Source organism: Gorilla gorilla, chromosome 3 (assembly GCF_029281585.2).
Source record: "Gorilla gorilla gorilla isolate KB3781 chromosome 3, NHGRI_mGorGor1-v2.1_pri, whole genome shotgun sequence".
Taxonomy (NCBI): domain Eukaryota; kingdom Metazoa; phylum Chordata; class Mammalia; order Primates; family Hominidae; genus Gorilla; species Gorilla gorilla.
Window position 1 is genome coordinate 127,469,548 of NC_073227.2, and position 72,089 is coordinate 127,541,636.

The following is a 72,089-nucleotide window of genomic DNA, read 5'->3' on the forward strand; positions in this document are numbered from 1 at the left end:
CTTAAACACATGCATATATACATATATACACAGACACATGCACATATATGCACATACACATATGTACATACAAATACACACATACGGACACCTGCAAACATACACGCAGGCACATACACATGCACACATGTATACATACACATGCATACATACATATACAGACATATATACACATACACTCATATACACAATGCACACATATATACCCATGCACAAATACACAGATACCACATACACACACTCATACAAACAACACTGAGGCACATGATCATAAAATTTCTGAACACCAGAGAAGTTCAGTTCTGAAAACCAAATTTCAGAAAGGTTTTTTTGAAAATTGACAAATTGATATGAAGATCATATCATATATGTTGATATACGAAGAGTTAAAAATTCCAGGATAGCCAAAACAATTTTGAACAAAAAATAAAATTGGAAGACAGATTATCTGGCTTCAGGGATTATTTTAAAGGTACAATAAGACAGTATAGTGCTACTCTAAGAATACACATATAGATCAATGGAACTGAACACAGTGCAGAAATGAACCCACACATATTTGGTCAATTAATTTTCAACAAGGGTGCCAAGGTAGGTCAATTGGAAAAGTACAGTCTTTAAAAAAATAGTGTTAAAAAGTTGGATATCCCAGGCTGGGTGTGGTGGCTCACGCCTGTAATCCCAGCACTTTAGGAGGCCAAGGCGGGCAGATCAGGAGATCGAGACCACCCTGGCTAACACGGTGAAACCCCATCTCTACTAAAAATACAAAAAAATTAGCCAGGCGTGGTGGCGGGCGCCTGCAGTTCCAGCTACTTGGGAGGCTGAGGCAGGAGAATGGTGTGAACCCGGGAGTCGCAGCTTGCAGTGAGCCGAGAACGCATCACTGCACTCTAGCCTGGGCGACAGAGCAAGACTCTGCCTTAAAAACAAAAACAAAAACAAAAACAAAAAACAGTTGGATATTCCCATGGGAAAAAATGACATTTACTTTATAACATACACTAAAATGAACTTGAAATTATCTTAAACCTAAAAGTTAAAGCTAAAACTACAGAACTTCTAGAAGAAATCATAGGAGAAAATGCTCAGTCATTTAGGACAGGCAAAGATTCTTTAGTAAAGAAAGGGGGCTTCATCCCTGGGATGCAAGGCTGGTTCAATATATGCAAATCAATAAATGTAATCCAGCATATAAACAGAGCCAAAGACAAAAACCACATGATTATCTCAATAGATGCAGAAAAGGCCTTTGACAAAATTCAACAATGCTTCATGCTAAAAACTCTCAATAAATTAGGTATTGATGGGACGTATTTCAAAATAATAAGAGCTATCTATGACAAACTCACAGCCAATATCATACTGAATGGGCAAAAACTGGAAGCATTCCCTTTGAAAACTGGCACAAGACAGGGATCCCCTCTCTCACCACTCCTATTCAACATAGAGTTGGAAGTTCTGGCCAGGGCAATTAGGCAGGAGAAGGAAATAAAGGCTATTCAATTAGGAAAAGAGGAAGTCAAATTGTCCCTGTTTGCAGATGACATGACTGTATATTTAGAAAACCCCATTGTCTCAGCCCAATATCTCCTTAAGCTGATAAGCAACTTCAACAAAGTCTCAGGATACAAAATCAATGTACAAAAATCACAAGCATTCTTATACACCAACAACAGACAAACAGAGAGCCAAATCATGAGTGAACTCGCATTCACAGTTGCTTCAAAGAGAATAAAATACCTAGGAATCCAACTTACAAGGGATGTGAAGGACCTCTTCACAGAGAACTAAAACCACTGCTCAATGAAATAAAAGAGGATACAAACAAATGGAAGAACATTCCATGCTCATGGGTAGGAAGAATCAATATCATGAAAATGGCCATACTGCCCAAGGTAATTTACAGATTCAATGCCATCCCCATCAAGCTACCAACGCCTTTCTTCACAGAATTGGAAAAAACTACTTTAAAGTTCATATGGAACCAAAAAAGAGCCCGCATTGCCAAGGCAATCCTAAGCCAAAAGAACAAAGCTGGAGGCATCACACTACCTGACTTCAAACTATACTACAAGGCTACAGTAACCAAAACAGCATGGTACTGGTACCAAAACAGAGATATAGATCAATGGAACAGAACAGAGCCCTCAGAAATAACGCCGCATATCTACAACTATCTGATCTTTGACAAACCTGAGAAAAACAAGCAATGGGGAAAGGATTCCCTATTTAATAAATGGTGCTGGGAAAACTGGCTAGCCATATGTAGAAAGCTGAAACTGGATCCCTTCCTTACACCTTATACAAAAATCAATTCAAGACGGATTAAAGACTTAAACGTTAGACCTAAAACCATAAAAACCCTAGAAGAAAACCTAGGCAATACCATTCAGGACATAGGCATGGGCAAGGACTTCATGTCTAAAACACCAAAAGCAATGGCAACAAAAGCCAAAATCGACAAATGGGATCTAATTAAACTAAAGAGCTTCTGTACAGCAAAAGAAACTACCATCAGAGTGAACAGGCAACCTACAAAATGGGAGAAAATTTTTGCAACCTACTCATCTGACAAAGGGCTAATATCCAGAATCCACAATGAACTCAAACAAATTTACAAGAAAAAAACAAACAACCCCATCAAAAAGTGGGCAAAGGACATGAACAGACACTTCTCAAAAGAAGACATTTATGCAGCTAAAAAACACATGAAAAAATGCTCATCATCACTGGCCATCAGAGAAATGCAAATCAAAACCACAATGAGATACCATCTTACACCAGTTAGAATGGCAATCATTAAAACAGGTGCTGGAGAGGATGTGGAGAAATAGGAACACTTTTACACTGTTGGTGGGACTGTAAACTAGTTCAACTATTGTGGAAGTCAGTGTGGCGATTCCTCAGGGATCTAGAACTAGAAATACCATTTGACCCAGCCATCCCATTACTGGGTATATACCCAAAGGACTATAAATCATGCTGCTATAAAGACACATGCACACGTATGTTTATTGCGGCACTATTCACAATAGCAAAGACTTGGAACCAACCCAAATGTCCAACAATGATAGACTGGATTAAGAAAATGTGGCACATATACACCATGGAATACTATGCAGCCATAAAAAATGATGAGTTCATGTCCTTTGTAGGGACATGGATGAAATTGGAAATCATGATTCTCAGTAAACTATTGCAAGAACAAAAAACCAAACACTGCATATTCTCACTCATAGGTGGGAATTGAACAATGAGATCACATGGACACAGGAAGGGGAACATCACACTCTGGGGACTGTTGTGGGGTGAGGGGAGGGGGGAGGGATAGCATTGGGAGATATACCTAATGCTAGATGACGAGTTAATGGGTGCAGCGCACCAGCATGGCACATGTATACATATGTAACTAACCTGCACAATGTGCACATGTACCCTAAAACTTAAAGTATAATAATAAAAGAAAAAAAAAAAGAAAGAAACTAAATTCGGAGACTGTTGAAAAATGTTAATAAATTGGTCTATATAAAATTGTATAAAATCAAAGATGTGCCTGCTATATTTAGCACAATAATTCCATTTCTTGGTATTTACCCCAAATAAATAATATTATATGTCTCTAAAAAGACATGTGTGTATATGTGTGTGTGTGTGTGCATGTATGCACAACAGCTTTGTTCATAATAGTAAAAAGGTAGAAACAACCCAAATGTATATTAGAGGTAATTGCATAAACAAATCCATATATATACTCAGTAATGAAAGGAACAAATGACTAATACATTCAACATGAATGACTCTCAGAAAATGAATGCCTGCTATCAAAAAAGATGTCAAACACAAGAGGCTGTTTACTGTATAATTCTACTTTTATAAATTTTTAAATCTGGTAAAACTAATCTAAAATGATAGAAATCAGATTAATGGTGGCCTAGAACCAGATTTGGGAATGGGATTGCCTGCAAAGGAGCACAAGAGAACTTTGTAGGATAATGAAAATGTTTCACATCTTGATTGTGGTTGTGGCTACGTGGATGTAAACACTTGTTAAAACTCATTAAACTATAATATGTATTTATTATAGAGATAGGGTTTTGCCGTGTTGCCCAGGCTGGTTTCAAACTTCTGAGCTCAAGCCATCCACCTGCCTCAGCTGCCTAAATTGCTGGGATACAGGCGTGACCCACCATGCCTGGCCTGTACCTTTTAAATGAATGTATTTTATTTTATTTATCCCTCCTTAAAGTCTACTTAAAAGGGAAAACATAAAAATTTGACTTAATGATCTGACATATTCATAGAATAATATGAATAGTATAGCCCACTTTATATAAAGAGAAAAAATTGGTATCTGTGTATAAATGCATGTCCTCTCCACAGGACATTTGTCAGAGAGTAAAAAGGGAATAAAAAATTTTCTCCAGGTAATTATTCATCAAATATAAATTCACGTATCATTTATATAATTAAAATAAAAATAGCATTTTAACAGCCTGCAAAGAATGTGAAAGATGGAAGAAAATACAAAAATAGAAATCTGATCACCAATGAGAACACAATTCCAGTTCTTCCTCTGAAACACAAAGAAATGTCTAAGCCCTTTGTTCCAACAATTCTATTTATAAAAATTTTGTATAAATAAGTTTGCAAAGTCATATTTAAGATGTTAATTTTTTGCAGCAAAAATTGGGCAAATTTAAATGAACGTTGTTGGGAATGTGTTTAATAAAATACAGCTCACCTATATACAGAGCTTGAAAGAGAGGGATATGGAGAAAGAGAGATGGAAAGAGAGAGAGAGGAAGGGAAGAAGGGAAGGGGAGTGGAAGGGAGGGAAGGAAGGAAGGAAGCAAAGAAGGAAGGAAGGAAGAAAACAATGGAGGGAGGAAGGAAGGAAGGAAGGGGAGAAAGGTGAGCAAGTAGTAAGAGGAAGAGTATAAAGGATAAAATTGGCAAATGTGTATTACATTACCGAGATTAAAAGAAAAAGAATGATTATAATACTAACACTGAATTGATTAAAACACTTTTAATAAGTTGTTTATTACACAAGAATATAAATAATTACAAAATATGATGGGTCTCACAACACTAAACTAAAATTAATATTATCATATGAGTGAGAGTTTATAAGTAATAATGACAAAAAATTTCTTCTGTTCTGCAAGCCATGGTTCTTTTTGAAGAAACATCAACAACATTGAGAAAGAGGTAGAAAACCAGCTGAGCAATAAACTACAGTCAACTTTTGATTATAATAGATGAAACTATCCTGTTTGATAATGATGTTTTATTACTCATAATGTAAAGACTGTTAAGGAATGCAAAAGTATTAGTGGTTATGTTATGTTGAAAATTACATACAATGTATACAAAGGGGTCACTTATGTTTGAAAGCCTTAAAAATTAATTCCTGGAAAAAGAATCCATTTCCCAATGGCATACATTTTGCAATAACAAATAGAGCCCAAGCTATGGTTGACATGCAATTTATGTATATGGCCAACTTAAAAAAAGTATAAACAGATGTTTCCCAATTCATTGCATTATACATAGCAACAATTGGTCTGCAAGAATCTTTGTGAAAGAGTCTCCAAAATAATGAATATTATTATGAGTGCTATTAATGAAATTAAGAATAACCCTATGAATAATAGATTATTTTATAAACTATGTAGATACTGAAGAGCAGTTTAAATATTATATTCTAACTCTGAAATTAAAGAGTTCTCCTAAAGAAATATTGTACAAGGTTTTCACAACAAATTTGATATTATTATACTTTTTTACTCAATTTGTTAAAAACTTTAAAATCAAATTTGTAATTATGAAATTGTGTGATGTATCTTTAAGATATATTTTAAAATTAAGTGAAAGGCTTCTTGTTTTTTGAGACAGGGTCTTCCTCTATCGCTGGAGTGCAGTGGTGCGATCTTGGCTCACTCCAACCTTCACCTCCTAGGCTCAAGTGACCCTTTCACCTCAGCCTAAATGACATGCTTTCTAAGTTACAGGGAAAATAAAAACCATGTCAGTAATTTCGAGATAATTATCATTGATTTTCACAGCAAACTTGCATTATTTATAAATAATAATAACCTGAAAAATTATACAATTCCTATCTGTTCAACAGTGTGAAAAATAGAAATACACTTAGCATTCAATATGAATTTATACTGAGGCATCAGATTAGGCAATCTGAATGCCTGAATTAGTATTTCTGAAATAGATGTGGAATATGTTAGTCAGTATTTGTAGAAGAGATCATTGAGCTAAGAAATAACAGCAACCAAAGCATGAATTAATCAATTCATTTACAGAAGTTTTAGAATATAGTTAAGTATTCTATGCTCACTAATTTGATAAGAAACTAAATGAATCATGGCAGCATTTAGTTGACCAGTGGCAATTTTTTGACAAGCTACGTAACCACTCTACAGTCTTCTCATCTGAAAAATGGAAATTATTATAATGCCTATTTTAGAAGTTCGTTTAGAAGATTAAATAATTTAATACATGCTAACCACTTGAAACTTTTTAAGGCACATGAAAAATACTGAACAAATGTAATTCCTAATTATAAAATATTATAAATCACTTTAAATGACAGAGTTATAAGGAAGCATTAAGGACAACTGTCATTGACTCTTGCCACAACTCTCTGAGAGGTTTTAACTAGAATGCTGATTTGAGCTAACATTACCTTGGCCACATGGAGCCATCAGCTCATCTAGAAATGACACAAGCCAAGAATTCTGTAAATACCTCTGAGGAGTGTACTCTCTTTCTCTTTTCTAAAACTTTGTGTTTTTTCATCAAATGACTAAAAACACATGCTCTGGTGATTCCTTTTTTTTTTTTTTTTTTTTAACCCTGACAGTCACTTAATTTTCTGTAAGAGTGTTTTATCACGTGTGTACCCTAAACTTACTATCTCCAAATTTCACGTTTCTCAATCTTATGTGAGATAATTCATTCACAACACTCTCTTCCTAAGACAAAATAAATACTGGTACAAAATTTATAATAAACAAGTTTAATGAGTTTTTTGTGGTTGGGGGGGCTACTTTCAATGAAATTTCCATTAAGCATAGAGCCTCTCATTCCTAATGCTTCTTGGATGTCGTTAAATGCAGATTCATCCAGTACCTAAGTTCCACCATTCCGTAAGGAGCAGTAAAAGGTTACATTTCAGCAGACAGACTTGGGAGTATTTTCTTTCAGCTCTTAGAGGTGAGTTCTGCTGTTATTGATATTTGGTTTAAATCCATTTTAACATTGTAATCTTTGTCATGAGGTAAATTTAGACCCATTTTGGGTCAACAGAAACACTACCAGCAGATTTCTTTCAGGAATACTTTAAAATATAATATTCAGTGAGAATTATAGAATAACCAGCAGAAAGGGAGGATAAATAAAAAAAATTCAAATTTTGGCTGTGCCCATTGCTTATTATGAAACATATGAAAAGTCTCTTAAATTCCTCTAGTTTCATAACAGACATACCTCATTTTATTGCGCATCACTTGATTGCATTCCACATATATTGTGGGATTATTTCACAAATTAAAGTTTTGTGGCAATCTTGCATCAGGCAAATCTATCAGGGTTATTTTTCAACAGCCCATCCTCACTTGGTGTATCTATGTCCCATTTTGGTAATTCTCACAATATTTCAAAAACTTCCATGATTAACAATATTTGATTTTTCTATTGGAATTGTTTTGGGATACTGTGAACTGCACCCATAAAAAATGTCAAACTTCAGTAATAAATGTACGTATTCTGACTGCTCCACTGACCAGTCACTTCCCTGTCTTTCTCCCTTTAGTCAGGCTTTCCTATTCTCTGAGACAATATTGAAATTAGACCAATTAATAACCCTACAGTGTCCTTTAAGTGTTCAAATGAAAGAAAAAGATGCATGTTTCTCACTTTAAATCAAAAGCTAGAAATGATTAAGCTTACTGAGAAAGGCATGTCAAAAGCCAAGAGAGACCGAAAGTTAATCCTCTTGCTCCAAATAGTTTGCCAAGGTTTGAATGCAAAGAAAAAGATCCTGAAGAAAATAAAAAAGTGTTACTCAGTGAAAACATGAATGGTAAGTAAACAAAACAGCTTTATTGCTGCTATAGAGAAAGTCTGAGTGATCTGGATAAAAGATCGAATGAGCCACAATGTTCCCTTAAGCCAAAGCCTAATCCAGAGCAAGGCGCTAACTCTTCAAGCCTATGTAGGTTAAGAGAGGCAAGGGAAGTGCAGAAGAAATGCTGAAATCTAAGTGATTGGTCCATGAGGCTTAAGAAAAGAAGCTGTCTTTATAACATAAACATCTAAGATGAGGCAGCAAGTACTAATGTAGAAGCCGCAGCAAGTTATCTAGAAGACGAAAGAAATAAAAGGCATCTAAATAGGAAGAGAGGGAGTCAAACTAACCCTGTTTGCAGATTATATGATTCTGTGCCTAGAAGACCCCCATAGTCTCTGCCCAAAAGCTCCTTGATCTGATACACAACTTCAGCAAAGTTTCAGTATACAAAATCAATGTACAAAAATCAGTAACATCTCTATACATAAACAATATTCAAGCGAATAGCCAAATCAAGAACACAATCCCATTCACAATAGCCACAAAAAAGAATAAAATACCTAGGAAAATAGCTAACCAAGGAGGTGAAAGACCTCTACAATGAGAATTACAAAACACTGCTCAAAGAAATCAGAGATGACACAAACAAATGGAAAAACATTCTATGCTCATAGATCGGAAGAATCAATATTGTCAAAATGGCCAGACTACTCAAAGCAATTTACAGATTCAATGCTATTCCTATTCAGCTACCAATGACATTCTTCACAGAATTAGAAAAAACTATTTTAAAATTCATATAGAACTAAAATAGAGCTCAAATAGCCAAGGCAATACTAAACAAAAAGAACAAAGCTGGAGGCATCACATTACCCAACTTCAAACTATAAAGCAGGGCCACAGTAACCAAAACAGCATGTACTGGTACAAAAACAGACACATAGACGAATGGAACATAAGAGAGAGCCCAGAAATAATGCTGCACACCTATAACTATCCTATCCATGACAAAAGCCACAAAAACAACCAATGGGGATAGGATTCTCCATTCCACCAATAAATGGTGCTGGGATAACTAACTAGCCATATGCACAAGATGGAAACTGGACAGCTTTCTTACACCATATGCAAAAATTAACTCAAGATGAGTTAAAAACTTATATATAAAACCAAAAACTATAAAAACTCTGGAATATAACTTAGGAGATGTCATTCTGGACATAGGACCCCACAAAGACTTCATGACAAAGACTCCAAAAGCAATTGCAACGAATACAAAAATTGACAAACTGGAACTAATTAAACTAAAGAGATTCTGCACAGCAAAAGAAACTATCGACAGAGTAAACAGACAACTTACAGAATGGGAGAAAATGTTTGCAAAGTGTGCATCTGACAAGGTCTAATATCCCGAATCTATAAAAACTGAAACAATCCAATAAGCAAAAAACAAACAATTCGAGATGGGGCCACTGCACTCCAGCCTGGTGACAGAGCGACACTCTGTCTCAATAAATAAATAAAATAAAAAAGTGGACAAAGGACATAAAAAGACACTTTTCAAAAGAAGAAATTCATGTGGCTAACAAGAATATGAAAAAATGCTCAATATTACTAATCATTAGATAAATGCAATTCAAAAACCACAATGAGATATCATCTCACACCAGTCATAACAGCTATGATTAGAAAGTCAAAAAAATAAAATAAAATAAAGGATGCTGGTGAGGCTATGGAGAAAAGGAAACACGCGCTGCTGGTGGGAATGTAAACTGGTTCAGCAGTTTGGCAATTTCTCAAAGAACTTAAAACAGAATTACCATTTGACCCAGCAAGCTCATCATTGGGTATATACCAGAAGAAATATAAATCATTCTACCATAAAGACACAAGCACGTCTATGTTCACTGCAGCACTAACCACAGTAACAAAGATGTGGAATCAACCTAAATGCCCATCAATGAAAGACTGGTTAAAGAAAATGTGTTACATATACACCATGGAATACTATGCAGCCGTAAAAAGAATGGGATCATTTCCTTTGCAGCAACATGGATGAAGCTGAAGGCCATTATTTTAAGCAAACTAATAAAGGAACAGAAAACCAAATTCCACATATTCTCAGTTGTAAGTGGAAGCTAAACAGTGAGTACAAATGGACACAAAGAAGGGAACGACAGAGACTGGGGCCTACTTGAGGGTGGAGGGTGGGAGGAGGATAAGAATCAAAAAACTACCTATTGGGTATTATGCTTATTACTGCGGTGACAAAATAATTTGTACACCAAACCCCACAGCATATAATTTACCTATATAGCAAACCTGCGTATGTACCCCTGAACTTAAAATGAAAGGTTTTTTTTTTTTAAGTTATCTAGAAGATCTAGCTAAGATAGTTGATGAAGATTGCTATACTAACCAACAGATTTTCAGTGTGGAAGGAATAGCCTTCTAGTGGAAGATGATGCCATCCAGGATTATCATAGCTAGGAGTCAATGCCTGGCTTCGATGCTCCAAAGGACCGTCTGACACTCGTATTAGGGGCTAATGTGGCTGGTGATTTTAATTTGAAGCCAATGTTCATATACCATTCCAAAAATACTAGGGCTCTTAAGAATTATGCTATATCTACTCTGCCTGAGATCTGTAAATGAAACAACAAAGCCTGGATGACAGAATAGCTGTTTACAGCATGGTTTACTAAGTATACTAAGCCTGCTATTGAAACCTACTGCTCAGGAACAAAAGGTTTCTTGCAAAAGATTACTCCTCATTGACAATGCACTTGGTCACCCAAGAGCTCTGATGGAGACTTACAAGGAGATTAATGTGTGTGTGTGTGTTTTCCTGATAAGAAGACATCCATTCTGAAGGCCATGGATCAAGGAGTAATTCCAATTTTCAAGTATTATTTAAGAAATATATTTTGTGAATCTCTAGGTGCCGTAGAGCATGATTTCTCTGATGGATCTGGACAAAGTTGTTGTTAGCTGGTTATTATGTAGACTTGATGTTGTAGTTGCTTAATACTGTCTGTGGGCTATTTGCTTAAGTGTGTTTTTGTGGCAGTAGATGTTCTTTTGATTCCATGTTTAGCACTCCCTTAATGACCTCTTGTAAGTCTGCTCTAGTGGTAACAAATTTTATCCATGTTTGCTTGCCTGAGAAGGCTTTTATTTCTCTTTCACTTGTGAAGCTTATTTTGGTGGAAGGTAAAATTCTTCACTGAAATGTGTGTGTGTGTGTGTGTGTGTGTGTGTGTGTGTGTATGCTAAAAATAGGTTCCCAATCTCTTTTGGCCTGTGAGGTTCTTACTGTGAGTATAGTCAGTTGGCTTCATTTCTCAATGAACTGCCACTCTAGTGGGGTTCCCTTTATACGTGACCTGACCCTTCTCTAACCCTTCTCTCTAACTGTCTTTAAGATTTTTTTTTTCTTTTGATGTTGGTGAATCTAATGACCATGTGTTTTGAGAATGGTTGTCTTATATATGTATAGTATCTAGCTGGTGTTCTCAGTATTTCTTGTATCCAAATGTCAACCTCTCTAGCAAGATTAGAAAAATTTTTGTGAACTATATCCTCAAATATATATTTTCCAAGTTGCTTACTCTCTCTCCTTCTTTCAGGGATGCCAATAAGCTGTAGGTTTTGTTTCTTTACATAATCTCATATTTCTCAGAGGTTTTGTTCACTTTGAAAAATTCTGTTTTTCTTAATTTTTATCTAATTAAATTGATTTGAAGAAACTGGTCTTTGAACTCTGAGATTTTTTTCTCACCTTGGTCTATGCTGCTGTTAACACTTCTGATTGTTAGGACATTCTTTTTTTTTTGAGATGGAGTCTCCCTCTGTCACCCAGGCTGGCGTGCAGTGGCACAGTCTCGGCTCACTGCAAGCTCCGCCTCCTGGGTTCATGCCATTCTCCTGCCTCAGCCTCCCAAGTAGCTGGGACTACAGGCGCCTGCCACCACACCTGGCTAATTTTCTCTATTTTCAGTAGAGACAGGGTTTCACCGTGTTAGCCAGGATGGTCTTGATCTCCTGACCTCGTGATCCGCCCACCTCGGCCTCCCGAAGTGAGGACATTCTTTTAGTGATTTCTTTCATTTCCAGAAATTCACTTTGGTTCTTTTTTTTTGAGACGGAGTTTTTGCTCTTGTTGCCCAGGCTGGAGTGCAATGGCACAATCTCAGCTCACCACAACCTCCACCTCCCCGGTTCAAGTGATTCTCCTGCCTCAGCCTCCCCAGTAGCTGGGATTACAGGCATGCACCACCACTCTGGCTAATTTTGTATTTTTAGTAGAGACAGGGTTTCTTCATGTTGCTCAGGCTGGTCTTGAACTCCTGACCTTAGGTGACCCATCTGCCTCAGCCTCTCAAAATGCTAGGATTACGGGCATGAGCCATGGCGCCCGGCCTTGGTTCTTTCTTAAAATGGCTATTTCATCTTTCAGATCTTGGATCATTTTATTGAATTCCTTGTATTCCTTGGATTGGGTTTCAACTTTCTCCTGAGTCTTGATGAGTTTCTTTGTCATTCCAAGTTCTATGTCTGTCATTTCAGTCTAGTTAAGAACCATTGCTGGGGAGCGATTGGGCTCATTTGAAGGTAAGGGAACACTCTGGCTTTTTTAATTATCAGAGTTCTTGTGCTAGTTCTTTCTCATCTAGGAGGTCTGGTGTTTAAGTTGAGTATAGTCAGTTGGCTTCATTTCTCAATGCTTTCACAGGGCCAAGGCTCTGTACAGGATTTTTATTTGTCGCTGGATTCTTGCCTTTGCTTTCACAGGGGTGAATGTTAGCAGAATATTTTTTGATGTTGTAGTCTGGTCTGAGATCCAGTAGATGGCATGGAAGAGTAACAGCTGGTAGAAAAGCTCTTAGTCATGTGGCTCTTTATTTCCTTGCATTTGCAGGCATGCTTCTTAGTGGTGGGGGAAGAGATGATTTTCTCACCAGGTCTACTTCTGGGCCTTGGGGGATCCCCCCATCACTGGTGTTACACACACATTTCTTTTTTTAGGTGTTCCAGGCCACAAGCGCTCCTTCTGGTAGAGGCTATGATGGGGAAATAGGCCATATCCTTTTTGAACCGGCCCTGCAGAGGGAGGTATGCCCCATTCCCACACAGGTACACAGACCTATGTGTCTCATCTTTCTCAGTGTTCTGAGGGTGGGCGCTCCTCCCCGAATTCAGTGCCAGCCACAGATCTAGGCTTAGCACTCTCAAGCTGTGCACCACATCCCTTGGGCACTGGGACTGGCCTGCATTTTGAGTTGGGCTCCAGCTTCACTGGGGGATCTGAACTGCTCCCCAGATGCTGGGAAAGTACTCAGGTGGAGCAAAGCACCGAGACTGGGCAGCAGAAGCTGTGCTGTGCATATGCTACTGCAGGGCAGCAAGGAAGGGGCCCTCAGAGGTTTGAGTGGGCCCTCCAGAACAGACATGCCCTAGTCCTGCAGGGAAGCTGGCCCTGCCTTCTCCTGGCCCAAAAGTCAGCTGAGGCTAATCCTTCTCAAAGGGAGATGGAGAACCCTGGGGGATGGGCACCTATAACCACACTTACGCGAGCTTCTCTGAGCACAAAAGCCCATGGGCTCCACGCCAGCTGAAACCCTGTCTCTCCCTACTCTCTGGGAAGGTCCCTCTGCCTGCTCAAATGTCCGTGGGAGATGTGAGGTGCCCTATAGATAGTATCCCAGAGATCCATGGCAAGAGCAGGCTGTGCCTCAGTAGTTTACCCACGTTTTTTTCCTGGAGCCATTTGGGGCTGGGATCTAGCCCTAGCATTTGGGCACCCTGTGCAAGGTTCCCAGATTCCTCCCTCTTCAACTTGGGAGTCTATGTTACGTCTCCATCCACTCTCAGTGTTTTCTGTCAAAAGATCTGCTCAAATTATGTCTTTTAACTCCATATTTGGTCTCTCTCAGTGGGAGGGGTGCTTCCTGGATGCATCTAGTTGGCCATCTTGTTCTCCCTCCCTTATTCATTCTTGCTGATGAAGAATTAACTTCCCCTCACTCTTTGCAGCACTGTAGGACTGAGGACTCTTTAGACCACAAAGGGCAACAGCTTGACTTAAATTTATGTAGCAAAACACAGACATGTGTGTAAACACACACACACACCCACAAAGGTTTTTGTCTACTTAACTAGAAAGTCAGAAAGTACCACAACTATATTCAAGAGTTTAAGTGCCCTCAAATATTTAAACTAACTCTTATTAACTACAAGAAAACTTCATATAGTAAAAGGAGTAGCTTTCAGGAAACTCTGATACTTATCTTTGGTGAAAACAGATATGCTTCCTTAAATTTCCATCCTCCACTTCTCCCATAACAATAGAATTTTTAACTAGGCATATGGTTTTCCATGTAAGGGCTACTTTCCAAAGCCTCTCTTGCAGCTTAGAGTAGCTGTGTAAGTAAACAATAGCCAATATGATCTGAGCAGTAGTAACATGTACATCTCCTATTTATGCCTTTGAAGGGATGGGGTGTATCCTCCTTTTGTTCTCTTCCTTCACACTAGCTGTCATGCAGACATATGGAAGAAGCTGGAACAACTATCTTAGACCATGAGACAGAAGCTCTATTTTTAACATTTCAGGGTAACAAGACAAAAAGAGCTTGAGCTCTTAATGACTTGGTTGAGGAGAGCTACCATGCAGCTCAGACTTTTACATGACACATTAATGAGCTTCTATCTTATTTAAGCTAATGCTAACTTGAGGTCTTTGTCACATCAGCTGAATCGTAGTCTAACAAATGCCATACCCTTTAAACATTATTATCCAAAAGGGCAAGAATCTTCTCCTAGCTCCAACATAAAGATTCTTAGAGAACCCTGATGGCCTGCGTTTGGTCACTTGCTTACCTTTGAATCAATCAACAATAGCAAGGGAGTTAAAAAAATTATTGTCTAGATCACACACCCATTCCTGTTACCAAATGAGTGCAATATTATGATTGGTAGTCCCAATAGAGTCATATTGAATGGGAGAGCTGCCATTTCTAAAAAGAAGGATGGTGCTAAATAGTGAAAAATGAGAGATGTTTCCCTGGAGATTAGAAAACACAAGTGAGAAACTTTAATAGTAAAATATATGTTTATATATTTAAAAACACATGAGGAAAAACAACAATAAATAAAGCTTCTCTAATTAGCAGTGTCTGTCTCTCAACTACCATTACCAAAATCAAGAATAAAACAAGTCTTAAAATCTAGAACATCTCAGTATAATAACTGATGCTTTTCCTCAGAAATTGTCTTACTCATTATCCTAGAGACTTGGTAAGACTAAGGCAAGATTTCTAATCAGTGGTTTATCAATCTGCTCTTTGACTTTGATTTTGTTTCAAACAGCTGGTCCTGTTTTAGCGGGAGATTTTAAAGATCATGGACTTTGAATTGGAGTTGAAGATTCTAAATCCTCTCTGCTCCATTACTAAGTTTTCTACTCTTGATGATTACAAGTGTAAGTACCTTGTGCACAAAAATCGGGATATATGCCTAGCACACATAAAAGTACCTAATAGTCCCCATGACTTCTGTGTATCCTTTCACATTTGTTATTTGTGGACTTAACTCCAGTTTTATATCTTCTTTCTTTTTTTTCCCAAGGACTAATCTCTGCTTGATGTATCATTATCTGTTCCCTTTCCCTTGATATCTGGATTCATAAAGCCATCTCCCTTGGATATTCTTAAGGATGGCTTTGTTTTTCCTCTTGCTACATAAGTTAACATACTTAGAAGTTCACATTAGCTCCCAGAACTCTGTAAAGGTAAACTGCTCATGTAAGAGCCTCCCTATATCAAGCCATCTATTACTATGTCTTCGTCTGTGGCTATAGCCCATTTTACACCAGCATATTAAATAATAAAAGGGAGATAAATATTGAATCAAATCCATAATTCCAAATTTATTTGGTTTTTTATTTACTTATCCAATCATGACTCCCAGCCCAAAACAGTTCGAAATGTTATTTGTCAGAGACATAAATATCTAAGATGCTTTTCAATCCTTGAGTTAAACTTCTCAAAAGAGTCCACTAAAGAACAGGAAATGACTGCTTTTGCAAAAAAGAAATGAAGTTGAATGGGGAAAAAAATTGACATTGGTTCTAAACCAATTTTGAAAACCACATTTCCTGCATGGGTTCTATACTTGTAAAATATTCTCCAAATTCTATTTATCATATATTATTTGTTTAGACACAGTTATCAGATAGCTGATAACAGACAACATGTTTATTTTCATTTTTTTCCTCACTTTGAGGACTTTTCCACAGAAAGGCTAAATTTATTTGTACAAGTATGCAAAGGAAATATTATCCTCTAGAGATTTCCACCTTTTCGTTGAGATCAGAAGCTGGATATCTCTTAATTTTGATATGCTCTCCTTTAGCAACTAAGACAAGCAATCAATTTTGTTTGTAAAAGGATCCATAGAGAGGAGGGGCAGGGCAAGGTGGCCAAATGGAAGGCTCTACCAATCTTCCCCGTCCAGGAGTACCAGATTTAACAACTATCTACAAATAAAAAGCACCCTCATAAGAACCAAAAATCAAGTCAGCATTCACAGTACCCAATTTTAACTTATCACTGAAAGAGGCACAGAAGAGGGTGGGAAAGACAGCCTTGAATTGCAAATGCCACCCCTCCACCATCCCCTGGCAGCAGTCACATGGCACAGAGGGAGAATCTGTGGGTTGGGAGAGGGAGACTGCAGCAATTGTGAGATTTTGCATTAAACTCACTGTTGCCCTGTCACAGCAGAAAGCAACACCTGGCTGAACTTGTTGACACCTGCCTGTGAAGGGAACATTTACACAAGACTATCCCAGCAATTGAAACTTGAGTTCTGGCAAGCATCACCAACTCAGGCTAAAGTATTTTGGGATGCTACACAAACTTGAAAGGCAGTCTAGGCCACAAGGAATGCAGCTGTTAGGTGAGTCCTAGTTCTGAGCTAGCCTCAAAGCCAGCGGACTTGGGGGGCAGGTGATCTAGCAAGACACCAGCCAGGTGGCTAAGGGATTACTTGTGTCACCCCTCCCCCAACCTTAGGCTGCACAGCTTGTGGCTCCAAAGGAGATCCCTTTCTTCTGCTTGAGGGGAGAGGAGAGAGAAAAGAGGACTTTGTCTTGCATCTTGGATATCAGCTCAGCCACAGCAGGATAGGGTACCAGTCAGAGTTGTGAGGCCCCCTTTCTAGACGCTAGATCCCAGACAACATTGTTAGACACACCCATTTTTAGACGCCAGAGGAGAACCCACTGCCTTGAATGGAAGGCCCCAGTGCTGGCAGAAGCCATTGCCTGCAGACTAAATAGTCCTTGGGCCCTGAATAACCAGCAGTATATCCAGATAGTATATTGTGGATCTTGGGTGAGACTCTGACACTTGCTGGCTTCAAATTAGACTCAGTACCTTCCTAGCTAAGGAGGCTATAGGGAGACTCCTTCTGCTTGAGAAAGGCAGAGGGAAAAGCAAAGGGAACTCTGTCTTTCACCTTAGGTACCAGCTCAGCCATAGGAGGGCAGAGCACCACGCAGGCACTTGGGGTATGCAATTCTAGGACTTGGCTCTTGAATAACATTTTTCAACCTGCACCCCACTGCCCTGAAGGGTGAGTCCCAAGCCATGCAGCATTCACTACAAGCTGACTGAAGAGCTCTTAGGCCTTAGGGAACATGGGCAGTAGTCCAGCAATACTTCCCACGGACCAGTGGTAGATGGCCACAGGGTGAAGCTGCTCTGCCTGTGGAAAGGGGAGGAAAGAGTGAGAAGGACTGTGTCTTGTGATTTGAGTGCCAGATCAGCTGCAGTACAATCAAATGCCATGTAGATTTCTAAGGTTTTTGACTTTAGTCCTTGGCTCCCAGACGGCATGTCTTGTTCCCACCTGGGGCCTGGGGGAACTTGCTGCCCTGAAAAGAAGGGCACAAGCCTGGCTAGCTTCACCACCTGTTAATTGTAGAGACCCAGGGCCTTGAGCAAACATAGGCAGTAGCCAGACAGATATTATAGCAGACCTTGGGCAAGAGCCATTGCTGTGCTGGCTTGAGGTATGACCCAGTGCAGTCCCAGTGGTGATGGCCATAGGGGTGCTTATGTCACCTCACCCCGAGATCCAGGTGGCTTAGCACAGATTAAGATTCCATTTGTTTGGGAGAAAATAGGGGAAGAGAACAAGAGTCTTTGCCTGGTAATCTTGAGAATTTCTCCTGATCTTCACCAACACCATCAAGGTGGCCCCAGATTTCAGAAAAAATGAAAGCCTTTCTTCTATGAGTCTACAAAAACCCTAGTGTTACTGGGCTTAGGGTGTCCCCTAATGCATACACAGCTTAAATAGAAACACTCAAGTTCTTCTGAGTGCCTGGAAAGTGTTCCCAAGAAGGACAAGGACAAACAAGCCTAGATTGAGAAGGCAACAATAAATACCTTAAGTGCCCAGACATCGACAAATATTCACAAGCATTCAGATCATCCAGGAAAACATGGCCTTAACAAATGAACTAAATAAGGCACTAGGGACCAATCCTGGGCAAAAAGAGATACATGACTTTCAGAAAGAGACTTCAGAATAGCTCTTTGAAGCAACTCAAAGAAATTCAAGATAACTCAGAGAAGGAATTCAGAATCCTATCAGATAAATTTAACAAATATGTAGAAATAATTCAATAGAATCAATAAAAATTTCTGGAGTTAGAAAATGAAGTTGACATACTGAAGAATGCATCAGTGTGTCTTAATAGCAGAATTGATCAAGCAAGAAGTTGTGGGTTTTGAAGATAAACAAAATTGACAAACTTTTAGCCAGATTAAGAACAAAAAAATAGACTCCCCCCACAAAATAAAATAGAACATGAAAAAGAAGACGTTAACAACACATAGTGTAGAAATTCACTAGATCATTAGTGGCCACTAGGAGTAACCATATGTTAACAAATTGGAAAATCTAGAAGAAATTGATAAATTCCTAGACACATATAATGCACCAAGATTGAACTATGAAGAAATTAAAAACCTGAAAAGATCAATGACAAGTAACAAGATTGAAGCCATAATAAAACGTCTCCTAGCAAAGAAAAGCTTAGGACCTGATGGCTTCACTGCTGAATTATGCCAAACATTTAAAAAAGAACTAATACGAATCCTACTCAAATTGTTCCAAAAAGTAGAGGAGGAGGGAACATTTCCAAACTCATTCTGTCAGGCAAATATTATGCTGATACCAAAACCACATAAAGATACACCAACAACCAAACCTATAGGCCAATATCACTGAGGAATATTGTTGCAAAAAATGCTCAACAAAATACTAGCAAACCAAATTCAACAACACATAAAAGAGAGCATTCATCTTGACCAATTGGGATTTATCCCAAGGATGTAAGAATGGTTCAACATATGCAAATCAATTAATGTGAAACATCATATCAACAGAATAAAGAACAAAAACCATATTAGCATTTTAATTGATGCTGAAAAGGCATTTCATAAAATTCAACATCCCTTCATAATAAAACACTCAAGAAACTGGATATAAGATGAACATACCTCAATGTAAATAAAAGCCAGTATCCTACTGAATGGGGAAAAACTGAAAGCCTTTCTTCTAATATCTGGAACATGACAAGGATGCCCACTTTTACCACTGTTATTCAACATAGTACTGGAAATCCTAGCTAGATAAATCTGACAAGAGAAAGAAATAAACGGCATCCAAATTGGAAAGCAGTAAGTCAAATTATCTTTGTTTGCAGATTATATGATGTTATATTTGGAAAACACTAAAAACTCTGTCAAAAAACTGTTAGAACTGATAAATTCAGTAAACTTGCAAGATCGCCAACATTTCTATATGGCTAACAACAAACACACTGAAAAAGAATTCAAGAAAGTAATTCCATTTACAAGAGTACAAATAAAATAAAGCATCTAGGAATCCACCAAAAAAAGAAAGACATCTACAATAAAAAGCTATAAAATATTGATGCAAGAAATCAAAGAGAACACTAATAATGGAAAGATATTCTAGGTCATAGATTGGAAGAATGCATATTATTAAAATATCCATACTAACCAAAGCAAGCTACAGATTTATTGCAATCCATATCAAAATACCAGAGACATTCTTCATAGAAATAGAAAAAAAATATAAAACTTATGTAGAACCACAGAAGACCCAGAATACCCAAAGCTATCTTAAGCAAAAATAGCAAAACTGGAGGAATACATTATTTGACTTCAAATTACACTGCAGAGAAATAGTAACAAAATGGTATAGTGCTGGCATAAAAACAGATATATGGACCAGTAGAACAAATTAGAAAACCCAGAAATAAATTCATGCTTCCACAGTGAACTCACTTTTGACAAAGGTGCTAAGAACATACTTTGGGGAAAGGACAGTCTCTTCAATAAATGGTGCTGGGAAAACTGGCTATCTATATGCAGAAGAATGACATTAGACCTCTATATCTCACCATATACAAAAATCAAGTCAAAATGGATTACAGACTTAAATCTAAGTCCTCAAACTATGAAACTACTAAGAGAAAACATTGAAGAAACTCTCCTGGACATTGCACTGGGCAAAACTTTCTTGAGTAACACCTCATAAGCATAGGCATCCAAAGCAAAAATGGACAAAAGCAATTACATCAAGTTAAATAGCTTCTGCGCAGCACAAGATACAATCAATGAAGTAAGAGACAACCTAATGAATACAAGAAAATATTTGGGAACTACCCATCTGACAAGGGAGTAATAACTAGAATACATAAGGAGTTCAAACAACTCTATGGGGAAGAATCTAATAATCCATTTTAAAAATTAGCCAAAGATCTGAATAGAAATTTCTCAAAAGAAGACATACAAACTGAAAACAGGTATAAGAAAAGGTGTTCAATGTAGCTGATCATCAGAAAAATGCAAATCAAGACTACAATGTGATATCATCTCACTCCAGTTAAAATGGCTGTTATTCAAAAGTCAGGCAATAACAAATGCTGGTGAGGATGTGGAGAAAAGGGAACTCTAATGCACTTTTGGTGGAAATGTAAATTAGTACAGCCACTATGAAGAACAGTTTAGAGTTTCCTCAAATAATTAAAAACAGAGCTACCATACAATCCAGCAATCCCACTCCTAGGTATATACCCAAAAGAAAGGAAATTAGTTTATCGAATAGATATCCACACTTCTATATGTGTTGCAGCACTGTTCACAATAGCCAAGATCTGGAACAATCTAAGTGTCCATTAGCAGATGATTGGATAAAGAAAATATGGTACATGTATACAATGGAGTACCATTCAGCCATAAGAAAGAATGAGATCTTATCATTTGCAACAACATGGATGGAAATGGAGTTCATTATGTTAAGTAAAATAAGTCATGGGCAGAAAGACACAATTCACATGTTCTCACTTACTTGTGGGAGCTAAAAATTAAAACAATTGAATGTATGGAGATACAGAGTAGAAGAATGGTTACCAGAAGCTAGGAAGGGTAGTGGAATGTCAGGGGAATTTGGCAATAGTTAATGGATACAAAAAATAGAATGAATAAGACCTAGTATTTGCTAGCACAACTGGGTGACTCTAGTCAAAAATAATCTAATTATACAATTAAAAATAACTAAAAGATGATAATTGAATTGTTTGTAATACCAAGGATAAATGCTTGAGGTACTGGACACCCCATTTACCCTGATGTGATTATTACACATTGCATGGCTGTATCAAAATATCTTATATAATCCATAAATATATGCACCTACTATGTACTCAAAAAAATTAGAAATTAAGAATTAAGGAAGAAGAATCCATAATTCCATTTGGTTTATGGCATAACAATTATAATTTTCTTAAGTATGTTGGAGTAGCTACTCCAAATCTGGTAATAAGAAATTTTCTCTTAATTCCTCAAATATAACTGTCTCTTATAATAAAGACAGAAGAGTTTTTTTTGGACACTTAACCAAAACTCATTGTTATAAAGGAGAGAATGTGAGCAAAGATCAAAGAATTGACTTCTAAATTCAAATTGATAATTTAGTTTTTTCTAAACATAGGACCAACTCAAATAAGAATTATCATTGTTAATCTCTTAATCTCTCATCATTTAAACACTTCTGAATGTGCTTTGGCCAACAATATTTTATGTTGACTTTGTTTCTAAAAGTGGAAGTTAGAATAAAAGCCACTTAGTTTTTTTATTCATCCATTTATTCGTTTACTTAACAGAAATAAAATTTTAGTTGTCTACATACCCAAAAATAAGCTCAGTGTTGAGCAACATATAGAAATTTGAGAATAGCTGGATGTCCAATCTATTCAGAACTGTAGATAAAAATGAGAAGGAATCATAACTCACAAAAAAATTTCTAAGCACTTAATGTTGACTATAATGATTAAAGTTTGCATACTTAGAATGGAGAGATGTATTGTGTCTTAAGATAAGTAAGAAATTTAGCTTAATTTGTGCATTCAACTATACAAGGTGTTAATGCCCAGAAAAAATCAAGACTGTTGGATTTTATTTTTTCACACTCTCCATCACACCAACTTGGGTTGCCCTTCCGCCCCGGGAAAATGAAAACTCTGATAGACATAAAATAAGAAATAAATAGTGGGTTCCTGTTCACCAATGAAGATAGAAAGTTTTCAGTATTATAAATAGAAATTATAGTGTTAGTCCTGAGGTAAGATGGGGGATAAACAAGTTTTTTAAAGACCAAGAAGTAAAAGGATTGCAATTTTTCCATTAGTGTGAGAAATGAAAGTTTGTAGAAAAAGCTAGAAGGGCTAACATTTTGAAAGAAAATTGAATTCAGGAGCAAGAGCATCAGAGGGCCAACATAGAAGTAACAGCCTTCTTCAAGGTAGAGCTTTGCACACACTGTGTCCTTAGCTCTGAGTTTATGTATTCCTCGCTACAGACAGTATGTAAAATATATTGTTGCTATATATGCATGGAATAAAAGCCTGTTCGTTCACTGTGGCTTATCAAAATAGGATTAGGAAATGTTCTACTTAACAATGCATATGATCCAAAACAGACCCCTTTTACATAATTCAGTATCTATCCTAAAGAGCCAGATTTCACTCTCCTACCCTAGACTTATGATTAGCATGAGAGTTTAAAGCAAGGTTCAAAAGACCAGCTTATAAGGATATTCATCAAACTGAAATGTGTCCCATTATATTCTATGCTTAATACTCATGGCTATCAGATATTTCATCACTATGACATGCTTGATAAAAAATTTTGCTGGCTGATACTGTGCATGTTTCAGAGAGCTGATAAATTTTCTAAACCTATTTATAAGGTTGACACAAGGACCCCTGGACTTTCACATTATAAATAGCTCTCTAAATAATTATGTTTCACAAGAAATTTTAAAAGCCTACTCTACCATCATAAGAGATAAATCACTTGGAATTTTTGAAATATTAACAGACTCTAGAAACTGTTAACCTTAAATCACCAACTGGTAGTAAATAAAAGTCTGAACTTTCTTCTAAACCCTCAATATTTGAGGTTCATAAAATCCAGTTGAGTACAATTAATATTTTCAACTTGTAGACATGAAACTTGCTTCAAGTTTATAGAAAATAAGATGTATTTATTAATGCCATGTTTTACCACCTAGATTCTCCTCTTAGGACCTTGCCCTAGGACCTGGGAGTATTGGTTATTAAAGGCTCACAACTGAATCCTTTTTCAGGAACTACCTTCAGAGGCCAAATGAAGCTGCACCAACCAATGTTACATCCTTTCTCAGAGGAGGCACCCATCTAATAAAGTAATCTATCCCAGCTCCACAGCTCCCAAGGCACTAGATGAGGCCCCTGTTGTAACTACACTGAAGTTTAAATTCTCCCTATGCCCAACCGTGTTTGTTTTTCTTTTTTGAACTTCCTCGCTGGCATTGATTATACCAGCATTATTGAATAAAATTTCTGCATGTATATCTGTCTCAAAAAGGGACCATTCTAAATAAACTATATACTTGAATATATTCAAAGATAAAGCTAAAAGTTTGTGACCACACATAGTCTGATACTAGCTCTGTCTTTTCCCTTAACTAAGTCTGTGAGAAGAAAATTTTAACATAAATAAATAAAATTTATCATTGGTTTACTATGTGCTAGATGCTATTTTGAAATTTAACATAAAAAATTCTTTAAATCTCATAACACTATGATATATACGAGATTATTTTCTCCATTTTGTATATAAAAGAACTTGAGATACAGAGATACTAAGTGCATTGTTTACTACCACATAACTCATAAATGATGATACTTATTTAATGGGTAAAGAAAATAATGTAATTGATCTGCTTTCTATTTCCCTAGGCTTTATCTTATTTAAATGAGGATAATTGAATATTAGACCAAATTATAAAATTCCATGTTAAATTACACAGAGCAGGTGCTCAACAAATGTTTATGTAAGTGAGTAAATGAATGAATAAATGGATGACAAAATGTCATCTCTTCCTACTGCTATTCAACATCAGACTATGAAGTCCCACCTAATTGAATAAGAACAAAAAAAAAAAAAGCAAGAAAAAAAATGAAGGGTCTATCAAATAGAAAGGAAGGAATTAAATTACTTGGTTGCAGATGATATGATTGTCTATGTAGAAAATTTCAAAAAATTGACCAAACAAAATCCTGTAATTAATAAGAGAGTACAGCAAGGTATTAGAATTCATGGTTAATATACACATTTCAATTGGTTTTCTATATATCCACCAAGAACAATTAAGAATTTGAATTTTTAAAAATAATGTTATTTACAAGGCACGCCCAAAATTGAAATACTTAGGCAAATGCCTAACAAAATATGTATAGGTTCTATGTATAGAAAATGATGAAAATCTGATGAAAGATATCAAAGAAATTTTAAGTAAATGAAGACAGATTCTGTGTTCATGAATTGGAAAACTCAATATTGTTATCAATTCTCCCCAATTTAGTTTATAGACTCAACATAATCCCAATTAAAATCCCAGCAAGCTGTTTTATATGTATTGACAAATCATTTGTAAAGTAAAAGCAAAAGACCCACAATATTCAACACAACAGTGAAAAAAAACAAAACTAGAATACTGATGCTACTTGACTTTAAGACTTAATATAAAGCTAAAGTAACCAAGAGAACATGGTATTGGCAAAAGAGTAGATGTATAGATCGATAGAATGGACTAGACAGCAAAAAAAAAAAAAAAAAAGACTGTTACAAATATAGTCAACTGCTCTTTGACAAAAAAGCAAAGGCAATCCAATGGTCAAAGAATAATCTTTTCTTTTTTAAATTAATTTTAACTTTCATTTTAAGTTCTGGGATACACGTGGAAGATGTTCAGGTTTGTGATATAGGTAAACACGTGCCATGGTGGTTTGCTCCACCTATCAACCCATCACCTAGGTATTAAGCCTAGCATACATTACTATTTTTCCTAATGCTCTCCTGTCCCTGACATCACACTCCCCAACAGGCCCAGTGTGTGCTGTTTCCCTCCCTTTGTTCATGTATTCCAATTTTTCAGCTCCCACTTATAAGTGAGAACATGTGGTGTTTGGTTTTCTGTTTCTGCACTAGTTTGCTGAGGATAATAACCAGCTAGCATCATGATGACAGGATCAAATTCATACATAACAATATTAACCTTAAATGTAAATAGGCTAAATGATCCCATTAAAAGACACGAAATGGCAAACTGGATAAACAGCCAAGATCCATCAGTGTGCTATATTCAAGAGACCCATCTCACATGCAAAGACACACATAGACTCAAAATAAAGGGGTGGAGGAAAATTTATGAAGCAAATGAAAAGTTAAAAAAAAAAAGCAGAGGTTGCAATCCTAGTTTCTGACAAAACAGACTTTAAACAAACAAAGATAGAGGACAAAGAGGGCATTACATAATGGTAAAGGGGTCAAGGCAACAAGAAGACCTAACTATCCTAAATATATATGCACCCAATACAGGAGTGCCCAGACTCATAAAACAGTTCTTAGAAACCTACAAAGAGACTTAGACTCTCACACAATAATAGTGGGAGACTCTAACACCCTACTGTCAATATCAGACAGATCATCAGGACAGAAAATTAACAAAGATATTCAGGACCTGAACTCAGCTCTGGGTTAAGTAGACCTGATAGGTATTTACGGGACTCTCCACCTCAAAACAACAGAATATACATTCTTCTCAGTGCCACATGGCACTTATTCTAAACTTAATCACATAATTGGGAGTAAATCACTCCTCAGCAAATGCAAAGGAACTGAAATAATAACAAACAGTCTCTCAGACCACAGCACAATCAAATTAGAACCTAAGATTAAGAAATGCACTCAAAACTACACAACTACATGGAAATTGAACAAGCTGCTCCTAAATGACTATGGGGTAAATAATGAACCTAAGGCAGAAATAATTGAGAAGTTCTTAGAAACCAATGAGAGCAAAGAAAAAATGCACCAGAATCTCTGGGATGCAGCTAAAGCAGTGTTAAGAGAGAAATTTATAGCACGAAATGCCCATATCAAAAAGCAAAGAGATCTCAAATTGACATCCTAACATCACAACTAAAAGGACTAGAGAACCAAGAGAAAACAAGCCCAAAGCTAGCAGAAGACAAGAAATAACCAAGATCAGAGTGCAACTGAAGAAAATAGAGACATGAAAAAATGCTTAAAAAATTAATGAATCCTGGAGCTGTTTTTCTGAAAAAAATAATTAAATAGATGAACTGCTAGCCAGGCTAAAAAAGAAGAAAAGAAAGAAGAATCAAATAGACACAATAAAATATGATAAAGGGGATATCACTACTGATCTCACAGAAATACAAACAACCATCAGAGAATACTATAAATACCTCTATGCAAATAAACTAGAAGATCTAGAAGAAATGGATAGATTCCTGGACACATACACCCTCCTAAGACTGAACCAGGAAGAAGCTGAATCCTTGAAAAGACTAATAACAAGTTCTGAAATTGAGGCAAAAATAAATAGCCTACCAACCAAAAAAAGTCCAGGACCAGACTGATTTACAGCTGAATACTACCATAAATATAAAGAGGAGTTGATATCCTTTCTTCTGAAATTATTCCAAACAGTTGAAAAGGAAGGACTCCTCCCTAACTCATTCCATGTGGCCAGCATCATTCTGATACCATAACCTGTCAGAGATACAATAAAAAAAGAAAACTTCAGGCCAATATCCCTGATGAACATTGATGCCAAAATTTTCAATAAAATACTGGCAAAACAAATGCAGCAGCACATTAAAAAGCTTATGCACCACAATCAAGTTGGTTTCATCCCCGAGATGCAAGAATGGTTTAACATACACAAATCAATAAACGTAATTCACCACATAAACAGATCTAAAGACAAAAACCATGTGATTATCTCAATAGACACAGAAAAAAAACCTTCAATAAAATTCAACATCCTTTCATGTTAAAAACTCTCAATAAACTAGGTATTGAAGGAAACTACCCCAAAATAATAGGAGCTATTTATGAAAAATCCACTGCCAATATCATACTGAATGGGCAAAAGCTGAAAATATTCCCATTGAAAACCAGCACAAGACAAGGATGCCCCCTCTCACCACTCCTTTTCAACAAATTACTGGAAGTTCTGGACAGGACAATCAGGCAAGAGAAAGAAATAAAGAGTATTAAGTAGGAAGAGAGGAAGTCAAACGGTCTCTGTTTGCAGGTGACATGATCCTTTATCTAGAAAACCCCATCGTTTCAGCCCAAAAACTTTTTAAGCTGACAGGAAACTTCAGCAAATCTGAGGATACAAAACCAATGCACGAAAGTCACAAGCATTCCTATACACCAACAACAGGCAAGCAGAGAGCCAAATCATGAATGAACTCCCATTCACAATCGCTACAAAGAGGATAAAATACCTAGGTATACAGCTAACAAGCGAAGTGAAGGACCTCTTCAAGGAGAACTAGAAACCACTGCTCAAGGAAATCAGACAGGACACAAACAAATGGAAAAACGTTCTGTGCTCATGGATAAGAAGAATCTATATTGTGAAAATGGCCATACTGCCCAAAATCATTTATAGATTCAATGCTATTTCCATTAAACTACCATTGACATTCTTCTCAGATCTAGAAGAAACTATTTTAAAATTCCTATAGGGCTAAAAATAAACCTCTCTTCTAGCTATTTTGTAATGTACAATACCTTCCTGTTAACCATCATCAGAGCACTGTGCATTTTAACTTATTCTACCTATCTAATTTGTACCTATTGACCAACCTCTTTCCATTCTCCCCTCATCAATTTTCTTTCAAGTCACTACCAACCACTGTTCTACTCTCTACTTCTATGATAACAACTCTTTTTATTTATGTATGTATGTATTTATTTATTTGAGACAGAGTCTCACTCTGTCACCCAGGCTGTAGTGCAGTGGCACAATCTCAGTTCACTGCAACCTCTGCCTCCTGGGTTCAAGCAATTCTCCTGCCTCAGCCTCCCTAATAGCTGGAATTACAGGCACCTGCCACCTCGCCCGGCTAATTTTTGTATTTCAGTAGAGACGGGGTTTCACCATGTTGGCCAGGCTGATCTCGAACTCCTAACCTCAAGCAATCTACCTACCTCAGCCTCCCAAAGTGCTGGGATTACAGGCATGAGCCACTGTGCCTGGCCACAACACTTTTTATTTATTTATTTATTTATTTATTTATTTATTTATTTATTTATTTTCACATATGAGTGAGATCATGTGGTATTTGCCTTTCCAAGCATGGCTTATTTCACTTAACATGATGTCATCCAGGTCTATTCATGTTACAAATGGCAAGATTTAATTTTTATGGCTGAATGGTATTCCACTATGTATAAATACCATGTTTTCTTTACCCATTTATCCTTTTTCAGACACTGGGGTTGATTCCATATCTTGATTATTGTAAATAGTGCTACAATAAACATGGAAGGGAGTATGGGTATCTCTTCAACATACCAATTTTATTTTCTTTGGATATATACCAAGTAGTGGGGTTGCTGGATCACATGCTATTTCCATTTTTAATTTTTGGAGGACTATTTATACTGTTTCCCATAGGAGCTGTGCTGATTTGCAATTCCACCAACAGTTTGCAAGCGTTACCTTTTCTCCACATCCTTGCCAAACTTGTTTATTTTGTCTTTTTCCTAATAGCCATTTAAACTGAAGTGAAGTTTCATCTCATTGTGGTTTTGATTTTCATTTATCTGATGATTAGTGATGTTGAGCATTTTGTCATATAACTGTTGGCCATTTGCGTGTCTTCTTTTGAGAAATGTTTATTCAGGTTTTATCCATTTATAATTCAGATTATTTGCTTTTTTGTTATTGAGTTTTTTAACATCTTTATATATTTTGAATATTATCTCCTAATCAGATGCATAGTTTGCAAATAGATTTTCCCATTCTGTAGGTTGTCTATTTGTTAATTGTCTTCTTTGCTGTGCAAAAGTCTTTCAGTTTGATGCAATCCCATTTGTCTACTTTTGCTTTCATTGCTTGTTTTTTTGAGGTGTTATTTTAAAAATCCTTGCCCAACCCAATGTCATGGCATTTCCCCTATGTTTTCTTTTAGAAGTTTTAAAGTTTTGTGTTTTCGATAGAAGTTTTTAATGGATTTGGGGTTTATTTTTGTATATGGTGAGAGGTAGGAGTCTATTCTCACTCTTTTTTTTTTTTTTTTTTTTTGAGGCGGAGTCTTGCTCTGTCACCCAGGTTGGAGTGCAGTGGTGCGATCTCGGTTCACTGCATGCTCCGCCTCCCGGGTTCATGCCATTCTGCTGCCTCAGCCTCCCAAGTAGCTGGGACTGCAGGCACCTGCCAACATGCCCGGCTAATTCTTTTGTATTTTTAGTAGAGACAGGGTTTCACCATGTTAGCCAGGGTGATCTCGATCTCCTGACCTCGTGATCTGCCCGCCTCAGCCTCCCAAAGTGCTGGGATTACAGGCGTGAGCCACCGCACCAGGCCCCGAGTATATTCTCATTCTTCTGCACATGACTATTCAATTTTCCCAGGACCATTTATTGAAGAGACTGTCTTTTTCCCAATGTGTGTCTTTACATTTTTGTCAAAAATTAGTTGGCTATAGATACATAACTTTATTTCTGGGTTCTGTATTCCGTTCCACTGGTCTATGTATCTGTTCTGTTTTTATGCCAATACCATGATTTTTTTAGTTACTATAGCTTTATAGTATATTTTGAAATCAGGTAGCATAATGCCTCCAGCTTAGTTCTTTTACTCAGAATTGCTGTGGCTATCAGGATCCATATGAATTTTAGGATAGTTTTTTCTATTTCTAAGAAGAATGTCATTGGTATTTTCAAAAGTATTGCATTAAATCTGTAGATCACTTTGGGAAGTATGGTCATTTTAAGAATATTAATTATTTTTATCCATAAACATGGAATATCTTTACATTGTGTCTTCTTCAACTTATTTCATCAATGTTTTATAGTTTTCAAGGTAGAGGTTTTTCTTTTTTATTTATTTGGTTAAGTTTATTCCCAGGTATCTTTTTTTTTGTAGCTATTGTATGTGTTAACTTTCTTGATTTTTTTTTTTTAGATAGTTCACTATTAGCATAGAGAAATGTTACTGATTTTTGTGTGTTGATTTTGTATCCTGCAACTTTACTGAAAGGTTTTCCTCTAAGATGTCTTGTTTCATCACTCATATTCAACATAGTACTAGAAGTCCTAACCAGTGCAATTAGGCAAGAAAAATAAATAAAAAGCATCCAAATTGGAAAGGAGGAAGTAAAATTGTCATTGTTTAAAGATTACATAATCATTTTATATAGCAGACCCCAAATAATTTACCAAAAACTACTAGGACTAATAAATAACACTATAATTTTGGATACAAAACGTTCTGCATTTGTTAAAACTCAGAGAACTTCACAACACAAGTAGTGAACGTTATATGCAAGCTAAAAAAATATTTAAGAGGTCAGAGGATTTCAGACTAAAATGAATGCAGAATGTGTCACAATAATCTAACTACGTAACAAATGTATGAAAGAACCTCACTGAAGGGTGGTGGGGGCAGAGGTACTGACCCTAAGTAACTTTAGAAATGGGTAGAGTCTGTATGACTAAAAGCAGCAGAAACTGCATAATCACTGGATTCTAGTTGATAGGGTTATTTTCCAGGAGAGTAGTAAAGAATTCTGATACTGCTATATATGTATGCTAGAATTGAACAGTTAGGTAAATGGATGGTGGATGGTGGGAGCCAGGCTTCTCATTGTTGGAGTGGGAGTTCACAGATGTGCACGGGGAAGAAGTGAAAATGATTCATGTGGTGAAAGATTAGAATTGAAGACATTAGCATTAGCTCATATTTAGCTTAATATAGATACAGGTAGGTATATATAAATATTTATATATGCAGATATCCAATTAAATATTTAGATATGTGTATATATATGGGTTAGGCCTGTAGTACCCACATTGTGGATTCTAATATCAATAAAATGAACCAGGACTCTTCAGAGAAGAATCCTAAAATTCTACAATCCAATTTTAGGATTCTAAAACTGGAGCAGAAAATATACAATGTAAGTGAAGAACATTTTATAAAACCAAAAAGTAAGGAAGTGCTAAAAAACAAAAAAGAAAAAACCTGCAGTGATGGGCATATGTCAGATAACATAGGAGTTAAAAAAGAGCCCACAATGGTCACAGCTGGAACAATCCGAGCAGGAAAATAAAGTAGTATTGGATTACAACCCAAATTATAAAATAAATATCCATGAGTCCAAACTGATATAAATGAATGATAAAATATAAAAAATACATGGGGAAAGAGAAAAGTGTCCTGTAAAGAAGAATTTCAAATAATTCACATAGGAGCCCCACTCCTCAAGTGCAGACCATTCGTATGATTTCTTTCTAAAGCGTGCAGTATGGAGAGTTGAGAGAGGGTTTGAGAAAATAGTAACTTCAGACAGTGAAGAAACTTGGCAAAGACGACCTCAGCCGAATGACAAAGGTTAATGTGAACAGTAGTAAGTTATGTTAATTGTATGAATCCTCCAAATGATGTGATACAAATGGCACTTTACCTCTGTGACCTTTCTCCGAAATACTCATAATCCCAGTATAATCATGACAAAAACATCAGACAACTTCCAATTAAGGGACATTCTAGAAAATACCTGACCAGTGCTCCTCAAACTGTTAAGGTCATCAAAAACAAGAAAGGCTGAGAAACTATCTCAGCCAAGAGGAGCCTAGAGAGACATAATTAAATGTAATGTTGTATTCTGAGTAGAATTCTAGAACAACTAAAAAAGGACACTGGGCAAAAGGAAGTCTGAATAAAATATGGATTTTTGATATAATAATCTATTAATATTGGTTCATTAATTATAACAAATGTACAAATTAATTATAACAAATGTACCATTCTAATGTAAGATGTCAATAACAGGGGAACCTGGTTATGCGGAACTTATCGCTAACTTTGTAGTTCTTTGGTAAATCTAAAATTATTCTACAGAAAAAATTTTATTTTTTGTAAAAGAACTAGCTGGAGATCACGTGACTGAAAAAAGTATAAAGGAAATAAGACCTTCCACTACAGAGTATAAACACCTTCTCCGAAACTTAATTTTGAAGTAAGTGACGTTTCTCCGAAATACTCATAATCCCAGTATAATCATGACAAAAAACATCAGTCAACTTCCAATTAAGGGACATTCTAGCAAATACCTGACCAGTGCTCCTCAAACTGCTAAGGTCATCAAAAACAAGAAAGGCTGAGAAACTATCTCAGCCAAGAGATAGTTTGAAGAACAATTTTGAAGAAACAATTTTGAAGAAACAAACTTACTTCAAAATTAAGTATGAACACCACTTCACAGTTGTAGAAACTATTATTACAGACATCTGTAATATCAAAAGTAAATGTATGTTTTCCAAATGTTTTCAACACTTAATCAAGTATTTACATTTACATTTTAGAATAATTTCTCTATTCAAGATTTCTCACATGCTTATACTCTAGAAATAAGTTTTTAAATGATAATATCATATATACTTTTATGTGTTAGTAATCCTGAAACTCATAGGAACACTTAATTTATCTTTCTCTTATGCTAACAACTGGTAATATTAATAAGTATTAAAATACTAAAATTTAGTCTAATAGTTACAGGCAACAAAGCATATTTATTTGTTTAAAAAATCCAGGCTTAAAAAATGAGATCAAGGAAAAAAGATTAAAAACAAGGAAATAGTCAGTTGATAAGCCTAAAAAGTGGTTTAAAAACATTTTAAATGACAATTTAAAAAAGTTTTATGCAGCAATTGGCAATCTACTACGTGCAATCTTTAAACAAAAAATAAATCTTAAAATAATTTGAAATGCATTATTAATTAAAATTAGGGAAAATGTTTATGTATGACTAAAGAAAGATAGCTTTACACATCTCTGAAATAGTCTGAGATCACTAAATGCATATATTTATTTATTTATTTAGAAACATTTATAGTCAACTACAGATAAAATAGATGATTTCTAAGTTGCCCTAAATTTCTAGCTAAACTAAAAAGGCAAAAAACAAAACAATAAAACCTCTGATGTAAGGTCAATAGTGAAAATGCAGATCAGAAATCACTATTTTATTATCGCTATCAATTATATTGAAATCAGTTGATATCATTTTCAAAAGACAAAGGAAAGTAGATAAAGGGAAGCCATAAAGGTGGAGGCAGGTGCTTTTGTAATTCATTAGCTATATTTGTTACAGCCTTTGAAGACAGATATGACAAGCATGATTATGACTTTCCTTTGAGGCCCACATTCAATGGCAGATTAGTAACCTGATAAGTTTTCTATATTTATCTTCATAACAGAGATCCATTTTCAAATCAGCCCACACAAAGCATGGTTTCTTTTATGTTATTGCAACATCCAGTGATAGGATAGGCCATCTGGAGAAATTGGCTGGAGTATGCTGATTACTCAAGAGATACATGTAATGAATAGTTGTTACCCCTATGGAGCTGCTAGGAGGCCAGTGAAATTTTTCCTGAATGGCGAGTTAGTTAGTTAGAATAACTTCTCTCAGATTAAACTATTGCTCTTTTAAGGGAGAAGAGTGTCTTCTTTTGTTTGCTTACGTGAATCAATGGAGAGTAAAGGACAACAGAGCATTGAGCTCAGTTCACATTTTGCTATGCATAGTAGGAAAGGGTATGGGTGAGTAAGTTGTCTTAAAGGCATATATGGATATTCTAATTATTACTTCAAGGAAGTATACTTCCTGTTCCTTGGACTGGTGAAAATCCAGTCAGTTTCAGCCTAGACATAAGGAAATGGGCCGGAGTATGCCCACCATAGAAAGACACAAGTCACTTCTGAAATGCACGCTAATTTTTCTGCTTTTGTCCAGGGTTTCTTCTTTCTAAGAAAAGAAATGTACTTTCTTATCTTCTATTTTGTAGTTATCAGTTAGGAAATTTTTGTTGATCATCCCTCATATGTTAACACTCTTCTGGGCACCAGACCACATGGGCTGCCATTTTTGCTCTGTGGAAAGAGGAGCATAGCCGGAAGAGGCAAACATGAGAGCAGATTCTTCTGCCATGCCAAAATGAAATTTCTCTCTAATCTGAGCCACATAGAGAAACAAAAGCCTATCCTTTTTGTTATCAACTTGGATGTAGAGGTAGGTCAGAAATATTTACTGAGTCCCATTGACCAGTGCTTAACATTTGGACAGAAAAATTTACTAAAATATTTGTGTTTCTCCTTCATACATTTTCTTTTTCCATTTCCCTGGATTAGTTTTTTGCCTTGGGTACATTTGCAGGCCATAAAGCAGAAGCTGGCTAAATCAATGTTTTACTACCTTTTGGGGAAAAATTAATTGAAGAGAATGTGCCATGTATTCCAGAGGGAAGGGGAGTGACTCTCTGGATGGGAGAGATAAGATTCCCAAAAAGTGGAGAGAGATAAGAATATCTGAGTTTTAACTAAAACCTGATCAAGTGGCAAGGTCTCAGACAGAAATGTCTGTATTGTATACTGATATGGTTTGTTTGTGTCCCCACCCAAATCTCATCTTGAATTGTAGCTCCCACAATTCCCACACGTCACGGGGGGGACCCAGTGGGAGGTGAATCATGGGAGCAGGTCTTTCTCATGCTATTCTCATGATAGTGAACAAGTCTCATGAGAGCTGATGGTTTTAAAAAGAGGAGTTCCCCTGCACAAGATCTCTCTCTTTGCCTGCTGCCATCCACATAGATGTTACTTGCTCCTCCATGCCTTCTGCCATGATTGTGAGGCCTCCTCAGCTATGTGGAATTGTAAGTCCAATAAACCTCTTTCTTTTGTAAATTGCCCAGTCTAAGGTGTGTCTTTATCAGCAGCATGAAAATGGACTAATACATATACTCACCAAGGCCTAACTTTAGGGATCATTGTTCCCAGTCTTACTGAAGATTCACCCTCATTCCCAAATCAGTGAAGAAACTGTGAACCTGTCACAGTCTGAGAGACCAAAGAGACCAGAGTAATAAACTTCTCACCAGTGACTAGGAGGATCCTCCCACAACTCCTTTCTGCTCTGGATGCCCCTTTTCTCAACCTTGATGGAGGAGCACATTGCAGACAGAGGAGTAAACCTCCCTGATAACTCAAAGTCCCTTCACACTGGGAGTCAAATTTCAGTTGAAAAAGAAAAGGAAGAAATGCGAGAACTTCTTTTTCACAGCTGTATTAGTTTTTAGAATTTCTTCATACTTACTACTCACAGATTGTCTCACTTAACTCTCAAAGCAATTCATGACATAAGCATTGCTATCCCTTTTATCTCCTGAATAACTATGATAGCTATATATGGCTTTTGTTTGGAGCCTGAGGTACACAGAGTTAGTTTAATTATAATCCTTGGCTCATGACACACTCTTCTCATTGTTCCGAATTGTCCCTTTTTGTGTAGGTAACAATTTTTAGTTACTTTTAATTATACAATAAGCACACATAAGCCCACCATTCAAAATAAAAACTAGGATCTTGACGTACACCTAATTACCTGCCCAATACCATCTCTCTGCTTCCCCTATCCAAATAACCACCACCTCAAATCCTGTTTCATTTGTCCCCCGCATCCTTTTTTATATGGTTTTACTACCTATCTTTATTTTCCTAAAATGTTTATTTTTATTTTTATTCTTTTTAAGTTACAAAAAGGATATCATGCTCTATGTCAACTTTTGGAACTGACTTTTCATATTTAATATTATGTGGCTATGTTTCATTCATATTACTGCGTGGGACTGTAATCCATTCATTTGACAGCTATACAATAATCTATTGTGTGACTGTATCATACTTATTCATCCCCTCCCGCAAAGGGCATTTGGTTTGCTTCCAAGTTTTGCTATTATAAACAGTATTGTTAAGAATTTTTTTTTTTGTATATGTCTCTTACTGAACATTAGACTCACACCTCTGTTTCCCACTGCTCCACACCCCAGCATTCCACTTTCAGACGAGCATTTCTAACACATGCACCTTGGCTGGAATTCAGGGGAGTTGCACACAGAGGACCTGCTCCATAGAGAGGCCATATGGAAAAGCGATATGATTCTATGAGAGGAAAAGGAAAAAGTATCAAAATGGAGAGAAAACAATGGTGACCATAAGCAAAAATAAATAAGTCAGCCTCCACCCTGAAGTCTATCAGTGTTCTATGATGTGGGCCATGGATTTGAGAAAAAGCAAAATAAGTTAAAAAGTGAGGCATCTCATAGCCCTGGGGTCTACAGGGGAAGTAGAACAGCCTCAGAAATGAGGGAGCAAGTGTCAGAGTAGGCAGCTTGGAAAAGCCTAGAGAAAGACCTACAACCAGGCTCTGCAAGCTTGGGCCAGTGTGCTCAAAACCACACTTTTGTTGCCACGGGGAATAAGCCAATGTTCTCTTTTCTTACGCCATCCTCACAATTACCCTTAACAAATTTTAATCATCTATATTACTATGGTGAGACTATCCATCCCACATTTCAGATATTTCCAGGAAAGTGGAGGTGGAAAAAACCAGTTTGGCAACATTGCATGAATCTAATTACAGAATAAAATGTCTGTAAGTAATTACTATCATAGATGCGGCAAAAATAGACCTGAGCCCATCAGTAATTTTTTTCAACATTCTAATTTTCTCAGTGTTAAGCTCACCCTTAGGCATAAACCAGAAGGCCTCTCATGAGACGGCTCTTGCTTATCCTTCTAACTTCATCTTCCACCCTATGATCACAAGGTCCAAATAGTCTAGTTAGAGAGAGCTAATGCTGATCCCTAAAGTCATCATGATTAGTCGAGCCTCCTCTGTTTATGCCGTTCCTACTGTCTAAAATACCCTTTCCCATCTCATCCAGTAATTTCTAAGTGGTCTCCAAGAATCATTCCCTTCTTGTACCGTTTGCTTTCCCTGTGCCCTTCATTAGTCCCTTAGATCTTTTCTCTCTCCCTTCTTTCCCTCCTCTATATTTCCAGCTTCAGTCTAAGGCATACAAAACAGGCCACCACATCATAAATATACTCTTAGATTGACCCCAGTCAAATTCGCTTTTCCTCCTATTAGATTTTGTTTCTTTTGTGTGATGGATATGGTAAATGACATCCAGTTGACAATCCACAAAGGTTGATAGAGTAGATGTTGTACAGGCCATACTCTACCCATCTTAACTTGTTGGGACACTCTTCTCCCAGATACTGAGAATAATGTGGACTGATGGCTTATACCTGCCACCTTCTCAGGAAAATCACCCTTGATTGACAGAAAGCACCTTTCCAGAATTTGCCTGGGAGGGAGCTATGCCACCCGTTTGCTGTGGTCAGAAAATGACGACACTTTCATACACTGAAGGGGTACGAGATCCCTGCCCCTTCCTTCAATAGGGCAAACACTGCCATCAAATGGATGCTTCAGCATCTGGAGGGTCAGGCCAAGGCTAGACTTTCCTGAGACCACATCCTTTCTCCATCCTTCCTACTCTGAGTCCTTCTCCCATCAGTCCCTTACTGCTTTATTCCTGGAGAGAATATCTTCCATAAAGCACATGCACCCAAATCCCTGTGTTAGGCTCTGTGTGTAGGGAATATGCCTTGAGACAACTGGTCGTCTTATTTAATTGAGTTTCATTGGATTTTAATAATTTGCACAAAAGAAGTATTTGGGCTTAAGCCTCTGTTACCGTAAAATCCCTGTTTTACCGCTATATCAAATATCCCTAATAGTTGGAAAGTTGTGAGCAATAATTATAAGACACAGAAATATATATAACATTATATACAACATAATATATATAATAATATGTATCTGTGTAGTCCTCGCCACTTACTAACAGTAAGATATAGGATAACTTTTTTATCCCCTGAGTCTGGTAAGGGGAGATATACTCATCTGGTAAGGGGAGATATTCATTCCACAGAATTATTAGATGGTTTACAAGAGATAATGCATAAATTATCCTCCACATAATAAGTGCCCAGTAAATAATTTCCAATAATCAACAGTATTGAATAGAACATTTTGATGACAAAGTGTATAGACAGCAGTGCTAAGTAAGACATAAAATAGATAAAGGCAGTTCTCCTGTATTTGGCAGGGCATACACTCAAGGTACAGAAAAGTTAAATGGGATGAAATTTTTATCAATTAGAGACCCTGGGGGTAATTTGTGTCAGCTTATAGAAAAATGTGAGTTTCGAATTTGTGCACTCGTAAATTACAGAAAATAGGCTTATTGTGATTAATGATGTGCTCACCACAGGGTTTATAAACTCACACTTAAGATGATATGTTAGTCTGATTTATTTAAATCTGGAAAAGAGAAAAAGCTGGAAAAGCCTCCCACACTCAGACCACTGAATTAGAGAGATTCTTCCCAGTTGATGTTTGAGTGAGGTCTGGAAAAGGTGTCTATTTTACTCTCAGTCAGGAAGTTTTCCTCCATTTCAAGCAGGCTACTATTCCCGTATACTGCAGGCCAAAGGGAACTGGGTTTTATTTTGAGTACACTGCAAAACTATTTCGTTTGTCAAGAGAAAGGAGGCAAGTTATAAAGTGAAAAAGCAGAGAGGCCTGAAACTGTTTTGTCATCTGTAAAACCAAAAATCCCTAAACCTTAGTTCCAGTTCCAAAATTCTGCCTTTCTAAATCTTCCCAAAATTTTTTTCCCAACATATAAAAAGTAAAAATAAAAGTTCACTGCTTGACTACGTTTACCTAAAATAAACTATTTCTTCATGCTAATGCTTTTTCCCTACTTTCCCCACACCAGCACCAGAGGAGAATGTGCTGACAGCCTGGCTGGGGGTGGGGAGGTGGGGTGGCAAAAGAAAGCAACACATAAAGGAAATGGTTCCAAAGGAAAGTTATTCTCACCTCCCGGTGTTGGGATTGCCTTAAGTAAGCAGCAATAAATCTCAACTATCAGTAAGCAGAAATGATTTCTTTGCCTCAAGTGAAACATGGGTAATTTCCAATGACTGAGAATTAATGATTTTTAAGCTACTGTAGTCTGAAAATATTGTCATTTCAGAGAATAGAACAGCCACAGGAAGTGGACCACACATGGTGTGCCTAGGAAAAAAGAATATAGATTCAGCCTCTGCCAAAATGCAGAAAAAATTGCCTCTTAGAAAGGTCCATTTGATTTAGAGGGGGTTGATTCAGGTTTTTTTTTTCCTTTTTTTTTTTTTTTTAAAAAAATACGCTCTGTTTAACATTGCATGGCTCAGTGGAGAACAAAGAGAAATGACATATTTGGTTTTATTTTCCCAGGATATGAAATGCTGTAGCAAACAAAAAACTTCCAACAAATTTAATCAGGCATTTGAAAGATTGCCCATATTGGAACAATGCATCTCAATATAAATTGGCAAAAATATTTTGATACAACCCTGATAGCTATCTTCTAAACTAAATAATCATGATGTACCACCCGAGGCTTTTAGAAAAATCCTAAGAAAACTGCAAGAAAAAAAATGGCTTCAATTTCTGTCTTCGTGCAGTGTTTCCTTTTTTAGTTTGTTTGGTACTTAAGCATCTTAGTAATTTGTATAAATCCCAGATGATAAAGCAAGATTTTACATGTGAGAGACTCACACAAAATGGCAGTTGTAAATAAAATAAACTGTATGTGGAATGTATCTGAGTAGATGGAGGAATTACTGTGTGTCAACAGATGGAGAAGATCTAAAAATCAAATATGTATAGTATGATAGAAAAGCAGGAGTTAATGGTTGAAACTTTTTTTGTTAAACTGTTTCTTGATCTTGCATGGTTTTCTCAAGAAATCATGATTGTGGTCAACTAAATATTCTCTATTATCATTTCTTTTGCAAGATTAAGGCCATTGGAATGACTCCTCTCTCAGTCTTCAGCCCACAGTCTGCTCTATTTCCTCTAGGCACATATACATACTTATGTATTTTAAAAATAAAAAGTTAATTGAAAAATAAAAATATATATATTTAAATATTAAGATCCCACTTTGAAAAAGCTAAAAGTTTTTTTTAATAAAACCCACTATTGGCTATGGTACAGGGAAATAGATGCTCATTTCCTACTGGTGATATTTATTGATACAAAATTTTTGGAAGGCAATTGGGCAAAAGTAAAGCAAACTCTAACTATATCTACTCTGACTCAGCAATAATCTCATTTCCAGGAATTTATCCTAGACAAATAAATGTAAAAAAAATAGGCATTCAAGAATGCCCTTGCAGCACTGGTTGTAATAATAACAAAAATCACAACAATAGCAACATAAGAGCAACAGAAACAGAAAGCTACCTAAATTTCCATCATCAGGGAACATATAAATTAGATTTGGAAAAATCTATATGATAGTATATATGCAGTCATTAAACATGATGCAGTGGATCTCTGTCTGCTAATAGAAAACATGTCTCCAATATTTATTCTTACATAAACAATAAGCAATGTTTAGAACAGTATACATAGTAAGCACCTCATTTGTGTGTAAGTATATATAAGGATATGCACAGAAGTGCATGTGTATGCACATGATGCTTCAGAAAGCATCGTCTAGAAACCATGTTTTGTGATAATCTTGATGAATAGAACTGAGGTGAGGAAGTTGGAGGACAGTCTAAGTTGAATGGCTCACTTTATTTTATATATCTTTGTGCTGTTTGTATTATTTGCCATATTATATGAATTTTTTTATAATACTGCAATGAAAAGAAAAAAAAGTCCTTTATTTTTAAGATTTTTGCCCACACACAGTATGCAGCTTAGCCAGTTGATCTGACATTTCACATTTCCTTACCTGAAATAGTTATATAATCTTCACATGTAAAAATTCCAGAGGCTTTTTTCCTTTTACATATCATTTGTTAACATGCTGAACAAAAGGTATATCAGCCCTGATCCCTGAGAACCTCATTGTTTACCTTTTCCAGCAAGAAAGTACCCGTTTATCACTACACATTATTTCCTATTTCTTAGCCAATTTCCTATTCGTGACAAAACATTTTCCCCAGTTTCATAGTGACACAAGTTTTTCCCAATGACTTTGATACAGAATATTCTTAAAGGCTTTTAAGAAGAAAAATAGATTACATTTTCAGTTTATCCTTCATCCACAGTCATGTACGAATTTTCTTTAAAGAGACTACATGATGGGATCAGGTATAATTTCCCCTTGCTAGTGGCATTGCTGTCCTGGGAGTTTAAACATCCACTTATCTTATTTTTAATCTTCACTAATTTGACTACCTTCATGAACATGACATAGATTAATGTCTATTTTCACAGTCACTTCTGGGCCCCTTTTCATAGATAAATGCTAACTTGATCATCAACGAGCCCTTATAATGTTGTTATCTGCCACTTCAGTTGCCTCATTTTGTTCTCTGACATTTGAACATTGAGCTTCTTCAAAATTATCAGTATTAGATACCTAATTCTGACCATTTCCATCTAGTTTTTCAATTCGACATAGATGTTTATGTGGAGGAATGAGTGTTAGACATTAATCATTTCAATTGATATTTATCGGGAATAAAGCATGTGCCCGACATTTTAATTGTTGCTGGGAATACTAGTGCTGTGTCGAAAAGAATGTGAACCAGGTTCAGACAAAGGTTGAACATGGGCGCACACTCAGCTATGTAAGACCCCGGCCCCAAGTACACTTGTCATCTTTTTTTTTTTTTTTTTTTTTTTTTGAGACGGAGTCTCGCTCTGTCGCCTAGGCTGGAGTGCTGTGGCGTGATCTCGGCTCACTGCAAGCTCCGCCTCCCAGATTCACGCCGTTCTCCTGCCTCAGTCTCCCAAGTAGCTGGGACTACAGGCGCCCGCCACCACGCCCAGCTAATTTTTTTGTATTTTTAGTAGAGACGGGGTTTCACCGTGTTAGCCAGGATGGTCTCAATCTCTTGACCTCGTGATCCGCCCGCCTGGGCACCGCAAAGTGCTGGGATTACAGGCGTGAGCCACCGCGCCCGGCCCACTTGTCATCTTTCTTCTGGAAAGGAACTGGCCTGTTTATATGCCTATTCTTTCATGATTCAAACCCTGCTATGTTGCTAATCATGGTTGAGTTCCCTGACCAACTTTCTCTCTCATTAACTCTCTTCCTATTTGCTTTTATCCAAGACCAGGAGCTCCATGTTTATCAAATCAGTATGGTAACGTATCTCTAGTGGCTCTTACAAAAATGGTTTTCACACTTTTCATCCTAGACAATACTTAATTTAAATAAATCATGTATAATGATAGCTCAGCAAAAAGGCGCAAGTCTTTTGACCTAAAAGGAATATATTTTTCCTAATATCTGGCTTACTGCCACTAATTTTGTCCTTATTAAACCAACTTGGTATGGAAATCTTCCCCTAAAATTTTTTGTAGTCCAGTCTTAAGCAAAGAATATATTCATATATCTTCCGGCAATTATGTAGAAATAATCTTTAATGTTTGATTTCTGTATATTGATTAAAAAACTTTACTTCCTCCTTATAGTGGGAAATTGTTTATAGTAATTATTTTTAAACCTATTTTCCCATGTTTCTTTTACAGAGTGACATGAAAGGAAAACTATTATTATACACTTACATTTTCATATATTTCTCCAGATAACCAGTCATGTTCCACTCTAGACCTAATTAGGCATAGTAGTGATTAAATCATAATAAAAAGGAAATTCTTGTGTTTGAAATGTACCAAGGTAGATATTATAATAGACAGTATTTAAGCAACAATGCCCCCGCTAAAATATTTTTCTTTTCCCTCCATTGTATCCCCAATAGTTGCTAATTTCTTCTGTTTTTTCTTGATCTATACTCCCTGATTTTCCATTCCTTTTCATTCTTCAGTCATCAACCCAATACAGCCTCTGCTCCCTCATACTTGAGACTCTTACAAGCGCCTCCCTTAACTGTTATCCTTCCTCCTTTCTCTTCCATTTTTAGTTATCTGGCAATGCCTCTGGATTAGTCTTTCAAATGCAGTGCTCTCCTGAGTGACTAATTATTGCCTCCAAGACAAATTATAATGTGATAACTAGTGATGTGAAGCCCTCTACATCTACCTGTCACACATCTTTCCTGGTTTATTTTGCATTCTTCCTTAAGATCTACCAAGTTCCCAGCTCTGTGTTTAACACCTAGAAAGCACTGAATAAATATCTGTGAATGAATGAATGAATGAATGAATGAATGAATGAATGAAAGTTTTCTGTTTCTTACATACTTTATCCATTCTACCAGCAACATCTTTACATTTCTTCTATATAGCCAAATCCTAAGTTGCGTATGGGCCTAGTGTTGTAAAATTTATAGTGTTCTGTCTACAGTGATGTCTCCTTTCTATGAACCCATGAGCTTCACTTCTTCTTTGGGAAATAAATTCCAGTAGATAAAAGACAGAAGTGATATCCACTAAATTTATTTAGCCTGGAATAATATAATATGTATTTAGCTGTTACAATACAGGCAACTAAAATCTGAAATCTGTTATAGGCTCAGAGTTATAGTAACATCACTGATGACCCAAATATCTCTTTTATGAGTCTATGACTCACCCTCTTGCCAAAAACTTTGGCCAAAAAATACAGAGAAAAAATCGTTCGAAATTGCTTTCATCAAAAATGTAAATTATCTGCCTGGATTTGTGGGCATTGCAGCTTTCAAATAAAAGTGTGTAGGGATATAAGAAGAATGAGTTCAAAAGAATCTTTAGATGTGTGAAGAAATGTATACTCTATTCTTTTCCCCCACCCCCAAGGAAATAGTATGCAGCCAAATCTTCTTTTGTGGATAGACTGAGGGGCATGTAAGGGTTTTTTTGTGGATAGACTGGGGATCAGACATTTTAAGTTTGCTTGGGTTTTAAGTGAGCCATTCAACTCCTGGAGTGTCTCATTTTATAAAGATAATTATATCCTGCTCTTCACATTGAGCCTGGAAGGAGAGACACTTCACCTTCTGACCTGTGCCTCCCCGAGGTGTTCTGATGTTTGAATGGGGATGGGAATGAGAACTTACTCCAGCTTTCATGCTATACCATACAAAATAACTCTCCTCTCTATCAGGATTTAGAAAAATCTAACTTTTAAGCATAACAAACCCCCTTTTCCTGGTTATATAGTATAGGAATGACCAGGATGCCGTATGAGACATAGAGTAGTGGACACTTTCTTCCCACTCACAGCCATCTGAAGCATCATTCAATATTATAACTAGCGTCACATCACCACTTGGATCAAAAGCCTCACATAGCTTCTCATTTGGGACATCACAGAAAGACTTTCTGTTGCTTTTTTTTTTTTTTTTTTTTTTGAGACAGAGTCTTGCTCTGCCACCCAGGCCGCAGTGCAGTGGTGCGATCTCGGCTCACTGCAAGCTCTGCCTCCCGGGTTCAGGTCATTCTCCTGCCTCAGCCTCCTGAGTAGCTGGGAGTACAGGCGCCCACCACCATGCCCGGCTAATTTTTTGTATTTTTAGTAGAGACAGGTTTTCACCATGTTAGCCAGGATGGTCTTGATCTCCTGACCTCGTGATCCGCCTGCCTTGCCCTCCCAAAGTGCTGGAATTACAGGCGTGAGCCACCGCGCCCGGCCACAGAAAGACTTCTTATAAGGTCAAATATTCAACTGTTCACAATGTGAATTCCGACCTACCTGTTCAGTCTCATCTCTCACTGCTTTCTCAGTACATTGTACCAGACTATTTGCATTGCCCCAGGCACTGCATGTGTTTTATGACTGAGTTTTTCCCATACCATTTCCTCTAAGAATAGTGTCTTTTTCTCGACTGTTTTTGAGCCATTAAAGTGCTAAGCATCTTTCAAGTTTCAACCTAATTATCAAATCCTTTGCAAGGCCTTCTTTAATTCTGTTGTCTAAGTAATCACTCTTCCTCTACCTCCTGATATTTTACAAATACTTCTATTATGAAATCATGAGAAATACAATATTTTCTTTGGCCCAAAGCAATTTGTAGCCTGTTTGTTCAAAGAGCGTGAGGCCACATCCTAACTGTTACAATGGCTCTAAAAGTTATAGGGTAAAGTCACTGACGTTTTGAAGCAAATATACCATTAGCACTAAATTTTGTTTCACTATTCTTTTTAAACTACTGATAGATTTGCATGACATAAAATTACCATGCCAAAATAACGCTAAATAATACTGAGCTTGTTGCAATTGTGACCTAAACTCATCACATCTATCTCTTTCTTATACTGCCACATCCATGTAGCCTGATTCTGTCTCCTAAATTCAGTGGCTCAACCAGCCTTAAATGATATCTATGATATTATATGAGTATTATGAGATCACAAGGATGAATAAATATATTCACTGTTCATGTAGTTCATAGACAATCCAGGAAAAGAATATACATCTAATTCAATACGGTAAGTGCAATCATTGAGTCAGAGAGTCCAGAGAGGGGAATGGTTAATTGTCTCTGATTTTGAAGATTAGGTAGTGGTAAACAACGAGAGTCAGGGAATATTTCACAGAAGGTAAGGTTTGAACTGGGAAATTTTCCAGGTGGACAATAGGATAAAAAAACATCCAAGCAGAAGGAATATCATGTACAAGGCTGCAGAGTTTAGTAGCAGCATGGGCTGTTATTCAGTGCCAGGGAAGCTTAGGAAGCAAGAATGGCACAGCAAGATGTACGGCTGAAGGCATAGGCTGGAGCCACATCACAAGGGCCTGTTCACCAAGCCAAGGAATTCAGGCTTTAACTTTCAATGCTATAGATAGCAATCTAATGGTTCTAGGCAGGGGAGTTACATACTTGGCATTGTATTTGGATGATATTGAGGCCAGAGGAAGAGACACCAACCAGGAGGCCTTGACAGTAATCTAGAAAAAAATTGAAGAGTATCAAAATTTGAATAGAAACAAAGGGGAAGAGAGAAAGGAAAAACGTACTCATTTAAAGGTAGCAGTACAAGTTCTTAGAATTGGGCTGTTTTTGGGTAGTGCCAGGATGGCCAAGAGAAATCTAGCTTTTTAGTTCAAATGTCTGGTGGTGGCAGAAAAAGACCCTACATTCAGCAATGGACAAGCTGTGTCTGAGGAATCCGTATTCACCTTTGATGTGCTCATGCTGATCCCCCAAACGGCTTATTTTTAAAGCCATGCTGGGGGTGGGGTTAGAAATGATAAGAAGGAGTAGAAGGAAACAAGTCCACATAATCCCCTCATTCATTTGTTCTGATTCCAACATTCAAGCTTTTGGAATGATAGGTTTTGAAACCACCAAAATAAACATCTAATATAAAGATAAGGAATAGTTTGCCTTTTATAATCCTGAACATGCTTCTTTCTGGCTCCCAAATGGAAGTCTGTCCAGTCAGTGCTCCTTCTGTTGAAGGTGGAATGGGGAAGCTGCTATTTGTTAAATGTTAAATCTTACATAAATTGTGCCTTAATTTCTATAATAAACCTCCGCAAATTGGTATTGTTATTCCAGTTTTACAGATGAGAAACCCAAATCTCAGAAAAGTTAGTAGACATTCTCATAGTCCCCCATCTGGTAAGCGGTAGAGACTAGGTGTAAATCTACATCTGTCTGATTTCAAAGTTCATGCTTCTTTTATTATACGATGTCAGATGTTGAGTATTTAAAGAATATTTTGGCTCCAGAAATCAGGCTTAGGAAAAGTTGATTATGAGGAAACTAAAGAGCCACCCTGTCCCTTAAGCTATAATATACTCTAAAAAGCATTCCTCTACAGGAGCATTTCTGCCAAGTGTTCACACTCAATTTCAGAAATGATCACACCTATCTTATTTCATTGAAGAAATCCTGATAATCTGCTGAAGCTAAACAAAAAAAACCCTACAAATCAAATGATAAATGATCAATCAGAAAAATGTAATTGTTATGAAAAACCTCTTGCAAATTTTTATGAAGTTATATCCACCAGTTGAGAAGTACTCCACACACATTTTTTTAATTGGACTGCCAATCAGCCAATACTAACTTCCAGTGCTCCTCAACTCTGGCAATTCTCAGCCCTAAAAGAACTGGGATGACTAAAGAGGACATATTTCTCTTGGAATCCGTGTATTAAGAAATCAAAATGCCATTTAAATCAAGAATAAACCTACTTAATTGATAGATTACTATATTCCATGCCTTAATCAGGATTCTCTGTTCATACTAATTCTATCCAGCATAGCACATTGATACCTCACCTTTATTTCTGGGAAACTTCAAAGCAGCCTTCACATACATGGGAAGACGTGAGGGGTAAAATAACTGTTTGGACAAACGTTTGCATTCCCTTAATCGTTCTAACCACACTACAAAACATATGTCAAAATTTTAAAGAGAACAGAAACTTTTAATGCTTTGTGCAATGTACACAGTTCCTGAGCTTTGATGTTTCTATTTCTGCCCTTTATTTGTACAAAATTGTCTGGTTAAAAAAAAATCTTTTATGTCTCATTACTGACCTGTCAAACATTATTTTAACTTAAAGAACAGGTGACGCCTTGCAGTAAACCTTTAAAAGCCTCTTGTTTAAAAACAATATACCATTATACTGTACATATTTAATATGGTTATTTTTTATTACAAGGAACATGTCACTGAGAGAAACTTTATACATAGGATTTTACATTGGAATGAATGTAGCCACATAAGAGTTCAGCCGCTGCTGTCTCTTGGGCTGATGCTGAGTGCCTGGTGTCTCAGGAAGTTCAGAGCCTTTGAAAACCTTAGGGAAGTCAAAGCCATCTTCACTCCCTTTCAGGCCTCACATTAACACCTCAAATTATTCTCTTTACACCATTTTATAACTTTCACAAATTTCAAGTAATCATTTAACTCCTGAATCATTTTTTTTTCTTCAGAATGAATTAAACATTTCTTTCAGGTACCATTTCTTTTGACTGCATAAAAATTACTCCCTCTCCACCAACACCACCAACTCCTACATTTTTTTTTCACTGTTTGGCAAGCATTGACTTGATTTCCCTTCCTCTCCCCCCAACTCCCCTTGCCAGTTTGGTACCCCTCCGGAACAGACTGTTTGAAGTGTTTCCCAACAGCCTCATTGAGGAGGAGGTAACAATGCACAGAAATGCTGTGTGACTTAGTGAGCTTGAAAGATCTGGACATCAGAGGGAAGGAAGTCGGGGATCTGCATAAAAGAGGTTTTCTTCATGATTACACTGAAAGGAATTGTTCTGGAGGAAGTGATACATGTTCCCATTCCTGGGGGTAGGGTTATACTGAAAGGCAGAAGGTAGCAGGAGATACTATAATTGGCCTCCCTTACAAGTGTTTAAAAGCCCCTGCATTATCATCAATGGCACTTTTTCCATTTATATCCTGCAATTGTTAGTCATTGTTTCTGAAAACACTGTAGTATTAGCCTTGTATTTTTTGCCATTATGCGAATTACTTCAAATGATGAGCAACCTGTAGACAGTTTTCAAAGTCAGTCTTGTATTATACCACAGAGGTATCCAATAGCGTCTGCTGAGATGATGCTGAATGAAGGTACTTTCCAAACAACTCTAAGTTTTTGAATGAAAGTGCAGTGATTTTTATTAGAAATCACTTTTCTTATTTTATTTTTAGGATTCTGAATAGAATATTCAAAAAGAGAATGTTTAATAACTGTGCCTATATTTGAGTCATTTTCTCTAGAAGACTTATTGGCTAAATTTCCCTAATTTTCTAACCGTCACAGTTCTTAAGACCTCAGGATAATATTCTCTTATACCCTCTAACTTTCTAACTTTGATAACACACATTTCCCAAAAAGAGAAATGTTAAATAAAATCAGGGTCATTGTCTGTGCTTGATCAGATCTGACAACCCCTTTAACTTCCAGCACCATGGAAGAAGCTTCCAAATCATTCTTGAATATGGTTTACTATTTAATTTTTGAAAATTTCATTTTGAATCTATATTTTTAAAGTTATTGCATTTTTTTTCAGATGAACGCTACAGTGCAAAGAATACAGTTTGAGAAATTTTAAAACCTGGGTTCTACTCCAGAATCTATTGGGTTACCTTGACCTCTCTTCCCTCAGGTCTCTCCTTTGTGAAATGAGAAGATTAGACTAAGTTTCTGAGATCTCATTAATCTAGGTTTAACATTTCAAAAATAGAAAAATAAGTAAATCCATGAAGTGAAGAACTAACCTCAGGGAGGAGAGTAAAATCTAACATATATGCATATTATTGAAAATTTCTGAGGTTAGGCATTGAGTTATTCATTCACTAGTTCATTCATTAATTCACTTATTCTTTCATTCTTCTGTCATTTTTTGGACATCAGTCTACTTAGGCTCTGAGTCATAAATGTTATTTCTATTCCCAAAGAATTCACAGTGTTCTAATGAATCATCATTCTCAGATTTTTTGCTTATATTCACTCCTTTGCCTTAGGTACTACAAATATATTTTTAAGCAATAGTGTTTTTTTTTTTACTTCCTACTTGGTAAAAGAGGTTTTGATAAATAAAACCTGACTGATAAAGTAACATGAATTTTTAATATTTGAGACGCTAATTACACCACTGAATTTTTTTTTATTTTTTATTTTTTAGAGAGACAGTCTCACTACGTTGTTGCCCAGGCTAATCTCGAACTCCTAGCCTCAAGCAATCCTCCCACCTCAGCATCCCAAAGCACTGGCATTACAAGTGTGAGCCACCATACCTAGCCCAATTAGTTAAATTTATGATTACTAAGTGTCAACTGGTTCTGACAAGGTGACTTATTATTCTTGCATTTTTCTGTTAGGCCTTTTTTTCCCCCACCATAGGAAATTGTTTAGGATGTGCTTCACATGCTAATAAATTTGATTATCTCTTGCTCCTTAATTATTGGGATTTAATTTAATCCATATTAATTTCAATGCCTCTCATGTTTATTTATTTCTCTTTCTCTAAATCTAGATACATTTTATAATACATCAAAATACTTGCTTCATTTTATTTTTAAATAAAATGGAGACAATACAGCATGTCATAAAATCCCCAGACAAGAACTCACTGACAATGGGAAGGTAGCAGTTAATGAGTTCAGTCGTCTTCTCTAAGTGACTGTAAGTGAAGCTGTTCTACTTTATACCTATCTTGGATGTGCTTTTGGGCAACAAAAGGAAATTGCTCAGAATGTAAAAACAGAAGTTAGTTTTATGAAAATAACCACAAGTTGATAGAATTGAAGATTTTAAGAAAAACTAGAGGAAAGTAGAATGTAGTATAAAAAACAGAGCACATTAATGACAATCATGGTTTCGACAGGTTTGAAAGATAACAGAAAAGATGTGCTAATATAGTGGTGACCTGTGAGTGGATAATCAGACTATCAGCAAATTGATAAAGCTGTACACAAAAACCAGAAGGTCTAAGAGCATGAAGACAACCCTCTCCACAGAGCCTGGTTGTTTCTGTTGTGGTGCTGTTGGTGTTGTTTGTATCCAGTCCAGTGCACAAGCATAACTCCTGACATAATCAAAGCACAGTTTTGTTATTGTGTCCTGTGTCTCTTTAAAATATATTCAGTGGTGGTACCAAGAAATTGTCAGAACTAATAAACAAGTTCAATAAAGTGGTTGGTTACAAAATCAACACACCAAAATCAGTTGCAGTTCTATGTATTAACAAGAAACTATCTTAAATTTTTTAAAATATCATTTCCAATAGTTACCAAAAAATAAGAATACCTTGGAATAAACTTAACCAAGGAGCTGAAAGATCTCCACACCAAAAGCTATAAAACATTGATGAAGAAATTGAAGGAGATAAAAATAAGTGGAATGATATCCCATCTTCATGGATCAGAAGAATTAATATTGGTAAGAGGACCATACTACCCAAAGCAATCTCTAACATTCAATGTTACCCCTAAACCAGTAAAACTCTTAGAATAAAACAAAGGGGAAAAGCTTCTTGACATTTGCCTTGGCAATTATTTTTTGGATACGACACCAAAAGCATAGGCAACAAAAGCAAAAATAAACAAGCGGGACTCCATCAAACTAAAAACGCTCTGCACAGCAAATGAAATAATCAATAAAATGAAAAAAGCAACCTGCAGAATGGGAGGAAATATTTGCAAACCTTATATCTGATAAGAAGTTAATACCCAAAATATACAAGGAATTCATACAACTCAAGAACACAGTAACACATAAAACTTTTTTTTTAAATGAGTAAAGAACATGAGTGGATATTTTTCCAAAGGACACATATAAATGGCCAACAGGTACATGGGAAAATGCAAATTAACACTACAAAAACATACTAGCTGACACCTCTTAGAATGACTATTATCAAAAAGACAAGCAATAACAAGTGTTGGTAAAAATACAGAGAAATTCTTGTGCACTGTTGGTGGGAGTGTTTTTCATTTAATTATGAAAGACATTATAGAGGATCCTCAAAAATTTAACATAGAGCTACCATAAGGTCCAGCAATCCTACTTCTGGGTATATACCCTAAAAAATAAAATCAGTATCTCAAAAAAATACCTGCACTCCTATGTTCATTGCAGTGTTATTAACAGTAACCAAGAGCCTACAATAGAAGTTCTTTAGGCATAGATTTAATTATTTAATTATATATCCTCCTTGAGTCTTTCTCAGATCTGCAAAGCAGAGTTAATATAACCTCACTCTACTCCCAGAGCCCTTTATTTTTCCATTACAACATTTAACAGAGGTTGATTTTGTATTAACAGTTTTTTGGGCTTATGTCTCTCTTATGTTTCTTTTAGTCTCCATGCATGAACTAAAGTTTCCTAAAGTTCAGAAGATGTGGGCCATAAGTCAGAAAAATCAACTGTGTTTTATCAATTTTTTCCAATACACTTAAGTGAATAAATCTCTTGTGTACTTGTTCAACGTAAGACTTTACTAGGTGGATTAGTCAGGATGGGGTAGGTTACAGCACTGTAACAACAAAATCTCCAAATTTCTATAGTTTGACACATACAAGTTTATACCTCACTCATACTATGTATACAACATAGATCAATTTAGATCTCTGTACCATCAGTGACTCAAGACACAGGATGACGAAGAACTTATCATCTGGAATATTGCTGGTAGCTTTTACAGAAGAAGAAAGAGTCTGAATCATGCATGAGTTTTGTATTGCCTCAATTCAAAAGTTTCATGTAGGGATTGCTATTAAGGTGTTCTGGTGCTACTAAATCCTAAAATTCTACATTATAAAAAAAAAACAGTAACCAAGAAGTGAAAGCAACGTAAGTGCTCATCCATTTCCAATGAACCTTGAGGGCATTATGCTAAGTCAAATAAGTCAGACAGAGAAAGACAAATACTATGATCTCATATGCAGAATCTAAAAAAGTAAAACTCATAGAAATACAGAGTACAATGGTAATTGGCAGTGGCTGAGGCTGGGGAAAACGAGAAGATGCTGGACAAAGATACAAACTTTCAGTTATGAAAACGAAGTTATGGAGATCTCATGTACAGCATGATAACTATAGTTAACAATACTGTAGTCTATCCTTGAAATTTGCTAAAAGAGAACCTAAATGTTCTCACCACAAAGAAAAAGGGTAACTATATGAGGTGACATATGTGTTAACAAACTTGATTGTCATAAGCATTTCACTATATATATATATATATACACACACACACAGTGAAATATATGTATACATAGTGAAATATATACATACACACACATATATATTAGAGAGAGAGACGTACACATATACGTCTCAAATCATCATGTTGTATACTTTATACAATTTTGTCAGTTATACCTCATTAATGCTGGGGGAATAAATAAACAAAAAAACACTAATCTCCTCAATCAAAAAAATAAAAATAAAATGAATTTAATAGTGTTGATCTTCTCCTGACCCTGACGAGAACATAAGAAATCATACATATTTTTAATGATGATGTTCAGTTAATAACATTCTTAAGCTCGATTTGCAAACAACATCAATTTGGTAAGTAATTCCAAATCCCATGTAATATAAATCTAAACTTGGCATAGCATTAAATACTCTTTTCTTCTCAGCTGGGTAGAACCTGTGAATTCTGCCATATAATGTGTCATTATTTTTTTCCTTGCTTTTCCCTTTTCTCCACCCACACTCACATGGACCCTCATTCCTGCCTCCTAAGAAATTGTTGTCCACTCCTCACAGACTCTCACTTTCAGAGTCCATCACCCTCACCTCTCAGGAGGAGTTAGAACCACTCCTGTCTGGCATGGGTATTCCACATCTGGTTTAACGAAATCAGTTTACCCCATACTCAATAGAAGCATAGTTACTATCCAAACATAATGTGTTGTGTTTCTATGCCTTTGTCTCTCTCTCCTTCTCTATCTTTATCTCTATCTCTATTTCTGTTTCAGTAAGGCATGAATTAGGCATCTTCTAATGATGACTTTTAATCATAGGGAACATATTTGAAGCATTTGAATGATCCCATGGAATTACTTCAATAGACTTCAGGTGAAGAAGGTAACACTCTAACCTGTCCCCCTTTGGGATTAAAGGGGACTGACAACTAGCAGCAGCACTCTGAAATGTCTTATGGTATAGCTCACGACAAAACTACAGACTCAGTCTATGCAGCATTATTATCATTCCCTGATGTTTTCTGTTCGGGGTTCATGCTCTGCGCCAGAAGCTTCATGGATTTATCCTGCACAGCCACAAGCGGCAGGTCCAATATATTCCTAAGACTGATGTTTCTCCTAGATCCTCTCTTGAATCCAGAGCTACCCAAAGCATCCATGTCCTGGCCAGCATCTTTGTATCTGTTTATACCCTCTCCTCTGTCTTTGGCTCTTTCAAATAATTCTACTTGGCTACTGGTAAGCCTCTCTGAAGTAACTGATGCATGTTTCCCAATGCTTAGACCGTTTATTTTTATGCACTATGATTCTAGGGTATTAAAGCTCTGCTTTTCCCACATAAAATTTCTTAAAAACCCTTCATATTATCAGAAAAATTTAAATTGTATGTTATTTAACAATATTCAATTGTTAACTTACTCATTTACCACAGATTCACAGAATTATAAGCACAATTATATAACAGTAACATTACAAAAGAATGGTGGTATATGTGCACAGTGTATGTACTTGTATGTGTATAAATGTGTGTATATCTATAGAAAATCAGATTATATTTATTATCCATCAAGTAATATAAAAAAGGAAACGTTAAAAAATGCAAAAATAACACTAATTACAACAATTACAACCTTCTTTAAACTTAAATTTTATTTTATCTGATACCAAGTGTTTTATCTGATACCATTTATCTTTATTTTATCTGATACTTTATTTTATCTGATACATTTAAGGTCATCCCAGTTGATTAATTAGTTAAATTACACAAAATGTATTTTTTATTTTTCTACTTTAACCCTCATGTTTTAGTTATGTTTGTTGGAAAAAATGTCTAATTTAATATAGTTGAATAATGCTTGACTTTAACAGGAACAACTAGTCTATTTGTGTTTAAAATAGTAATGGATATATTTGAAATTAAATTTAAGATTGTTCTTTGTGACAACTGTACTATTTTCTTTTCTTTCTTTCTTTCTTTCTTTTTTTTTTTTGGTGAGAGTGTATCACTCTGTTGCCCAGGCTGGAGAGAAGGAGAGCAGTGGCATGATCTTGGCTCACTGCGACCTCTGCTTCCAGGGTCAAGCAATCCTCCCACCTCAGCCTTCCGAGTAGCTGGGACTATAAGTGCCCCACCATGCCCAGCTAATTTTTGTATTTTTGGGTAGAAACAGGGTTTCACCATGTTGGCCAGGCTGGTCTCAAACTCCTGACCTCAAATGATCTACCTGCCTCGGCCTCCAAAAGTGCTGGGATTATAGGTGTGAGCCACTGTGTCTGGCCTCCTATTTTCTTACTTTGTCATGAACTATACTATAACAGTTCATATATATATATATATATATATATATATTTGGTGATGCTTGTGTTAGCCCACTTGCCAACCACACAAAGAAGAAAAATGGTAATTATCAGCATAATCAGACTCCAGCACAGCATGGTGGATAATCCAGTGTACTTGGGAGTTTTCACTTTAAGCTCTGCCCACCTAGAATCACTGGGGCTCATAGTGATGGCCTAGGAAACACTCAAGAGGCAGATGGTGCCATCGGACACTCCCCTGCTCACTCTTCAAATATAGAAAATAAGTGTACATCCAGAATAACTGTAGAGATGTTTCAATCCAAAAGCCACCATGGTCTGTGGGACTCCTCTAGAAAGCAAAGATAAGCTATTGGCTACCACCAGATGCTTCAGGATAAAACCCATAGGCCTTAATGTGTACCCAGTCAAGTACAGGGAGAGACAGTGGTAACAGAGAGAGAAGTCTTCTCTGATTTCAAATATACTCTATGATAAGAAGATTATTCCTATTGCCAAATCTCTGGAGGCCTTTCGTTTACCACGACTGATACTTGTGTTCAGAGCCAGAGGATCTTGCATAGAAATAGGATGCACAGCTGAATTTATCATTTCAGCTGAAATCCAATATTATCTACTTACAATTAGTTCCCTCTCAGGTATGTTTAAGGTAGTTTTTAAATATTATTAAGAGATTTCCAAGAGTTAAATGTATAACATTTAGAGGAAACATACAAAATATGAATCACTGCTATGAAGAGCATACGTGAGGTAATGCTTTTGTTCTTCACAAATCTATGAGACACACACTACTATTACTTTCATTATAAAGAGAAGGGTAACTTACACAGAGAGACTAAATGAATTGTCACCATTCACAATCTGGCTATGGTCACAGTGGGGGCTTGGAATTGCCTGGGCTGGTAGCAAACACAGTGTATTTAGCCACCAGGCAATTTTGAAAAGTTGATTAGTTATGTTCTTCAATCAGATCTATATTTATTTGTGTTTTTATACCTTGTCATTTCATTTTGGATTGGTGGCATTATATTTTCCTTTATATTATTTGTTGTAATAAATTTCCATTTATGTGCATTTATTCTATAAGTCAGTATCAATTATGAATAAAGCTTCATATAACTTAAGAAAAAGAAATGTCTTCTTTTTTTCATCCTATTTTATACTCCTCAAGGGTTTTAAAGCTATCTAACTGGTTCTGGGTCATCTATTTGGAAATTTCTTCTTCATATCATTTAACTTTAAGGTCTGCCCACCTGGAATTTCTGGGACTCATAGTGATGGTCTGGAAGACAGTCAAGAGGCAAAGACATGTTAGAAATCCACGACTACTGTGCCTGTATTACTTAGTCAAAAATATCAATTTTAACATCCAGTTACAAAGTCACGAACAGGGCTTCTGTCCTTGAAAGTCTGCTATTTTGGATCAGTCAGTTTACACGTTGGGAACAGTGTTTATTAATGGTTGTAGACCAAGGTCGGCAAACTCAAGATTTTTTAACAGAGAACATGAATAAATGGCCCTGGCCAGGTGGGAACTGCAGTAAACCAGAGAAAATGTGCCTGTTCAATGGGATAGATGTCACTTGGCTATTGTGAGGGCAGTGAGATCAGAGTTAAAAATGTTGACAATCCAGGTTTTTATGTCAAGTCTCCATATTTTTTAATGTGGGCTGTTAATGTTTTAAGAACTTTGTTCAAACTTCACACTAAAAGATTAATGGGCTAGATTTATATAAAAGTATATCAGTTTGTGATTTTTACAACAGGCAGTGTCCTCATCTGAGTTCAAGGGTCATTCACATACCTGTGCTTGCTGACAAGCAGCTCAGGTGAGAGTAGGGAAAGCTGATCAACTGAAACTCACTCTGCCTGAAAATAGAGCTCAGAGTAGAAACATGGTATGCTCTTCATGTACAAATAATATAAACAGGGAACTCAGTGCTAATATGGGAGAGTGGGATGGTGGATAAATATACTTTTGTTGTTCATAATGTGAGCTATTTTTTACCTTTCTTGTGCATTTACAAACAACCAGATGAATAAAACAAGCATAACAGGTTCCCTTTAATCACTCTAATCCTGGACTAAGCACACTCCTCTTCCTGCTTTGCTTAAATTGTTCAAGTGTTGGTGGTGATATGTGTTGAAGGTCATTATCATTGTGCAGTTGCATTTGCATCCTACATTTAAAACAATTTTTCAGATGTTTTGAACCAATAGGACTTTGGCTGCTGAATCTTAGATGCCATCTCAAGAACCTCAATTAAAATATTATATTCTGCACACACACAGACCTCCACATCCACTACCCCATCCCCGCAAAACACAGATGGGAAAAAATTGATATTTAAAACAATGCTACTTGGATTGTAGGTACAGGGGGCTCATTTTAACTAGTCTATCTACTTTTATGTCTCACAACTTTTTATGAAAAAATATTGAAAACGCAGGAAAGACTTTGTTATAACAAATAAGTATCAATATAATCAGAACATTAGATTATTGAACGTAATTTTTTAATTTATAAACTTTTAGTCATTTCATCATGAAAATTGCATTGCATATCTAATGTTTAATCAATAGCCTAAAACAAATGTTTACATAGTGATCTATTTTCCACTGGTTTACAGTTTGATAGACTAACTTGACTTCCGATGGATTTTGGTTTACGATTAACTGTGTAGGTTCAAGAATGGTTTAATAAATATATGAGGCAATGCATACATTAATTAGCTCCATTATAATAAATATATACAATATTTGTCAATTAAAAACATACATATTTAAAATAATGATTTAATGACATTTTTCAAGGGTATTATTTACCGTCCAGCTAACTTATCATTGCTTAAGTCCAATATACTCCATAGTAGGAAATGGGGATTCAAACATATTTATCAAATAAAGAAGTGAACTAAAGACCAAATCAGAGAAATAATGTTACACAGTGACTTCTTACTCCAGATTAGCACAAACTTACAATGTGGAAAAGTGTATCCTTAGGTTGGTGACATTATTTGAAAACTACAATAAGCCCCACATATATACACATAAACATCTAAATAAAGGTGTGGACAGGTGTATAAAGTTTTCTTTTCAAACTTAGATCTAAAGAATTAAACATTTGTTGATATGTATTTAATTACAACATAAAATCAAATTGTTTAAAGCTCAAGATTTTAATGTATAACAGCTAATAAAGTGTGTAATTACAGCACTGAACTTGTAATGTTTGAGGAAGCACTATGCTTCTGAATGACACATACCTAAACAATAAATTAAAACTCTATTTTTATTTCTACAATTTTTAAGTGACTTGCATCAAAGAAAACATAAATCATTTTGGGGCTGCTGGAGAACAAAAGTGCTTGGTTAAAACATTTTATTCTTATAGGTTCTTCAAATCTGGGATATTGAAAGAAAATGTAGTTTTATTTGAGTCAAAAAATGGAAAGGAAGAAACTCCAGTCTAAGTGTTGCCACACTAAAAATAGATTCAACACCGCTTGACTTTTTCCACTTTTTTCTTCAAGCATATATCAAAGATGCCTCACTTACTGGAATCACCCAACTGCCTGCTATCTGCTTCATTTAAAAGCCAGAATATATAGGATGGTCCCAAAAACACATATTCATTAGCAGAACTTCAGAAAATAAGATGTTCATATAGCATATGATTTGAAAGCTATGAACAATGCACATGTTGTAGAAATTTTGATTAACAAGAACTCTAGAAAGGAGTCTTAAAACTTGCTAAAGCCAAAACACTTTCCACAGAGATAACCTTTTCTACTTTGGGAGAATTATTTATGTGCTCACGGTAAAACACCACCAAGTGCCAGAAATTTTTCAATAAATTTGTCATTATAGAAATTGATGTCCTTAGTAACATCTAAGAAATGTTGTTGATAGGCAAAATTTTCTGCTAGACTGGGTCCCAGGGTATGGCCTAATTCTATACACACTATGGGTCTACAGCTGGTATCTTGCAGGACCTCATCCAAAAGTAGCATAAATAAGACAAATATGGGAAGTCTCTGATCAAAAGGGACAATACTACTCCATGAACTGTATTAAATCCCTCTTCAAAGATTTCAAAGCCTCTGATAAATAATATGTCATGAGCCATTCCGGTGATAGGAGGCAGATAAAGGGAAAAATATCATTCTCCTTTATTGCATGAGCATACAGGCTGAAAAGATGAAAGGAGAAATAGCCCTAACTCAAGCCTCTCTTCAGTTAAAAGGCACCAAATAAATCTTAAAAAAAATGCATCTAATCACAACTATGTGCTTAATGTAATCAAATATTGCTTATTTTCCTTTTTTGATATTTTTGGCAAAAATAAATTGTGTCACTTAATTTCTGGTTCCCCTGTAATTTCCTTCTCCAATCCAGCCTCAGACTGCCTGCTGGGGTTTCCAGAACACAGTCTGGTCCTTTCCTTATCTTAATTAAAACCTTTAGTGGGTCCATGTAGTCTTCACTCAATTAAGGAAAGGGTCCTCTGAGTAATATTCCTCAATTAATGCCACTCCTCATTCATTCACTCAACAAATCTCTCTTCTTACCACATTTCCTACACTCTAATCATACCAAGATTCTTAATTATTGCTTGCACAAGGTGACAGACTTAAATGTTTTCATATCTTACTGAATTGTAATACTAGAAATGCTTTATACTTGTCTGATAAAAGAAAATACTAATTCATAACAAGATGAAACATACATTCTTTCCTTTGAGAAACAATTCTTGAATAGTCTACCTGAGAAAATGCATCATTTCTTCCCCTGTGCTTCTATGCATTTTTTAATAACAGTAGAGTATTTATTGCATTATAATTAACAGAATACACGTTTGTTTCTTTTACTGAATGTCAGGGACCATCATGGCTTATTCACGTCTGTAACTGACAATCTGAGAACATTGCCTGGAATATGGAATGAACTCAATGACTGTTACCATTTGAATGTCCCTTCCAAAACTCCAGTGAAATTTAATTTCCTATGTGACAGTATTTAGAGGTAGGGCTTTTAAGAGGTGATTGCATCATGAGGGCTTTGCCTTCTGTATTAGTCAGGGTTCTCTAGAGGAGCAGAACTAGTAGGATATATATCTTACTAGTTTACATATATATCCCACTAGTTCATACATACATGTGTGTGTGTGTGTGTATGTGTATGTGTGTATGTGTGTATATATATATATATATATATATATATCCTACTAGTATATATATGGAGTTTATTAGGAGTATTAACTGACACAATCACAAGGTCCCACAGCAGGCCATCTGCAAGCTGAGGAGCAAGGAAACCAGTTCATCCCAAAGATGAAGAACTTGGAGTCTGATGTTTGAAGGCAGGAAGCATCCAGCATGGGAGAAAGATGTAGGCTGGGAGACTGGCTAGCTGTTTCATGTTTTTCTGCCTGCTTTATATCCTGGCCCTTAATCTGGTTGGATCTGCCCTTCCCAGTCCATTGACTCAAATGTTAATCTCCTTTGGCAAAACCATTACAGACACACCCAGGATCAATATTTTGCATCCTTCAAGCCAATCAACTTGACACTCAATATTAATGATCACACCTTCATGATTGGATTAATACATTCATGGATTAGTGGATTAGTGATTTAATGAAGTAATGAATTATCATGGGAGAGAAACCAGTGGCTTTATAAGAAGAGGAAGAAAGGTGTAAGCTAGCACTTAATGCACTCAGCCCTCTAGGTATGTGATACCCTGCACTACCTCTGGACTCTTCAGAGAGTTCCCACAAGCAAGAAGGCCCTCACCAAGGTCTGCTGCCCCTGAACCCTGGGCTTCTAAGCCTCCATAACTATAAGAAATAAATTTCTTTTTTTAAAATAAATTACCCAGGTTCAGGTATTCTGTTACGAGCAACAGAAAACTGATTAGACACTGACCATTTGTTGAATTGAAGGAAATTAGATTAAGAAATTTATTTAAAAACCCATTATTTTTTCAACATTAAGATGTTATGAGTCAGTAATGTGTATATGTCTCTGCACTAGAAGGTGCAAGCATTCGTAGAATATAAAGGTGCCAGTTGAGATTGGCTTATGATCAGAATGTGAAAGGAAAACAATTAGGTATTAATAATGCAGTCTATATCTGATATAGTAGTTATGTTGAAACCTGATCTAAATAGAAGCTCCTGTTCTTATTCCATATTGCTTGCTAAGAAATATTCTCTATTCTTCTAAATTAACACTCTGTTTGTACCAAATGAAGTATTTACGCAGCTTTAGCGCTTACATTGAGGTTCTCAGCTCTAAATAATTTTGGCACATGATTATCAATATAGAAGCTATGACTTATATATGTGCCTTTTACTGATGAATTTAGAGAGTGAACCAAGATTAACGGGCTTTACTACAATGTCTCTGAGTCAAGGGTCCACAAACCTCAATATGCTGGTCCATAGCCTGTTAGCAACCTGGCCGCACAGCATGAGGTGAGCCACAGGGAAGGGAGTGAAGCTTCATCTGTACTTACAGCCGCTCCTCACTCACATTACTGCCTGAGCTCCACGTCCTATCTGATCAGCGGCAGCCTTAGATTCTCATAGGAGTGCAGACCCTATAGTGAGCTGCACACACAAGACATCTACATTGCTCACTCCTTACGAGAATCTAATGCCTAATGATCTGTCACTGTCTCCCATCACCCTTAGATGAGGCTGTCTAGTTGCAGGAAAATAAGCTAAAGACTCCCACTGATTCTACATTGTGATGAGTTGTGAAATTATTTATATATATATATATTATATATATAACAATGTAATAATAGAAAAAAGTGTACAGTAAATGTAATGTGTTTGAATCATCCTGAAACCATCCCTGCATCCCCTGGTTTGTGGAAAAATGTCTACCATGAAACTGGTCCCTGGTGCCAAAAAGTTTAGGTACCACTGATGTGAGGCACAGAGAAGTTTCTAAGGGGCTAAAACTACAAATCAGACAATTTTAAATTTTTAAATGAATCTTCATGGCCAAACAAATTTAAACATCTCATCAGAAAGAATTGTACAATTTCTGTGCCTTGATAGTAGTTGTTATTTTATACCTGAATTATTCTTTTAAAACAAGCTTTCAATGCTGAATAAAACAATGTTTCAAAACTAGTTAATTTCAAATTATTATTCTGTAAACATTCCATCTAAATTAATGCTAGTCAACATACAAGTATTATATGTGTATGTACTCCAAATTAAAGTAAATAAATGGGCTAATGTGACCTCTCTTTCAGATGCAGATGGGACAGTTGGCAAATATTTGACCTTTCTGAACTCTGCATTGTAACATAAGTTACTGAGAATCTCTGGCTGTAATGGTAAGCTTTATTTGTCAACACATCAATGAAAAATCTATATTTGAATCCAATGAGTTCCAGTTCATTTGTGTATGAAAACACACAATGTACTGTTTTAGGATGTGGGGTTGATTGGCTCATTTACCTTTAGATATAAACAATAGAATTTTTCTTAGATAAATATGATGCAATGTGAGCTATGTACTCTGACATGTAATGAATGGTTTGGAAGCCAGCAAGTTCCAGGAGAAATGTCATTCAGAACATCAATATATGAGCTACATGCCAAATGATATTTTTACTCTGCTAGGGCATGCTTGAGTTTCAATTCAAGGAAGGAAGAATAAAATGGTATATAGGATTATGCAGGAAATTTACGTCTCAGACACATGATAGGAAAAGAATACATCTCAAGAGGCAATCTCAGAGAAAGGAGTGATTTCTGAGTCTTTCCAAGTTTTCAGAAGACCATCATACAAGTTTTTTCTATATGTAAAAAATTCACTGAGGGGTGGGGAGGAGGGAGTAAAAGGGTTTCGATGAGCAATTCTCTATCCGCTTAATAAATCTGCTAACTTTGTAGACCTACTGGGTCCACTGGAATCTGTAGAGCCCATTCTATATCACAGATAGATGAAATATGCCTTTTATTTATTTTTTTACTTATTTTTGCATTAGCTTTGGAGCAATACCGATGCAAGACTTTTTTTTTTTCTTCCTAGAGTCCTACTCATGCACACATGTATCTTTAGGCTCATCTGAGACAGATTTATACAAGCAGGAAAGATTACATTCTCACCAAGTACATATCACTTATTCTTAAAATAAATTAATGGCCTGTCACGGGGAAAGGAGGGCAGTTAGAATTGCTCAAAAGAAAAAAACATGTTTTGTGTAAATTGTTACAAGAAAGCAGTGGCATATATAAAATGTACATAGGAAAACAAAAAGCTACATTCGGAGTCAAAAAGCATAATACATTTTATATCTTTAATAGTATTCCTATTCCACAAAACAAATTAATTTTCAGCTCTTCCCTCTTTGTGCTTGCTTTGAAAATAAATTCACTTACCATAGTGTTTATCACAGTTATTTTCATGGCTTTTCTTATGTCATATCCCTAAAAAGTGCAAAAATTTATTGCCCTCTATGCAAAATTATTTTGATGCAATTCACATGTATCCCAAGCTTCAGTGACATTTGGTTATTATTAAATGATTACAGTGGAATGGAAAATAAGAAAGGAGAAGCATTTCAGTTCTTGGGCACAGTCACTTCAACCTCTTTAACTCTTTTACAACCATGAATTTTTTGTTCCATTAACAAAGCAATAGCTTTCTTAAACTAGAAAAATAATAAAAGAAATGCAGCAAAAGAGGTGTAAGTCACAATATTTCTAAAATTATGTATCATTATAATATACGTTCTGTCTAGAACTCCATTTCAGTTTCCTCCTTGACAAATTACACATATAGATTTCTTAGACCAATATTTTATATCAGAAATAATAGATTTGGGGAAAGATTATTCTGCTAAGGAACAATGTTACAAACTTGGTTGAATCTTATCCTTGTCCGAGTCCATTTGTGACAAAGTCTGTCCAGAATTGCATATTTTTGTTGACTTTCAGTTAGCCTTTACTCTGAGCAAAAACCAAGGGTCAATACCAGCTAAGTGATATTCTGGTCCTGAGGCTGGTACTTTATGGAGATCTGCTGGAGAGCAACTAATTATATAACAATTTTAAAGAGTGCAAAACTATGAGTTTTAATTCTGCCCACTTTCTTTTTACATATTTCATTGATTTGTTGAATTAGCACAAATATATCTAATACTGAAAACGGGATGTTCCTTCTATATGTTTATGACGTGACTATGTGTCACAAACTATCAAGGCTCTCAAGGGGAAATTGGTTCTGCTTGCTAACTATTACTAGAAAAGATTGCCTAAAATTATTCACTTTAAAACCTAAATTATTTCTTGGGTAAGTTACCTTCCAAAATGTAATTGATTATATCTACACTATATAACAAGATAATTAATTCTTTTATTTAGTTACTTAAGTGTACATTTGCAATGAATCTATCTTGGCAGATTCACCAAGGAAATCAGTCTCTTAAAACCAGATGTTCTATCAATGTGTTTGATGAGTTAGTTTTTTGTTTGTTTGTTTTTGTTGGTTTCTATAGCCATAGTGGGTGGCTGGTAACCCATGCTTTGGAAATGTTTCAGTGTAAATAATCTTGGTCACATACTATAGTGAAGAACTTCGAAGACTTAATAATTCATTTGTTCATATGCTAAAAAGAGCTACAGAAACTGTGTCTTTAGTAAACTCTTGGACCTGCCTACTCTATTGGCCCACTTCGACGTGGAGATTGGGTGGCCATCTATTCAAGAAGTAGTGTTGATTTTTGGTCTAGTTTTCAAAAGAGGTTGTGAGCCCTTCTATTTGGTTGGTTGATTTTTTAAATATAGAGTCTGTCTTTAATCAGTAACAAGAAATTGTTCCTTGCCAGAGAGCATGCTTCCAAACTGTTTGCTAGCTAACTTCTATCAGAAGCCATTTGAAGGGAATTTCTGGAGACTTTTTTGAAGGATAAAATGACTGTCTCTCTCTAGACATCCAAGTTTTTAACCCCTAAATCAGTCTACATTATCAAAAAGCTTCCTATTTAGACCCTTTCTTAGCTTCCAACAAGATATTTACTTTGTTGTACTTGGTCCTCAGCTTATATTAATATTAATAGATATCCTGAAACATGTTTATGAAATGCACTACCATAGGTAATTAATAATGCTATTAAAATATCATCCGCTACATCACACAGAATTTCCTACACAAAAACCCATTCAAAGACATGGGCCTTTGTGTTTGATCCTACAATTAACTAATGTGCCTTCTCCTTAAGTGATGATATGACTCCTGTACGCATCACAGTTCCTTTGATTTCAACTACCAAGAAGCTCAGAGTTAAATTTATTAATTAACATTTATTTCAGCATTTACAATATGCATTCTTTGTTCTAAATTATCCCTGAATTTGCTTTTCTATGTTCTTCATGGCCTTGACTTTTTAATTTATGTACATATTTTTGGGTTTTGTGTATATCATTGAAAGTTGTCTTAAAATATTTTCTTGAATAAGATGAGTTGTAGCTAAAGAGAAAGAAAATAAACTAGATGTTCACTGTATTGTAAAAAGATTCTGAAAAAGATATGAGTAGAGGAGACGAAAAAGGCAAGATAAAGTCATGATGAAAAAAATAACTGAGCACCAAAGGTAAATAAAACAGAGGTAGTAATAATTCGTGAAATTAGAAGAATATTGAGATTAATATATAATAAGATTAAAGGAGGATGACCAAAAAGATAACTACAGATTGGAATGTAGTAAACAACAAGAAATATAAACCAAAAGACAGAGTCAGTATGTTGGAATAAGTCGAATACTTTGACACACACACAGCAGCAAAACCATTCAAGTAATGTGCTGACAGAAAAGTCAACACTGCTCCTGTGCATTATTGATGTGGTATTCTAGGGGAAACCAAAACCAGGTCACCATCTTCTAATGCCTATAAGGGTTGTCTTAATGTGTGTTATATTCACAACAGCTTTTATTACATCACCAAACATTTAAAATCCAACAGTTACAATGTTACTCTTATGTTCTCAAATCCATGAATTCACTTAATAGATCAACAAACTCAAATTTAATGAACAGAATGCTTTGAGTCGTGATCCCTAAGAATCAATGAATTCGGAAGGATGCCAGAGGTTTGACGCACAAGGTTATGCAGGGAAAGATGGTGATGAGCCTTTCATGGGCCCAGTGCAGGTAGCCAGTGCTTCTCTTTCCTCTGTATCTTCCCAAATAATGCATTTGTATTTCCTTGTTTTTCTCTCAATAGTTTACTTTTGTCAATGACTTTTAGAAAGTCACTGAATCGCTAAGGCATTGGTTTTCGAAGTGTGGTCTCTCAGACCAGCAGTATCAGTCTTTCCTGGGAATGTTACACATGCAAATTCTAAGGCTGAGGAATAAAAGATTTGGGGGGGGTAGGGCCTTGCAATCTGTGGTTCAGCAAGGCCTTCAGGTGATTGTAATGCACTCTGAGAACCACTGGACTAAAGGAATATTTGAATATGAGGAGATCATTCACAAGCATACTGAATGTGAGTGATAGGAATAGAGACAGGGTTAGAAAAGGAGAATGGAAAACTGCAGAAAAAGAAAATAAGCAAGCGACAACTTCCCACTTTCTTGTACCAGAGACTCAAATGTGAATTTGAGTTCATATTAATCTTTTAGTTTTCTTTTGTAATTTATTATTTGTATATTTGTGCCTATGCTGGTTTTCATTCTTCGTTTGTACTGAAAAGAGAAAGTCTGACACTAAGTTTAGTGAGGAAACTAGAGCTACCTAATACTTCACATTCTCTAGACTTCCTTAACTCATTATCCTCAGACAGCATAACACCCCAGTTCTTAAGTCATTCTGCAAATGATCAAGATTCCTTTTAGCTTTAGCTCCATACGGGGATCAACACCACCAGTGCAATTTAGTCACCCCTGAGGTAAGCCTCCGCAGCTGTTTAAACAGTACATGGCCCATAACAACATGACAGTGTAGGGCAGGAAATAAAGAAGGATTCTATTTCCAACTGAACCTCTGATGGGAGTTGAAATAGGTGGTATTTGATTTCTGAAACTAGAATTCATTTGCTTATCATAAACTTTTCAGCAGCACACTTTCTCTCTCCCTCCAAGCACCATCACTCTTAAAAACACTTCCATTCCTGCAACTACTCCTTAATTATGGATTCCCATATAGGATCTGATGCTATCTTCTTTGAAAACAGGTATTTTTGGTTTTGAAATGTCTCTACATTGTTATGGATTGAAAATTGCAACCTACTTCGTAATCACTGGAGATGATTTAGACAAAAAAACAATGAAGATGGTCATAAAAAGATGGGCTTAAATGTTGAATTATTTAGCATGAGTGAGAGCAGATTAATAAATAGATTGACCATGTAATTACCAGATTTTTAAATCTGGGAAACTTTTCAGAGAGAATGAAGGGGGTGGCTGTTACAGACTTTGCCAAGACAACAGGCCCGCACTGGAACTGTCTTCAGTAAACAGGGAACAGGCTCACTCTATGACTAGGAGACTTATTGGCTAACTTCAAGTATATGAAAGATATTAATGAGAAAAATATTTATCATTTACTCTCTTTTTCCATGAACACCAAATAGGAAAAAAAGCAGGACACTTTTTTTGTTGTTGATTTATATGTTTCTTGAGGGTCCTGCTATCATTGGGCTGATCATCTAATTATTAGACATATGTTTATATAAAATATTTTTTATAAAATTACCAGACACAATTAGATCATCTTGAATTTCAAAATATTAATTGTAAAAATTAGTGACTGTGAGAGCTGTAGAGTTGCCACCCATGGGGACTCATTACCTCTGCTTATAAGTTACTGTCCTTAAACATAATAGGAACTCAGTCATTTTCATGAATTGTATTAAAATTCTACAGTTATACAGCTCTCTTAAAGAAAAATACTAAGATGTTGTTGTCACATTTTTTCCTAATCTACAGAGTTCAAAATTTCGTTCCCAGTATTTGGAGGCCTCTCATATGTAACTATTTCCTCTGACTGTCTATACATTGCTGAGGGTTGGATTATAGAAATCCATTAAAACAAGTATAGGCAAGGCGGTTTCACATTGTTTACGTGGTATTCTTTTAATAGTACATCCTCATGCACTGTTCCCTGTAGACCTCTTTCTTTTGCTACATGCCCTACATCCTACAAAACCTGAAATGTATCTGATGGGTCAAATTTAATCATAAAATTTGACACCATCAGATTTAATAATAAAACCTGACACTCAGAACCTTGACTTTCAGGAGCAAGAATTACAACATATGAGGAAAAGTGGAAGGAAAAAAGGAAGAGAAGAGAAGGGAAGGGGAGAGGAGCAGAGGTGGGGGAGGGGGACGGGAGGGGAGGGGAAGACGTATGGCAGGGAAATTTTCAAGAGAAGACTTCCCCAAAACATTTTGTGTCTTTAAGAAGTACTAAATATACCTCTACAAAACATTAAGGCAATAAAGGTGATCAATTCAGTGACTTTAGAATTTCATAAAACGCTCGTATCAGTGTCAAGAATTCAAAACAAATTGTTAGTTTTGAGGGTTTTTTTTTTTTTTTGTCTCTTAGTCAATTCAACTGACATTGGATAGATACATCCTAGGGGTCATCATACACAGAACGTGATTAGCAATATGATGCTCTGTTATTGATTAAATATATACTTTCCTCTTTTCTCACTATAATATTGCATGCAACTCATGAGTAGTGCCAAATAGTCCCTCATGGAGAGAGATCAGTTCCGTTTGGGATGTCCTCGGAAGACTTCAAAAAGTAGAGCTTTGTTGAATTGGGTGCATCATATAAAGAGACAAGGAGAGAGAAAATAGAAAGTCATAGAGCAAACCGATTTTCCTAAAGATTTACAGTAGTCTTCCCTTATACTTGCGGATACATTCCAAGACCCCCAGTGGATGCCTAAAACCAAGACCCCCAGTGGATGCCTAAAACCTTAAAGAGCACCACACCCAATTGCTGTCAACTGGAACACATTTTCTGTTCATGTCTTTCACCCACAAATTTAATGCCTTTTCTATCATAACTAAGCATTCAGAATGCACTATGGTCATAACCTTTGCAGTATGAGGTGAAACAGCAAAACTAGCATGAATTCTTTTTCTTTCTTTACCACTTCATGGATAGAAGATTTGTTTTTACCATATATTTTAGCAATCTCAGCATAATTATTTTTCCTTTCTTTAAGTCCTTTCACTTAAAGGAAGCACTTTATGACCTTTCTTTGGCATATCTGAATTGCCAGCACCACTACTTTTGCACTTTGGGGCCATTATTAAGTAAAATAAGGATTACTTAAACACAAGCACTGTAATACTGCAACAGTCAATATTATAACCAAGTTAATAGGGATTGATCTAAGGCTGCTAGGTGACTAACGACTAATGGGCAGGTAGGCTAGGCAGCATGGATCTGATAGACGAAGGAATGATTGATGTCTCGGGCAGGATGGAGAGGGATAACACAAGATTTCATCACACTACTCAGAAGAGCATTCAATTTAAAATTTATGAATTATTTATTTCTTTCTATTCAATATTTTCAGACCACAGTTGACAACAGGTAGCTGAAACTGAGGAAAGTGAAAAACGGTGGATGAGGAGGGACTGCTGTAACTGGGGGCAGTGGTGAGAGAAAAGGCCAAACACTCTATTGAGGTGAGATTTCTAGCTGTGGGGTTTGGATTTTATCTTGTGGGATAGGGAACCACTGAAAGTTTGTAGATGGTGATTTTAGGGCCTATGGAAAGTAGCCTTGTAGCAATGTACAGATAAGAATCATTGTGAAAACAAACAAACCAATATGGGCTTTATTTTAGTTACCAGAGAATGAAGCTAATGAAAATCTAAAGTAGGGTAGTGGTGGTGGTCAGTAAGGGGAAAGGAAAGGATAAATACAAAATATACTGTGAAAGAGAAATCTAGATCAGTGGTCCCCAACCTTTCTGGCACCACGGATCAGTTTCATGGAAGACAATTTTTCCACTGAGGGGGAAGAGGGGAGGTTTCGTGGTGAAACAGTTCCATCTCAGATCATCAGGCATTAGTTAGATTCTCATAAGGAGCACACAACCTAGATCCCTCGCATGTGCAGTTCACCGTAGGGTTGTGCTCCTATGAGAATCTAATGCTGCCGCTGATGTGACACCTCTTGCTATGCGGTTGGGTTCCTAACAGGCTACAGACCAGTAGTGGTCCACTGCCCGGGGTTTGGGAACCCCGATCTAGATTACTACTGAATATGAAGGTCTAATAAGAAGGGGGAATTTAAACATTCTAAAATTATGAGTCTCCCTGACTGGGACTATTGAGGTACCACTGATGGGAGAAAGCCAGTGTGAAGAAGGGGAAGTTGGTGAAGCATGGAAATGGTATGTGAGAGAAGAGCGTTCTATTACGTATGATGAGTTGACAGAAACTCCCAGCAGAAATACTGAGTAAACTGTTGATATGAACTACTAGACATGCAAGGCTTGAAGCTGAAGGAATGGATCAGATCTCTGATATGGCGAGTGTACACACACAGCCAAATAGGCCAAGAAGAGAAACCTGGGTGAGAAAAGATCCGGTAGAGGAAATAGAGCAAAGCGAGAACTATCCAACCAATCAGTGAAATAGGAAGTGCCTATGAGGTATTTCTAAAATGCAATCTGATACAAGGAATTGGTTAATAGGAAGCCACAAGAGCAGAAAAGGGATGCTGAGGTCACCTAAGATTAATAATTACAGCCACTGTCCCTAGGGCCGGGTAAACAAAGGAGAAGAGGTGGTAACAGTGGAACACAGGATTTGAAGGAGGGTCCCCATGGAGTTGGTGCTATGTCCTTTGGGGGAAGCTCTTGAAACTGGTTTTCTGATTTGCAGGCTGGGGGTGGCAGAGCTAGTCTGGTAGGTGCTAGAACTCAGTGGAGGGGGCACCGCTCAGCAGATGTCCAGGACAGTATGCCTCAGTAAGTGAGGAAACATTGGGGCATCTCATACTCCAGCCTTAAAGAAACCACATTCTAGTTCCCGCTAAGGCTGAGGCTGCAAGTGGTGAAAGACGCTGGAGGCTGGGGCCGACTGCTGTTGCTGGAACAATGCTGATAGAAACTGGAAAAACAGAAGGGAAGTCCTGTCTATCCTTTCACCTTCCAACCTCCCTTTCATGCCCCCTACTGGCAGAACGTAACAGGAAGCCAGCTGATAAGGAAGTCTGGGAAATGTTATCTGAAGACTACCATGCCCACCCTCATAGAACAGTAGAAAAGGGCCTCTTGGAGTTGAGGAACAATAGCGAAATAATCAGCACATCTAGAGAGGAATGTGTTACAGAAGCCCAGGGAAGAGTGAGGTTTCAATAAGAAAGGGGAAGAAAACTTCAACAAATGCTGGAAATAGGTCAAGGAGAATGAACTAGGCAAAGACTTTTGAAATTGGTGATTAAGATAAAAATGAAATGTTC